The following is a 72089-nucleotide window of genomic DNA, read 5'->3' as shown; positions in this document are numbered from 1 at the left end:
TTAATTTCAAAACCGGGTCGGATTTTCAGTTTCAACACTGGGAAAATGTCTCATGCCATGAAGACGACGGTAAGAGAGGGGACAGTCAAAATCGAATTTAAGATATTCACACTAAAGTTGGCTAATGGGGGCTCGACGATTCGGTGGTGTGAAAAAACAAGGAATGCGAGCTATCTGATGGATCTAGCTCCTGACGAAGCTACATGGATCAACTCTAAGCTCAGAAACTTCATCCTTAATCCCCAGTCGTGTGTGGACTTCAATCGACTAAGGACCAGGAGTGCGACGGTCATAGCACAACGCTTCGTGAACAAAAGAGGCTATTTCATAGAGATTTCGAGATTCTTTTCAAAGGGGAAGAAACAAAATATCATCATTCCATGTGGCTTTCAGGGTCTAGGATGGATAAGGATATCAGAAATTCTTATTAACCTTCTGTCTGGTGAAAAACAGGTACTGGAACAACAACCAGCTGCGTATGGTCAAGATAAAAACAGAGATACAGACAAGCAGAATCGAGCTCATCAGAAAGGATGGGCTTTCAATCAAGGGATGAAGAAGCCTAACGAGGATAATGGCTGGCAATTTACAAAAAAAGATTGGAACGAAGCCATTATCATCACTATAGGAAGGGTCAACGTATCGTGGATACAGGTTGAAAGGCTACTGGGAAAAGATGTGAAGAGAAGGATCGAAGTACATCCTTTTCAAGCTAACAAAGCGGTTTGGTGGCCGGAATGCACAGAGGAATTCTCGACTTACATTAATTTGAAAAGAGGTTTTTTCGAAAATGGAGTGACACTTGATTTTGAGGTATGGAGGCCAAACATCAATTCCACACGTTCGGTAATCAAGTGCTGCAACAGTTGGATCAAAATTTTGGGGCTCCCTTGGAACCATTGGTCGTTGGACAACTTCAAAATGATCGGGGCAAAATGTGGGGGTCTCCTACAGGTTAGTGAGGACACAAGGCGTCTTCGAGACTTAGGGGCAGCCAAGATTAAGGTTAAAGGATCAAGAGATGGGTTCATCAACAACAAAATAATGATTCCCTTAAACGGGGTCAACGAGGAACTCACAATCATTACACAAACTTTTGACAGTCAGGCCTTCGACAACTATGCAAAGCAGACATATGCCCAAGCATTAATTAACGGCAAGAAGAAGGTGGCAGGTCGGGGACTTTCTGATAATGGCAAATACATGGATAATATTGGGACGAACACAACCAGACTACAAGAAAGAATTGAACAGGGTCACGGTCTTCGGAACAAGAACGGAGAAGCAGCAGAGCAGTCAACCTTACCGGTAACTCAGTCCATTGCAAACAAGGCGGAGAAAATCATACATAATGTTACTCCAAAACCGATCGACGAGTTTCAAAGATCTCCAGTCCTATCCTTATCAAATTCAGAAGACAAAGAGATGGGCTTATCAGGACATGAAAATGGGCAGAGTTCAACATTCCAAGTTAATCAACAAAGCTATTGCAGAAAATCAAACAATGCTACCTTTGATGCTTCTGATGTGGTTGAAGTCGGGGGAACAGTCCATGCCAATGAGCTGTTCAGGAAGGCAATCTACAACACAGATTACAACAAGCAGAGGGAGGTTCATGACGAAGATTTTGAAGATACCATTCAAAATGAATCAGAGGATGACATAATTGATGACGAATTTGATGCTTCTGAATCGGAAAGTCACGCTTCCTCTCACTCGGACTACATAGTCAACAATGAATCTTTCAGTGCGGACATTAAAGGGTTATTCGATTCACAAGAACATAACCAGCAACTCTTTCAGCATTCTACTCTAGATAATCCTAATCCTTCAGTGGGCAAGGTACTTTCCAGCTTAACATCGCAAAAACTTTCACTCTCTTTAACATTCAATAATTATTTCCTTCGTCTTCCTATCAATTGGGGTTGTCGCTTGGGTTCTGTGGGGTGGGGCAGTAAGGGACAGTCAAGTGTTCTCATTAAGTATGGGTCCGAGGAAAACAATTCCAAATGCTATGAAAGGGGGACAAAATCAGATGCTGTCTGTGTCATTCGAGAAGCGTTCAGTAGCTCAGCGGGTGCAATTGAATTAGGAAGATCACCGGGTAAGATGAGTAGAGAACTTGCTAGGTTGAAATGTGGGATCAACTACGAGAAAGGATCATCTTCGAAGGGCTGCGTACGTTTTCCATGAAGATTTGCTCATGGAATATTAGGGGGGGAGGGTCGGCGAGAAGGCGGGAGTTAGTGAGAATGGTCGTTCGAAAGGAAAATCCTGATATTGCGGTGGTGTTAGAAACAAAGAAAAGTGAAGTGGACCGTCGTTTTGTCTCAAGTATTTGGAAATCAAGATTTGTTGACTGGGTAAGTTTACCTTCGGAGGGACGATCAGGAGGAATTCTAGTTATGTGGGATCCAAGAGTGGTACAGGTCAGTGATAATCTCATTGGGAATTTCTCTGTTTCTATTCTATTACAATGGAAAGAGGGTTGTAAGTGGTGGTTTTCAGCAGTGTATGGACCTTGCAATCCGAGAAAAAGACATCTATTTTGGGAAGAATTAGCAGGCTTGCACACAATCTGTGGGAATATTTGGTGTGTAGGAGGCGACTTTAATGTTGTCAGGAATTTGAGCGAAAAAATAAACAGCAACACAAACACAGTAAGTATGCAATGCTTTGACACTCTGATTCAGGAGTTGGGTTTGCTAGATCCTCCATTACTCAATGCGAGGTACACTTGGACAAATTTCAGGGACAACCCAATATGTTCAAGATTGGATCGGTTCCTTATTACAGAGGGCTGGAAGGAAATCTTCCAAACTTTCAGGCAGTCAGTACTGCCGAGAGTAACTTCTGATCACCACCCTTTAGTTTTAGACACCACAAAACACAATTGGGGACCATCTCCTTTCAGATTTGAAAATATTTGGTTGACACATAACAACTTCCAAAAGTCTTTGGCAGACTGGTGGGAAAGTGGGAATCATCAAGGTTGGGAAGGTTATAAGTTCATGCTGAAGCTAAAAGACATAAAAATAAAGGTTCTAAGCTGGAATAAAGAGGTATTCGGAAATATTAATGAGAAAATTTCAGAGCTTCAAAATAAGCTTACCCGGTTGGATAAACTAGAGGAGGCGGGAAGGTGGTCGGATTCTTTAAATGTGCAGCGGCGAGAGGTAAGGTGCGAGATGGAGACTATGCTTATTCGAAAATTACAAATGGACTCTCAAAAGGCAAAGTTGAAATGGTTGAAAGATGGGGAACAGAACACAAGATTCTTCCATTCTCTTTTGCAAAACAGGAGGAATAAAGCCATTATAGACAAGATAGAGTTGGACGACGGGTCATTGCTCACGGATGAGTTACAGATTGAAAATGAGATCATTAATTACTACAGACAATTATACAGGAAATCTGAAGGGGATGGATCGGGTTTAGATGGAGTGGAGTGGATGCCAATTAACATGAATGAGGCCGAGCAGCTGGAAAAACCTTTTTCAGAGGATGAAATCAGAGGAGCAGTGTTTGACTGTGACGGTACAAAAGCTCCAGGGCCGGACGGGTTTACTTTGGCATTTTATCAGAAAAGCTGGGATACGATCAAAGATGATCTTACAAGAGTGTTTGTGGAATTTTACAATGATGGGATCGTCAATGGTAAAACAAACGAGACCTACATTTGCTTGATTCCGAAGAAAAATGGAGCAACGAAGGTCAAAGATTTTAGGCCCATCAGTCTAGTTACAAGCCTGTACAAAATTTTGGCCAAGGTTTTGACAAATAGATTGAAGAAAGTATTGAGCAAAACAGTGGCGGAAAGTCAATGTGCATTTATTCAAGGAAGACAAATAATAGATTGTTGCCTAATTGCCAACGAAGTCGTCGAGGAGTATAGAAGAAAAAAGAAAAAGGGATGGATTTTGAAGGTTGACTTGGAAAAAGCATATGATAATGTAGATTGGAGATTTCTAGATTTCGTGCTTAGAATGAAAGGGTTTGGGAATAAATGGAGGAAATGGATCATGGGTTGCGTTTCGAGTGTTTCATATTCTGTTTTCATCAATGGTAGACCAAGAGGAAAGTTCAAGGGGGAAAGGGGACTAAGGCAGGGTGACCCCCTATCCCCTTTTCTTTTCAATCTAGTGATTGATGGGTTGGGGAGATTGGTTGATAATGCAAAATCAACAAACGCTGTGCGAGGACTGCAGGTTGGCAAAGATAAAGTCGAGATATCACACTTACAATTTGCGGATGATACTCTTTTCCTCGTCCAAAATGCAGCTCATTTGATCAAAGTAGTGGAACTACTTCAAACATTCTGCTCAAAATCAGGTCTGAAAATAAACTTCGATAAGAGCTCTTTGCTAGGATTGAACCAGGCTGATCAAGAGACCGATGAGCTAGCTGACACGGTGGGATGCAAGAAAGAACAATGGCCTATCAAATATCTCGGGGCACCATTGGGAGGTGACCCCAAGAAACTCGAATTCTGGGCACCGATCGTTTCCAAAATGTCAACAAAACTGGCTAGCTGGAAAAAATCATTTTTATCTCGGGGTGGAAGATTAACTTTAATTTCTTCGGTGTTAAGCGCCCATCCTACATACTTCATGTCACTGTTTATGGTGCCTCAACAAGTAGCAAAACGAATGGAAACTCTAATGCGGAACTTTCTTTGGGATGGTGCGGATGGGGAGGCTCATTGTCATGTTGTTAAATGGACTCTTGTGTGCAGGCCGAAAGAATTGGGAGGTTTAGGTTTAAGCAGCATACGGCTGAGGAATATAGCACTTTTAGGGAAGTGGTGGTGGAGAAGTGCGACTGAACAGGACTCTATGTGGAAAAGAGTTGTGGGAAGCATTTACGGGTACGCTGATAATGGAAGGGATATCAAGGCGGCTAAGAATTCAACTTTCAGAAGCCCTTGGAAGTTCATTTCTCGGTCCCATTCTTCCTGCCAACACTTGATTGGAACCGTGCTTAAGGGAGGGAATGTTTTGAGATTTTGGGAGGATACATGGGTGGGTGGGGTGTCTTTCAAAAATCTTTTCCCAAATCTTTTTCGTTTGTCTTCGTCTGTCAACAATTCTATTGCCCACTACTTCACGGTCCCTGTTAGCCAAGGCGATTCAGCTATTCATTGGGATTTCAGGTTTAGAAGAGGGTTGAACGATGTCGAGTTGGGTGAGTTTACTAACCTTTTAGGAATTCTAGAGCCAGTTTCTTTGAGTGTAGGCTCATCTGACTCAGCGGTGTGGTTAGGGGATTCGTCGGGAGTCTTTTCTGTTAAATCTCTTTACCACTCCTTCTTCCAAGATTCGAATAATCAATTCTCAAAATTCCACGAAAACATCTGGAAAGTGCCAATCCCACAAAAGGTAAAGGTTTTCTCTTGGATAGTTGCTTTGGAAAAATTGCAAACTTGTGACAAGCTTCAAAAGAGACAGCCGAATAATGTACTGTCCCCTCAATGGTGCACCTTGTGTAGAAAAAATGACGAGAATCAGGATCATCTTCTGCTACACTGTTCTTTTACGAGGACAATTTGGATCAGGGTTATGCAACACATGGGCTTCGAGTGGGTTTTCCCCAAATCTTCAAGAGATATGTTGGTCATGGAAAATGGAATTCTGAAAAAGAAGGAAGGTCGACTGTTCTGGTATATTATTGTGCATTGCATTTTTTGGTCGATATGGACGGAGCGCAATAGCAGAATTTTCAGTGACAAAGAAGAGTCGACGGAGTGTTTATGGGAGAAGATTAGATTCAGAGTGGCGACTTGGACTACCAGAGTTCAAGCTTTTCATCATTTATTTATATCTGATCTTGTTAGGGATTGGCGTTTCATTCTAAGTTGACTTTTTTATCTTTATTTTAGCTTCAAAAAACCGGTGGATGTCTCATCCACTTCCTTTGTAACTTTTTTTTTCAAAAAGTTAAATAAAAATAATGTTTCGTATCAAAAAAAAAAAAAAGTTTCTAGTTTCCAGGATGAGGATTATACTGAAAATATGAAGCAGTTTCAGTTACAAGTTGACAAGGTATAATATATCCAGGACTTCTATTTTTAATTTCATACCTTTCACCATAGATACTTTGGTAATCGAGTCTTCCAATATAGTAGTACAAACTTTTACAGATCATAAGAGGATAAGTGTTTGGTTCTTTTTATGACTTTGAGGTTAGCTGGATCCTTGTCATGTTATAGTTAGTTCAAACTCTTTCCTTGATACATCCTATGAAAATGTGGGTACCCAAAAAGAAATGGCCGATTCTCTAGTTAACAAAAGAATTCTCTCAGACGCTGATGGATCTTGTGGGGAACAACGATCATTCTCACCATCATGTGTGCTGCTTCCTATGTGGTACAGAGATCAAATGTAACGTTTAGGCTGCTTCACGCTTTAAAATTGAGTTGTGATATTACTTATATTAGTAGCTTTTAGTGCAATGGTGAGTGATCCGTTTTACAAATTCTTGCTCCCCGGTGAAGAGGTAATGTGCCGAAGAATGGTTCTGCAGTATTAGCCGGCCTTTAAGTCATGTGTGATTTTTTTGTCTAGACATGTGCAGTACTTGCTCGTTTCTGAAATTCTTATAGGACTTGCAAATTCTTGCAATCATATAATTTTGTCCTAAAATCTTAATTTATTAGAAACTGGTTAGTTCGCTTGTTACCATGGTTTGCAGAAACGGTTTTCGGCCGCTCCGGAACGAGAACGAGGCCCACCTTGACGATGTTCCGGGGTGTGAACGTTGATGCTTTGGATCGTCGTTACGTAGATAGAAAACGCCGTGTTATCTGTGGAACGGCAAGGATCGACGAAACGACACGGAATAGAACGTTAAAAAAAATAACGATAGTCGAGTCCTCAACCACCTCGGGGTCGAGGTGGGTCGAGCTCTTTTTTGGGTCGAGATTGTGTCGAGCTCTTCACGACTCCAGGTCTGAAGAGTGGGTTGAGCTCGGCCCAAACTCTTTGGTCGAGTTGAAGAGCTCTGCCCACTTTTCTGGGTCAAGTTGGTCAATCTAGATATAAAATATCTTTTCAAATAATGTCTCTAAGTGAATCTACATCTGCGAGATATCTTTTCAAATAATGTGCATTGCATTGCTGTAAAGTATTTTATTATTTGATTTGAAAGCACCGTCTAATGCTTAAATTTACTATTTTCTTGATTTGCATATCACACATATCCATACTCAATTTTGTAGTTGAAATTATGCCGTACTCAGAATTATAAGGTATGAATATATTGTGTTTTCTTTTGAAGTAATACATTATATTTCTTTATCTTTTGTATTTTTAATTTCGAAGTTGTTGAAATTTGATAAATATTTGGGCTTTTGGTGTTTTGTTTGAATTTTTTAGTTTTGTATAAGTCAATATAAGTATTCTAAATTCTTGCGTGGTGTTTTCTAGAATTCTGGAGATTATAAAAATTAATATTTGCATTGAAATGCACGAAATTTTATGAGATACAATATCTTCTTTCCTCCAATTAATTTTTTTTCAAAAATTTAATTGATTATAACCCAAAACTTTCTTCATAGTATATTTTAATTTTGAGAAGGATGTGAAAATCTCGATATATAACAAAGATATGCTTTGTGATTTAATAAGGTGTGAATAAAATTTTAAAAATATATTTACTATCTTGTTTTCATCAAATAATCTATTTAAATGATATTTATTTTGTTTTACATATTTTTAAATATTTTTTTAAAATTTTCAATTTTATATTAATTTTTTAAAAAATATCCGCGTTGTGATCGTTCCGTGAAATGTCATGAGAACTTGAACGGTGACCTCCGTGACCGTGATTGCGAACCATGCTTGTTAGCAAGTCCGCAATGATTCTTGCGTAATTGTTTTCCCTCTCTTTTACTTTTACTTCGAGTTGTGTGGAGCTATTCCTTGTTTGGTTCATTTCTTATAATCTACTCAAAAACATATTTATTTTTCATAATTCAATCGATTCTCGCCTTGCAGGTTAAAAAACTTGCTAAACCAGGTTGTTCTCCCGAAATTTTGAACGCGGCCTTGGGTTCGATGTCGTCCCTTTTCGTTACACTCTCCCTCATAACTTCCAAACGGTGTATCCGTGCGTCTCTTTGACAAAAAAACCGCGTAAGAGGATCAATCCGCAAAGTTTTAACAGTTCCATTTTAGCTATTTTTAATGCTGTGTTTTTAATCATCATTTTTCCTTTTCCTAATAGGACTAAGGAAGGACCTCCAATTGCTTCTATAAATATTCTTGAACAGAACAAATTGTACATTGCAATGCAAGGAGCTGTTCACATCTCTACCAGAAAGTGGTGACCAGGTTAAACTAGTTCGAGAGCAAAATCGTTTTTCTAATTTAAATTTCAACTTCATATCTACAATTAAGCTACATAATTTTTAGTAATTTGGGTGTCAATATAAATGATATTCGAACTTTTAATGCGTAGTGGTGTACCTTCAAGTTTACAAGAGATGAAACCATTCATTTTGAGTAAACCTCTTACGTGTCGGTATCACATGTTTATATCCGTAAAATAAGTCAAATCAATCTATATCTACATTGAAAAATAATATTTTTGACATAAAAATTAATTTTTTTTCATGAGCTGGAGCAAGTTGAAAATTTATCTTACAAAATTAACATGTTAGACGCTCTTATATGGATTTTTGTGGTTCATTTTTTGTCCATTTTATTATCTGTGTAACGCATAATAATAATAAACAAAACTATTACGAAACCATCTTACGCGTAGACCTGGCCACGTGCTGGCTTGGACTGAACCAGGTCGGTCCAACCCGACCCGTGTTCAACGGATTGGTTAACTAGGTCAACATGTTTGACCCAAAATCGTTATCATGATCGATCAAAGACAGTTCGATTAAGATTTTAGGTACTAAAACTCGTCTACCCGCCAGGTCGGATTGGTTGAGCCCGGCGGGTTGGCAATATTTAATTATTATTTTTTTAAAAAAAAAAGTGGATGGTCATGATCAACAGATTAAGTGATCGTTGGAGGTTAAGGACCATGATCAAGTGGTCGTTGATCAACCTGGTGGGAAACCCATCGGGTCTTCTCTTATTTGATTTTTTAAAAAAAAGAAAATAACGGCTAGGATTTTGTGGAAGTTGATGATCAATGTTCACCGACCATTGTGCAATAGTTGACCATTGAACATTATTTAATTTTTTTTCGAATTCAACCTATAAATACTCCTCACCCTTTTCATTTTTTATACTCAATTCTCAATCTCTAATTCTCAATTCAAGATTTATTTCTCCATTCTCAAAATATCCATTGTCGATTATTGTCAATATTCATTTATTTTCCTAATCACTTCAATGTTATTTTAATACAAACGGTCGATTCAAGACGTATCGATAAGGGCAAGGGAAAAAAACATTATGCCCGAGTTTGAGGATCATGATTTTCTTTCATTCAATGTTGACGACTAGATATTGATTTTTCCGATGATAGGCAAAAGAACAAGAGACTGTCCAACAAACATATCATCATCCAAGTCAAGAAAGTATGAGCAATTCGGCTGCACCTAAAACTCGAGCGGTGCCTCGCAACACATCTTATATGTTCACAAAATATTTTGAAAAGGTGACGCTTCTTTTGGGTGATTTACAAGCCAAATGCAAGTATTATTCAGAAAACTAAAAATTTCAACAAGGATATGATTATGAAACTTTAACGTGGCACGTCGAGAAAAATCGTCAGGCATAAATTGGTATTGATCGTTCTCAAACTCAAATGCCGGTATTCTCATCTTAAATGGGTAATGATTCTCAATTATTTAAATAGGTAATGATTCTCAATTGTTTAAATATTTTGTCTAAATTTAGAGAAGTAACTGCTAGATATCATGTGATTGAACTACTTTCTTTTAGCTTTTGTAATAAATTATCTTTTGAAAATTGACTTTTAAAAGTTCAAATCTTTCTATCAAACGTATTCCACGAAATACACAAAAACACACACTTAGAATATTAGTTATTGAAAAAAAAAGAATTTGTTAGTTTAAATAATAAAGTTTCTTTGTGTTCGGATATTTGGAGTGATAATTGACAAGTTGTTCATGTATGGGTATTACATTTCATTGTATTGATATTTCTTATAACATTGAATAAAGATTGCTTACATATAAATTTTTTAAATAACTACCTATGACAAAATATTTCTCAATTTATGTTATTTTAGAAGAATATGATTTAACTTCTCAAGTTTTTTAATTTATTTTGATAATGCTAGTGCAAATATTTCTAATATTAGTGAGCTTATTTAAAATATGTAAACCATCACTAGTTGGTAAATTTTTCATATTAGATACACATATCATATTAAATTTTTTTACTCAAGATGAATTAAAAAATTTAGAATCAATATTAAACCAATTAGGACCATCATTCATTATCTATGAACATATCCCGAGTTATGAAACAATGAGAAAATTTTGAGAAATAAATGATATGTGTTAAGATCGAGAAAGAGTTTAGAGGGAGGGGGAGGTTGAATGAACTCTTTCAAATTTTATTGTTTTTGAATTTTTGCTATCAACCGTTTTTAGGCGGTTGAAAAATATTTTCTCAAACGGTTGAAAACTTGAACTACTGGTTGTGCGGAAAACAGTTCAGAGTTTTCAATGACCAATAAAATTATTGACACCCTTAACAACAATAAGTGATTGAGAAATATGTAAGCATGCAAGAAATAGATGAAAACGGATTTTATGGATGTTCGGAGATTAAATACTCCTATGTCACCCCTTCTTCCTTTGTTAGGAAGAATTCCACTAAAAGACTTTGACTTTAAAAAATTTTTGTAACAGCCCGATCCAACCAGGACTTATCACACTGCCTGTATTGGAACTCTTAGTGATCAATTTACACTTCTGGATATTAAGAACCATTAGTTCTCCAGACACCACAAATTTTAATCAAATAACCACCAGGTTACTGAAATGAAACAGTAGTTTGTTTGAGTAGCACGAAAAGATCCTTGGATGATCAAGTATGTTTCTGTTGAACTGCGTGCAGAGAGAGCGAAGATGAATATTGACTATGGTTGCGCTCTAAGATTTCTTTTGAAGGCAAGCTCAATAATCTTTGTATGGCTTCTCTAGTTTAGCTTGCATCCCTCTCTGTTGATATAGCCGAATGACTTAACGGTCGGAAAGAACAGTTAACGTAAACATGAGCTTCTGAATCAGATGAGTCGCTTTCATCTTTATGAGCGGTAAATGTTCACATTTACTTCCTTTTGCTCATCATAAATCTGAAGCTCTTTCCTTGAGGATTTCCTCTTAAGGCAACTGTTCTTTTAGCATCAGAATACGAAGTCTATCTCTGAGCTTCCTTTCTGGGATAGAGAGTTAAATGCATATCAGTCTTGGAATTGATGTGTAATCGTTGACTTCAAGGAGTTTTGAATGCATTCAACCGGTCAAAGAATGTCTTTTAGCAATAAGTGATTCTCTTAAATGAACCGGTTTACTTTTGCCGTAATCTGAAGAATCAGCGGTTGAGAAACCTGTAGGTTTTTGTCGGTTGAGCTTATTAGGATTTCAGCCGCGGTTGATTTTGATTTGTCATACACCAAAATTCTTGAAACGCTAGTTTCATTTCTTAACAATATGACACCTAAGAGGTTTGCAAGAACATTGCAATAGGTTGAAATACAACATATAAATTTTCATTATTTTTTTTGAATATAAAGATTTATTATGTTTATTTTTCATCAACATGTTTAAGCTTCTTATATTTATTTGTTTGCAAATCAATGAAACAAATGACTAGTATTTGTGAAATTTTAAAAGCGTTTAATGATGCTAGTGATCAATTATTCAATGTTTGTTATCCTACTTCTCATTTATTTTTAACACATTATTGCAACATTGCATATATTTTTAGTTGACATATTAAACATAATGATGATACTTTAGTTCAATATATTTATGTAATGAAAAATGAGAAAAATAATTTTTAGAAATTTTTAAAATATTTTTATGTACTTTAGTTTTAGATCCTAAAATTTAATTAGATGGTTTACAAGAAATGCAAACATTAGTTACGATTCTTTAGATCATATTATAGAAACGTTCCACCTACCTCATTGATTTTGTTTAATATTAGAACTCATTTATATGATATATATAATAAATATAACACCAAAAATGGTGGATAAATTGTTCCACATGAACCACAATCCACTAGTAATTTCACTTCTAAAACTACTACAACACAAATTTATTAAAAGAGTGGACGAAGCATCCACGAGGATCCTTAAGTTTCAATCAGGAACCTGATATTATTTTACAACTACTTTTTTATTTTAGTGATGCAGATGATGACACTTTCAACGTATTGTGATAGTGGTCGCAAAGAATACAAGTATTTTCAAATTTGTCTATAATGAAAAATGAAATTTTAGTTTGTCCCATTTCAACGATTGCAATAGAGCAGAATTTTATTATCAGAGGAAATACATTAAATGAGTGATTTCTAGCTTGAGGCTTGAAATTTTGGAAGCCTAATGTTTGCTCAATGATTGATCAAAAATTGCTCCCGAAAACAAAATGTTAAAAGTGATGAAGAAGACCAATACAAAACTAAGGGAATATCCGGAACAACGGCGGGAAGAAATGTGAGTGATTGAGCAACGATACTCCTAAAAGTAATCATTTAAAGGTAAGCGAACTACATAAGTTTTATTCCTCTATATCAAAAGATGATATGTATGCAATTTTTATACTTATACTATATAGTTATAACTATATAAATGCAAGTCTTTTTTTTATATTTTTTGTTTCATGTTGTGGGGACACGGACGCTAATCAAGTTCATAATCGTCATTGGGATAATTTAATCAATGATAATAAACAGGGTCTAATTTTTTTTTTTAAATGCGGAATGTAATAGAAATCATACTATTATACGTATCAGTATAACATAAGGTACAAGTCCTGTACATCATACATTCAATACAAACTAGGGTTCAACAACTAACTATCAAGTGTTCCAACCCTATTTATAGCAACATCAAAGTCCTTGGTCTCCAATTTAATCCTGATCTCTCGTCATCTCCTCGACCCTGATCCTGTCCCACCTGTTGTCATGCACACATACAACCACGACAACAGCCGGATAATTCCAGTGAGAATATAATCCCAGTATAAATCAACGAACATGCAATCATATAATCAATATAAAGCATGAAGAAGATATCAGATATAAATCAAAATCTGAAATATAATTCATATGAAACTGTCAATCATACTCGTGACTCCACGACTCAGACTAGACGCAATCCTAGTCTAGGGATCCCGATTTCCAGACGTTGGCATTCCATATCGATCACCAGTAATAGAAGAAACTCCAATTCTAACCAGTAATAGAAGAAACTCCAATTCTATCCACATCGATAGCCAACCGTCCGGTGACCTATACGTGATACACTCACCATCTTGTGACATCGTGCAATGTGCCCTGTGGCGATCCCACCACTATCAGGTACCTCTGCCACAAGATCACTCGTCTAATATATGCTTCCTATAAATCAATAGAACAAGCATATCAAATCAAATCAATGCATATAATAACAATAAGTATGTGATTTAGGGAAACTCAAGTATATCCTACTTGAGTCGATCTCCCAATACCACATTGACTTATACTTTTTGTTTGTAGTCAGGATCTGAAATAATATCAATTCTGAACTCAAGACTGTCTCTGTAAATCTGAAACGACATATCGAGAATCATAATATCAATATTCCATTCTCAATTCAACACTGAATCTGATTAATCTGGATTTAATTCAAATCATGGCATAACGACACAATCTCAGTATCCCCGTCAATACCATATCAACAGACATCAATTACAATTCATAACTCATATCCGATACCATCAATAATCAGTCCATAATACAAATCTGTCCAATATCAATCAATATATAATTAGAAAATCATAACAATTTCATAATCAATCCGTTTCTCAATTTGACTTCAATTCTACGATGTCTAACATGCCAAAAACATCATATATGAAGTGTATTCGATTCCAACAATATCATAATTTCAAGACATGTCCAAACGTAGTAAAACTTACGTCCAGTTGTAGCCTGCGTTGGTAGGAACACAATACTAAAGTCAGATTCAAATTCTGACGGGCGGATTTATCGCAAATCAAAATCTAAAATCAAAAACTTGAAGTTGGCCTCGGTTTTCATTTCTCTCTTCTTTTCTTTTGAAGAACGTTTGTTATTATGTATATATATATATATATATATATATATATATATATATATATATATATATATATATATACAGACACACAATGCATGCAAGGGGGCAAGTGGCTCATCCTTTGTAAAACACGTCTCGCGCATATGCGCGACATCACTCGGCGCATATGCGCGAAACCATATGTCTCGGCGCGTAACCACACGGCAGCTCGCGCATATGCGCGTTCCTCTTCCGCGCATATGCGCGAGGTCCTCTGGAATTTCACTTGGCTTCTCGCACAGCTCGCGCATATGCGCGCCCTTACGTCGCGCATATGCGTGAGGTCTTCTGCCCGTTTGGCGCATGAGCGCGCATCACGTCGCGCATATGCGCGAAAGGCACTGTCCTCGCACATACATTATCACACGTTATCTCAAATCGTGTCTCGGTTTGTCCTTCCATAATCACATTAAATTATAAATCAATAATCGTTAATTAACAGCGATTAATTTTCGGGCATTACACATGTGATACCTCTAAAACTTGTATGCTAGTTCATGAAACAGTGCGCTTGGCAATGGAGCGGAAAAATTTGGCTGGTGTGCCCTTCACTGCCTGAAAGTTCCAAGCAATGTACCCCACATACCACGCTGCATGTATGCCTAGATTTTCCAGGCAGTGCCCCTCGCGTTGGGGCAAGCCATGCTGTTAATTCTGATTCGAGCGATAAAAAAAACATTATTTTTCACTACTGGTATGGATCAAGTCAACTAGTCTAACAAGTATAGATTAGTTAGATTGTCTCACAAAAGATCTACTCATAATAATAATATTATTGTCCATGTGCACGCGATGCATGCACGTACACTTGGAATAATTATTTACATATTATAATTTTTTTAATTTCGAATTAATAAATGTTTCTATAATTTTTTTTATATTAAGAATGATATAAACATCTAAAAATTTAGAAGTATAGATATGAATATAAAAAATAATTTAATTTAAAAGATTTTGAAAATGGATAAGATGTATTAGTTATAGTTAATAAAATAAATTTTCGTGCTGTTTTTTATTAAATAAAAAAAAAATTGTTTTTTGTACTAAAAAAATGTTATAGTAAGAAACTAAAAATAATTATTCTAAAAGTCCATGTTTTATAATATAGATATTAAAAAAAGCACATACACTTAAAATATATATAAAAAAAGATTTGAATAATTTCATTATCTGAACTTGATTTTAAGTTTTATCGATGAGGGGATAAAGATTCCCATGATATTTAATTTGATAGTAGGGAAAAAACATTATGTGATATCTGATATCTTATTTATAATTATAAATAATATAGTTTTTGTTTTCGTTTTTACATTTTTTATATTTCTTAACTCATACTAAAATATATCTTATCTCAAATAATGATTATAATAATCTATGTCTCAAATTCCAATCTAATAAATCTTTTTGTCAAATTTCAGTAACGAAATTTATGTAATATACATTGAAAGATATTGTATTTTTGAACTCATACTAAAATATATCTTATCTCGTATAATAATAATAATAATCTATGTCTAAAATTCGAATCTACTAAATTTTTTTGTCAAATGTTAGTAATGAAATTTATGTAATACACATCGAAAAATAACGACCAAGTGTTAGATTTTAAAAATGTCAACTACTGAATTTAAATTAAATTAGTGTATAAAACCACATATAATAGAAAAATGGTAAAAATTTGTGAGATGGTCTCACGGGTCGTATTTTGTGAGACATAGCTTTATTTAGATAATCAATGAAAAATATTGCTTTTTATGCTAAGAGATTACTTTTTATTGTGAATATGGACATGATTGACCGTCTAACAGATTGAGATCCATAAGACGGCCTCACATGAGACCTGTTCAAGAAAAATATATAATATTATAAAAAAAACTAAAATATCTCCTAATCTAATCTGCCACTCTGGCACACCCTGGAAAATGGAAATGTTGTTGTCCGTACATTACCAGAGTTTTGCGCCGGTTTCCTCTCGGACTGCCACCCCACTAACACTCCACATTTGGACCTTTTCTCTTCCCCCCACATTCACTCCGGCTCTCACATTTTCCTGGATCCTAATCCCAACAACATTGATGAAAAAGTTTTTGTTCAGGAGAAAATCACCCCGAGCGCAACCCCATCTCCGGAAATGGACGAACGTTTAGAGGAGGATGACAAGACGGCGCTGGAGGAGTTGTCACTGGCACCTCCGCGCCGGAAAGCCCACTCCTACAGCCACCAGCTGAGAACGAACACCGGAACCCACAACAAGCACCGCCACCACCAGATCCGCAAGCACAGCCTCGATGAGAATCAGATTATGATAAACCACGCTACCAGTAAGAACAATGTGTATAATGACGGAAAATCGAATTCTTCTGATGAAGATGAGTTTTATCCGTATTCCACCACTGCTGGGAATTCTGGTGGTGGAGGAATAGGGTCTGTGAGCGAGCGTCACGTGGATTATATTGGTATGAGCCAGAGGATTGAAGGACTGGCGTTGAGGGATGGCGGTTCGTGTGATGAAGGCCAGAGGCTGCCACAGCAGCCACTGCCGGAGTTTGTGGGGAGTGGTGGTGACGTGGGAGTATTCAAGGCACCTAACAGGGCGGCTGTGCACCCTTCTCGGCCGACATGTTTGGAACTCAGGCCACACCCCTTGAGAGAAACTCAGGTAGGATTCTTTCATGTTTTTTGTTCCATTTTTTTAATTTTAAAGTATTCAGCTTGAAATGTGCTCGAAAGAACAAAGCAAGAGGGAATTCGAAATTTGTAATAATTTTTGTTCTATGCATTGATTTCGTGATGTATCTCTGTGGAGAAGCATGGACAGTGCTATTCCAAACTCGATGGGTAAAATATATATTTTAATGGTGTGAATCTAAAATTTTTGCTTATGGTAAGTCAGGATTTATCTTCATAAAAGTCCTCGTGAAGAATTTTTGTTTGTACTCTAGGAATCATGGGCTCCTTTTTTTGTTCAAATGAATTAAGTATTCTAGATCCCGTCAAATATCTAGTTTCAAAGCTGCTATACGTATCAAATTTTGAAGAAGTATAGAAAATTGAAATCTCGACACTAGATTTGGCGCATGAAGCACCATGAAATTTGAGAATCTTATCTTTAATATAACAATATAACTTCCCAAACAAAGAAACATGTAGAAATGGTTTAAGATTTGTGGTAATTTACTGTGGAATTTCTGTATGGACCAACGTCTGGTGTGTGTCAGTATTTGAAGAATCCTCTGTGGACACGTAAACCCTTGAAAAGTGGTGGATGTCTTACAGGTTGGAAAGTTTTTAAGAGCAATTGCTAGTACAGAAACACAATTGTGGGCTGGGCAAGAATCAGGCATCAGAGTATGGAACTATTCTGATGCATACAAGCCTGGAATCGGGACAGGGGGCAGGGCACGGAGAGGGGATGAAGACGCTGCTCCATTTTATGAATCGGCGAACACATCACCGACAATATGCTTGATGGTTGATCATGGGAGTAAGTTGGTTTGGAGTGGGCATAAAGATGGTAAAATTAGGTCTTGGAAAATGGAACAGAATTTCTCAGAAGAGACTGCTTTCAAAGAAGGTCTATCTTGGCAGGCACATCGAGGGCCTGTTCTCTCCATGGTGATATCTTCTTACGGTAAATCATATCTCTAGCAATGTGTTTTCTTATCCCATTTAATAACAATGGTTATTATACAATATAGTGCATGAAAAATGGTTTTTTTTTTTTGAATTATCTCTCATTCTCTAGCATGTATGTGAACGTGATTTCCTTATTTGCTTAATTTGTTTGCAAAATTCCTTGTGGTGACCTATTGCTTCACATATAACTTGAAATTAGTTCGAAACATTATTTCTTTATGATCACTTAGATTTCAACAAGGTTCATGCATGATGCAATTTAAGGCAAACAATTAAAATGCACCTATGCTGTTTAATTCATTTATATTTATCAATCTTGGCATATCTTTGTTATGGTGGCGGTTAACTTATTTTGTTTTGGTTGCAGGTGATGTATGGTCAGGTTCTGAAGGTGGTGTTATAAAGTTTTGGCCATGGAAAGCAATAGAAAAATCTCTCTCTTTATCATTGGAGGAAAGACATATGGCTGCATTGTTGGTCGAAAGATCATTCATTGACCTCAGAAGTCAAGTCACAGTGAATGGTGTATGTAATATTTCTTCATCAGATGTTAAGTGCTTGTTATCGGACTATGTCAGAGCCAAAGTCTGGGCTGCTGGATCATCATCTTTCTCCCTATGGTATATTCAATTACTAAAAGGAATTGCTTTGTTATGTTTGACTTGTGAAAAAAATCAAGTGCCCAAGTCTTTGCTTTAATATTAACTCATCACAATATAATAAAAAATTTATATGTCCATTTGTGGTCCGAAAATTGTTATTCATATGATAAATGCTCGGTGATCGTAGGGATGCTCGTACAAGAGAACTTCTAAAAGTATTTAATATAGAGGGTCAAATTGAAAATCGTGCCGACATGTCATCAACCCAAGACCAAACAGCCGAAGATGAGATGAATGTTAAGTTTGTATCCAAGTCTAAAAAGGAGAAATCCCAAGGGTTTTTGCAGCGGTCGCGTAATGCTATAATGGGTGCTGCAGATGCAGTTCGCCGTGTTGCAACAAAAGGAGCGGGGGCTTTTGCTGAAGAAACTAAAAAAACAGAAGCAATAGTTCTTACAGCAGATGGAATGATTTGGACTGGATGTTCAAATGGCTTGTTGATCCAGTGGGACGGAAATGGAAATCGTTTACAAGATTTCACTCATCATCCATGTGGTGTTCTGTGCTTTTGCACTCATGGGGGAAGAATATGGGTTGGTTATGTAAGTGGCATGGTCCAGTTACTGGATCTTGAAGGAAATTTAATTGCCAGTTGGGTTGCACATAATGGGCCAGTTATAAAATTAGTAATAGGAAATGGTTATGTTTATAGCTTGGCAACTCATGGGGGTATACGTGGATGGAACATCTCATCTCCAGCCCAGATTGATAATATTTTACGTCCAGAATTAGCTGCAAGAGAAGACTTGTATACAAGACTTGAGAATATTAGAATTCTAGTTGGCACATGGAATGTTGGCCAAGGAAGAGCCTCTCATGATGCTCTTATGTCATGGTTAGGTTCTGCAGTTTCTGATGTTGGTATTGTAGTTGTTGGGCTGCAAGAAGTGGAAATGGGTGCAGGTTTCCTTGCAATGTCAGCGGCAAAAGAAACTGTAAGTCATTAATGGGTTTCTTTTTAATACATAAACAATGTCTCAATCTTGAGCAGAAGGCAAACAATCACAACTTGAATAGCTAGCTTTGAAAATGTTATATACACTAAATTCATCATAGATTTTTCTTTTGAAATATCGTATGATCTTGACAACAAAAATGCAGATTCGTTCTAAAGATTTTATTTTTCAATCCTCTCTAATTATTATCTATATTTTAGGTAGGACTTGAAGGCAGTTCAATTGGGCAATGGTGGCAAGACCACATTGGAAAGGCTTTAGATGAAGGATCAACATTTGAACGTGTTGGGTCTAGGCAGTTGGCTGGCTTGCTTATAGCAATCTGGTACAATTTTTATGTTGTGCATTATTGAGCTCTTACATTGTATTGTTTGTGCCTAAAAAGTACTTTCCGATCATCCAAAGAAAGCATTTTTCAAAATTTTTGACAACAATATAGAGTGTAATTCTGATCGGTACTCATTTCATTCTAAGGGTGAGGAAAACACTCAGAACTCATGTCGGGGACCTGGATGTTGCAGCAGTAGCATGTGGATTAGGCCGCGCAATTGGTAATAAGGTACCATATCGTTTACTCTTTCAACATTTCAATATGATCACAAGTAAAACCAAAAATACTTTTGTGGTTTATTTGTATTGGTATTCTCCTCTCCCTAAGATTTCTTCTAGATGCAGAAACGTCATCTTATGTTTGAGCAACAGCAACAACAGCTTGATCTCACTTGAATTTGATATTTACTTCCCTTAATATTTGTCGAATTTATTAATAGCATCGGATCAATCAAATTTGAATTTTTTTAAATGTAAAATCAGGTTATTCTCACAAATTCGAATATCGATATATGAATTGCAATCCCTGAAGATGATTGTTTTTAAAAAAGTAAAGCTATTTTGGCAAGGGAAACTTGATTTTTCAGTTCGTTGAGTTTGTTCTCTTGTGATTTTAGTCCGCTATATAGTTAAATTACAGTCTTAGTCCTGTATGTTAATTTTTTTTTGCAATTTTGACTGGAAAAACCCCTACTCATTGGAGTTTGATGATTTGACGATGAAACTTGCCTATGTGACATAAAATTGAGGATCTTTCAAGCAACCATTCAAAAGGATTTAGGAGCATCCTCTCCCCAAATCGAAAATTTTCAACTCCAATTCGAAAGATCCCCAATTTTTATGTTATAGACAATTTTCGACATCAAATTATAAAACTTCGGTGAGTAGTGGTTTTTATGGACAAAATCAAACCGAAATTGAGAAGAAATAAACATACATGACTAAGGCTGCAATTTGGCTATATAGCGGTCTAAAATTGCGAGAGGACAAACATAACGGACTGAAAAAACAATTTTCCCGTTTAGTAATTCAATTAGCGACAGACAAAGAGAACAAAAATCTATGTGGTGCTATTCCATAATATACGTAGCAGATACATGATATATGTGATGTGTGCATTGTTAATTCTTCAGTCTACAGTGTTTTCATCCATATTATTAATCTAATTACATAATAAAAGTTCCGAAAACTTTTCAGTTAAAATTCAGACTGCATTCATATGCTTGAATAATAATGTGTATGAAATGAATTATAAACTCTAATTCCTCGTAAATAATTAAATAAAGAATCTTATTTTTGTGAACTATATCAGTGACGTACCGAAGAGGCGAAAAATCTATAAGATAAAATTCTAATTCCTCTTACCTAGTTTATCATACAGATACAGATAGATATTTTGTGGACATGTTTGATATGCTGGTGATATATGTGGCTAAATCTGACATGCAGGGAGGTGTTGGTTTAAGGTTGAGAGTATTTGATAGGATCATATGTTTTGCAAATTGTCACTTAGCTGCACATTTGGAAGCAGTTAATCGTCGCAATGCTGATTTCGATCATATATTTCGAACAATGACTTTCACGCGGTCTTCAAACCTCCTAAGCAATGCTGCTGGTATGCTGCGAATCCTGTTTTTGTCTTGCTGTATTGTCTTCTCTACATATTTATTCTGGCTGCTTTACTCTTTTGGCTTGCCATGGATCGTCTCTGTTGCAGCTGGTGTCTCATCTGCAGCTCAAATGCTTCGTGGTCCTAACGTACGCACAAAGGATTATTTTGTGAATACTTTTTGTTGATATTTTCTTTTTTGTTTCCCAAATGTATTTTTTTTTATTTTTTATTTTTAATGATAACAATAGGTCGCAACAATTAATCTTGATGAGGGAAAGCCCGATCTTGCTGAAGCTGATATGTTCATATTTTGTGGTGATTTTAACTATCGCCTTTTTGGAATATCTTACGATGAAGCAAGAGACTTTGTTTCCCAAAGAAGCTTTGATTGGCTGCGAGAGAAAGACCAGCTTCGAGCTGAAATGAAAGCCGGTAGAGTCTTTCAAGGAATGCATGAGGCACTTATCAGATTTCCTCCAACTTACAAGTTCGAAAGAGGAAAACCTGGTTTAGGAGGTATATACATTTCAAAGAATTATTTGGCTCTTTTACAGCCAGTTTTGATGAATTTTGCTACTAATTTACATGGTTAATATTCGTAGAACCTTTCTGATTCACAGGCTATGATTCGGGTGAGAAAAAACGAATCCCAGCTTGGTGTGATAGAATACTATATCGAGATAGCAGAGTTGCTTCAGGGCAAGAATGCAGTCTAGAATCTCCTGTCGTTGCTTCCATACTATTGTGGGTTGCATGGATTTAATTATTACCTTCCTTCCTTCTATATATTTATTTATATATTTGTTAAATTTTTTGTCTATTTCTTGATCTGTTTTTATCGAAAAGGTACGATGCTCGTATGGACGTGACTGAGAGCGATCATAAACCTGTACGATGCAAGTTGAATGTGGACATTGCTCATGTTAATAGATCAATAAGGAGACAGGAATTCGGAAAAATACTCGAATCCAATGAAGCAATCAGATCTAGCCGTGAAGCGCAGCGGTTTGTTCCAGAAACAGCTGTCAGTACCAACCAAATCGTGCTGCAGAACCAAGAAACATTCAATTTGAAAATCACCAATAAAAGTGGTGAAGACATAGTATTTTTTCATATAATCTGTGAAGGTCAATCCAGCATCAATGAAGATGAGGTCTCATCGAATTTCCGCCCAAGAGCTTCTTATGGTTTCCCACTTTGGCTCGAGGTAATCTCTTAAATTTTCTACAAATCAATATATTTTGATGCAATATACATTTTAATCAAAATAGGATTTCCACCACCTATACATAAAATCCTGGATCCTATTTGATACTAGATCAATCTTGGGAATTTTTCACAAATAAGCTCATGCTGTTACCATACCCTTGTCTCTGTACATAATTATTTAGGTGACGCCTGGAGCTGGCATGATAAAGCCGGATCAAGTTGTGGAGATATCGATACATCATGAAGAATTCCACACATTGGAGGAGTTTGTCGACGGCATCCCACAGAGCTGGTGGTCTGAAGACACCAGAGACAAGGAAGTGATTTTGCTAGTAAATGTAAGAGGCAGCTGTTCAACTGACACAAAAATCCATCGAGTGCACGTGCGGCATTGCTTCTCTGGAAATTCGGTTAATCCGGATAAAAAATCTAATGCCACCTCAAGACATGGACCAAGTTCCAACCAAAAAAATGCTCCGAGACATGCCGAGATCGTGTACCCATAGGTCTAGATATTTTAGATAGTTTGGTCTTCATTTCCTTTTTAGGACGAAGTAAATAGTCATTCATTGCCATTTTTTTTGCCAAGGATTGATAGTCTTATAGACAAAATTTAATATCTTTGTGTACATCTTTTTCTATGGTTTCCTAAAGCCTTCAATTGATCGTGTGAAAACTAGGTCAATAAGTTGTGTTCTGTTAATAAGTTTGTATGAAAGTAAAAGTTTGAAACTAGCCAACGATCGATTAATATATGTCATTCGGAAGTTTAACGCAAACATTGCAAAATTATCAGACCGAGTTGATTTTTCGAGTAATCAAACCCCTAGTTTTTGTTCACTCACTAGATTTTTTTATGATATTGGTTTTTTTTTTTTTTTTTTACCGGAGTTGCATAACTGACGGCGGAACATACTTATGTGGTATTAAAAATGTACCAGAATGAATCGGTTGATCATCTATTCTTTCAACGTGCGTTCTCATGTGCGGTTTGGGGAGAGATTCGAAATTGGGTTGGGATGTTGAAGAACATGGGATCACCAACAGCTATTCTTAGAGCATTTCGAACTTCTTATGGTGGAAAGTCGCTGATATCTAGAATGTGTGTTATGGCTATGGCAGCTACTGTTTATCACATTTGGATTGCACGGAACAGGGCAATGTTCAATGATGAAGCGCCGAGACCAGAAGACATGGTAAGGAAGATCAAGATTGTTATATTCCGGAGTATCCCAACTTCTATTGATATTTGCTGTAATATGGTCTAAGTAAGAATGTTTCTATTGCTTTGATTCCTCCTGGGAATGCCCAGTGTATTTGTAACCTAACTGTTTACCCCTGTTTTTAATGAATTTTCGTTAAAAAAATGGACAAAGAATCAAAAAAGATCAACTTAAAGAACTAATTTGCAATTGCTATCAATCAATAATACATCTATAGTTTACCATACATGACATTTTTGTTTATGCAAAATAGAAATATATAATTATAGCTCTTAATCCTTAAGGTATTAATTAATTTTTTTTAATGTCTTAAAAGTTTTAAATTTTATAAAAATATATTTTTATAATGATTATTCTAAGGGATGTAAACGAACCAAACCGTTTGTGAGCTATTCGAAACTCGATTCGATAAAAGCTCGTTTGATGAGGCTCGTTAAGATAAACAAACCAAACTCAAGCTTTACAGTATTCGGCTCGTTAGCTCGTGAACATGTTCGTTGGTAAGTTCATGAGTAATCTTTTAGATGAAAAAATAATAGTTTTGATATTTGATTTATTGATTTTGCATATTATTTATGAAATATATAGAAAAATCTATTAAATTTATTTATTATATAATAAATTTACAAATTTTAGTAAGAATAATATATTTTTCTTTAAATATATAATTTACTTTTTAATTAATTTAATGAAAATTTAAATGTATAATTCATATTTATTAAGCTTGTTTAGGCTCGATAAAGGCTTGAATAAGCTCGTGAGCCATGTATATATTCGTTAAATAAAGCTCGAGCTCGGCTCGATTATAAACGAAGCAAGCTCAAACATTCAAGAGTTCGGCTCGACTCGATTCGGTTACATCTCTAATTATTCTCTTCTTCTTTGGAAAATATGATATTAATATATTTGGATAAAATAAATTCTCGTAGATAGGAAACAAATTATGAGGGTAGAGACACATCACACAAGTCATGATCGCGAGGAGATTGAGAGAAATAGAGGAAAAATAGATTTTAGGATAATTTGGGAAATTAAAATAGGTGCTGAGATTTCTTCGATTATTTTGAATAATTCCAATAAATTTTATATGATTCTAAAAAAATAATCGATGTAATCTTTAATTTTTAAATTATCCTTTAGAAAAACATGTAAAATATTTGTATATACAATATAAGTTGTTTTAAATAAATTTTAAGTATTAAATTAAACCAAAATGACACTTGCTATAAAATCCAAAGATATACCTTCCTATACATTACGATATATGCTACCTCGGAGAAACACTACTTATATAACATCTTACTTACAGATAATTTTCGGGTTACATAACACCAATCCAATGTTGGGTAAATTTGGGGGAATAATCTTCGTCAAACTTCGTTTTTAAAAAAATGACTATCTCCAAGTTTATTTGAGTGTTTTCAGATACACGTGAGAATGTCATTTTTTTTATATAAAAATGTTTGACTAAAGCTATCTTGCTAATTACCTACGTTGTTGCCAGATGATTGTGCCTTGGTTTTGTTCAAATAAGTGAGTTTTATGTCTTGCTAAGCTCTATTTTAATTTCAGAACTCTGGCACAATTCCAAAATTAACGTTAATAACAACAGTAAAAGATAATTACTTTCAAAATTTGACATGTTTAATATACATATGAATTTGGGAGAATACTGTTATAAATGAGTCATGAATCCGATAATTCATCTCAAACTTGAGAATATTTTCGGAAAACCATTTATGATGCAATAAAACTATTTTTGAAAGAAAAAAAAGGAAAAAAATTCGAAAAATATAAACTAACATAATTTCTTGAATTCGAACCATACCTCCCAGGGCAGCCATCTGTTGGGAAATTACACCGAAGCGATGCCGATCACGATGATAATAGTACCCAAAAATACGGAACAAAATAATCAACAAGGACACAAAGATTTACGTGGTTCACCCAAGATAGATTACGTCCACGGAGCTATTGCAGATCTTTTAGAACTGGAAGAAATATTACAACATGTGTATACAACAATACACTAAATATCTCACACTTCCATCCTGAGTATACCGAGAAAATAATTTCTCTAACTCACACAAGAGAACGAAAAAAAACTCTCTCTTTTTTATAAAGCTTAAGAGCTTATGGGATGCTTAAACTGAGATGGAGGGATCTCTATTTATAGAGCTCCTCGTGCATGAAATGGCCAATCAGCTTCTAGCCACCGCCAACCAAATTTGACAAATGTTGGCAAAATCAATTTGTATTCTTCCGACATCATTTAAGAACATGCTCTTTGCACCTTCTCACCTTACACTTTGCACCTTCTCACCTAACATTTCTCCCACTTGAAGACTTGATTTCAATCATGTCTTTACACCATCATTGCAGCAGCTCATATTTTCTTTTTCATACTTGCAGTCCAACTGAAGTTGAACACAACTTCAGTTTGTCAATGGTTACTGTCTTTTTGAGCATATCGGCTGGATTCTTACTTTCAGGAATCTTCTCCAGCATCAAGATTCCATCTTCCAGCACTGATATGATGAAAAGGTACCTCACCTGTATATGCTTTGTCCTAGCATGATAAACAAGATGTTTTGCTAAATGAATAGCACTCTGACTGTCAAAGTGTAACGTACTATCTTCAAGCTTCTGACTTAATTCTTCCAGAAAGGATCTCAACCATATCATCTTCTTGCTAGCTTTTGTAACTGCTACGTACTCAGCTTCAGTAGTAGAAATCGCAACTATCTTTTGCAACATAGATACCTAGCTTACAACTGTACCACCTAATGTGAACACATATCCAGTAGTACTTTTCCTGACATCCATGTCACCACCCATATCGGCATCGACAAAACCATGTAAGCCCAATTGTGACCTCCTGAAGCATAAAGAACAACTAGCAGTACTGAAAGAAATTTTATTCCTTGATATACTTTCCATGTTTATCTTTAATATTTTGCCTTTCTAGACATGTGAATAATATTGAATATTTGATATGATATTATAATATTTTTATGATATGATATCACAATATCTTTAAGATATTATCCTTATGTTTAAAGAGTTTGTTTCCTAATGAAATTGCTTTTTTGTCTAGGTTAAATAGGACGACAAGAAGAAAAGAGTGGGACGACGTGTAGAGAGACGAAGGAGTTCGAGGAGTTTGGAGATCGAAGCTATCTCGTACTATTGTTTTAGTGTTGCCGAGAAGTGCTTACATCCGATGACGACAACACCTAATCATTGTGTTGATTAGTGTGTTGAATTTTTGAAGACTTTTCACTCCTCGGTTGATGCATCCCTTGTATATTGGTTATACGGTTTGTTAGAGGTTTAGGATGCAATTTGTTACTCGCCTTAATAAGGGAGTTGTTTTATTCTTTCACTAGTATTGGTTTATGTAAACTTACAAGTTTTCTAGTGATTTATTTTGCCCTGAGGCACCGCACAAATATTGTATACTTGTGCATAATTAACTATCTAGTCTCCTGTTTTGTTATTATTTCAATTAAGTGTTGATGTGTTAAATATATCGTTTCCGCTGCATGTTGTCGTGAGTGTTACAACACTTACGTACAACACCTAATCTCTTACTCACACAACACTCACCCTCATCGCACTCACACTGTGGGAACAGAAATTTCAATTGGTATCAGAGCCTCCACTTGACGCTACTAAGTGAGAACCTGTTTTGTTTTGTTTTCAGAGTGAAAAAGAATTATGGAAGGATAAAAAAATACTGTTTTTAGGCCTCCCGTGTTGGATGGATCAAACTATGCATTGTGGAAAGTAAAGATGAGGGTTTTTATTAAATCCATTGATGAAAGAGCTTGGCAACGTGTACTTGATGGTTGGAGTCCACCAAAACTCGAGGATGCTGATGGAGACACACGGCTCAAACCTGAAAGTACATGGACTGTCGATGAAGTGCAAACTTCAAACTTTAATTCCAAGGCTCTCAATGCTATATTTTCATCTGTTGACACAGGGATGTTTAATTTAATCACCACTTGTGTATGCGCCAAAGATGCTTGGGAGATACTCCAGAAGCACTGTGAAGGATCCGCAAGTGTGCGTAAAACTAGGCTAAGGATGGTGATATCAAAGTTCGAAAGTTTGAGAATGGAGGACAAGGAGTCTATTCTTGAGTATGACTGCCGGTTGAGACAACTCTCAAACGATCACATGGCCTAGGAGATCCCATACCAAATGAAAGATTGGTGAACAAGGTTCTAAGATCTCTTCCTGAGAGATTCAATGTCAAAGTCTGCGCCATTGAAGAATCTAAAGACACTTCAACGATCAACTTGGATGAACTAATGAGTTCTCTCAGAACTTTTGAGATGAATCTTGATCTACAAAGGAAGGATAAAGGGAAGACAATAGCCTTTGAAGCCTCAACCGAATCTTATGATGAAATCCTTCAAATATCTAAAGAGGTGGATAAGTCTGATTTAGGTGAAGAATCGATCTCTCTTTTTACTAAGAAATTTGGTGATTATTTGAAGACTATGAGAGAAAAGAAGAAAATTGGACAAAAATCTGAACTGCCCAATAACTCCACTTTTGCAAAAGCTCAAAAGTTTACTCCTATGAAAGGACAGTTTCGACCAAAGACCGAAGTACAAATCCAATCTAATGTCAGAAACCTGGACTCTGTACAATGTAGAGAGTGTTCGGGATATGGACACTATGCCAATGAGTGTGCCAATCGACTTAGGAAAAACAAAGGCATGACTGTCACCCTGAGTGATGAAAAGTCTGATGATGATCAAGGATTAAGTGAATCTGAAAATCACACATCGTTATCTTCTGTGATCAAAGAAAAACGCTCAATGCAAATCAATCCTTTGGGTGTTGCCACCGGTGTTGCAATACCTGGCCGCAACACCTCTTCGAATTCAGTATGTCTTAAATCTACAACCCTTGCGGAGGCAAGTCAGTCTGAAACTCAAGAGGTAGATGATGATGAAGTCACTCTAGAAAGTGTGCAGACGATGTACGAAGAATTATATGAAGACTGGATCAAAAGAACTAAAGGAAATGCAAGTCTCTCCAAAGAGAATGCTGAGCTAAAGTCACAAATTTCACGACTTGAAGTAATCTTAAGCAAGAAAGATTTGGAATTATGCAAAGTCAAAGAGGAACTTGGAGAAGCAACTCAGATTCTTGCCAAGATGAATTCAAGTTCATCCAAACTTGACTCACTTTTGATGACTGGACAGAATGACAAAGCTGTACTTGGTTATCCAAACAGTCTGTTCGAAATTGGAGAATCTTCCAATACTGAGAGAAAACCAACTGTTTTTGTCAAAGGAAGTGTTGAAACCTCGAATGCTACACAAACTGAAAAGGGTGCTCCATCAAAAGGGCGAATGTCTATCAAGAAGTCTAAATCCAAAAAGCGCCACTTTATCTGTCACTACTGTTACAGACCTGGTCATATCAAACCCTACTGCTTTAAACGGAGAGATGATTACAAGAGATGAGAATCAGAACAGGTGTTGCCACAGGTGTTGTATAACACCCGGCGCAACACTGCCAACAGAAAACCGACGGTAAAAAGGGTTTGGGTACCAAAGGCTAAGACTCAATGTTCCGTTATTTATACTTCATTAAAGACTAACATTGCAGGAATATGGTACTTTGACAGTGGCTGTTCACGCCACATGACAGGTTCTAAAGACCATTTGATTGACTATGTTGAACTGAGGAGTGGTCATGTGACGTATGGTGGTGGTGCTAAAGGAAGAATTGCTGGCAAAGGAACCTTGAATGTTGATGGACTGCCTAATCTACACAATGTGCTTTATGTCAGGGCTTAACTCAAACTTAATAAGCATAAGCTAACTTTGTGATGACGGTTTGCATGTTAAGTTTGATAAAGACAATTGTGAAGTGTTTGATAATACTAATACTCGTATTTTGACAGGTACAAGGTCTGCTGATAATTGCTATCAACTTGGAGAAGACTTAGTATGCAATCATTCAAAGGTGAGCGAATTAAACTTGTGGCATCAAAAATTGGGACATGCAAACTTCAAGACATTAAAGAATCTTGGTAAGTACGATGCTGTGAGAGGTATGCCTAATTTATCCTCTGGAATTCCGTATGTTTGTGGTGCATGTCAAAAAGGTAAGCAAACACGTGTTCCCCATCAAGTGTTGCAACACTTTGGGACAACACGGTGTCTTGAACTCTTGCACATGGATCTTATGGGTCCAATAGAAGTGGAAAGTCTTGGAGGTAAGAAGTATTCATGTGTTTGTGTGGATGATTTCTCTCGCTTTACTTGGGTAAGATTTCTTAGAGAAAAATCCGATACATTTGATGTTTTCAAGAAATTACATGCTAAGATTACTAATCTACATAATCTGAGAGTTGGTAAGATAAGGACCGACCATGGGAGAGAATTTGAAAACTCACACTTTGTATCATTTTGTGAGAAGAGAGGGATAACTCATGAATTTTCGGCCCCTAAGACTCCTCAACAAAATGGAATAGCCGAAAGGAAAAATAGGACACTGCAAGAAATGGCTAGGGTCATGTTAAGTTCAAAGAATATTTCATAGAGATTTTGGGCCGAGGCCTTGAACACAGCATGTCATATTTCAAATCGTGTGTACTTAAGGAGTGGTTCTACTATGACATCCTATGAAATCATCATGGGAAAGAGGCCGAACCTCAAGTATTTTCATGTCTTTGGATGTGTATGTTATGTTTTGAATGACCGAGACCATCTTGCAAAGTTTGACTCTAAAAGTGACAAATGTTTATTTGTTGGTTATTCATCTAATAGTCGTGTCTATCGCGTGTATAATCTGAGAACAAGAACGACTATGGAGTCTATTAATGTTGTTTTTGATGATCTTGCAGATCTAACGGGAAAAACAATCGAAGATGATATTGATGGACTACTGAACGAAAGTGAGACACTGCCTAACACAGATGTTGCACCCGGTGTTGTCACACCGGAGACAACACCTGCACTGGCAGAATCAAATGATGAACGAGGAGAGTATACTGAGAATGATGACGATGTAACCAATGAAGAAATTGATGTTCCCAGTAAGATTCAGAAAAATCATCTATCATCTCAGATCATTGGTGAAACTTTTGGAGGTATGCAAACTAGAAGAAAGGAGAAGGTAGACTATCGGAAAATGATGGGACTAGTATGCATGACTTCCGTATACTCTCAAGTAAGTCACTCTTGTTTTGTCTCGCTCATTGAACCCAAAAATATAAATGAAGCCTTAAAAGATGAATTTTGGGTTGATGCAATGCATGAGGAACTTGAACAATTTGTTAGGAATGATGTGTGGGATTTGGTTCCAAGACCTGATAATGTGAATGTTATTGGAACCAAATGGATTTTTAAAAACAAAACTGATGAATCTGGAATTGTTGTGAGAAACAAAGCTAGGCTAGTTGCTCAAGGGTATACTCAAATTGAAGGGATTGATTTTGATGAGACATTTGCCCCTGTTGCTCGAATTGAATCGGTCCGACTATTACTTGCTATTGCTTGTCACATGGACATAAAATTATATCAAATGGATGTGAAAAGTGCATTTTTGAATGGCATTTTGAAAGAAGAAGCGTATGTAAGCCAACCTAAAGGATTTGAAGATCCACACCACCCGAACCATGTCTACAAGTTGAAGAAAGCACTGTATGGGCTTAAACAGGCTCCACGGGCATGGTATGGTAAGCTTACGGAATATCTGCTTGACTTGGGCTTCAAACGAGGTGAGGTTGATAAAACCCTTTTTATTAAAAAGTCAAAGCATGATATAATTGTGTGTCAAATTTATGTAGATGACATAATTTTTGGTGCTTCTTCTCAAAAGCATGTTACTGATTTTGTTAATTGTATGTCTACCACATTTGAAATGAGCATGGTAGGGGAATTGAGTTTCTTTCTTGGCTTACAAATTAAACAAATGCATGATGGTATCTTTCTATGTCAATCTAAGTATGTCAAGAATGTGGTAAAGAAATTTGCTGCCGAAAACACTAAACACTTGAAAACTCCAATGGGGTCGACTGAAAAATTGTCCAAAGACGATGTTGCCACCGGTGTTGACAACACCCAGTATCGCAGCATCATAGGCAGTCTCCTTTACTTGAGTGCGAGTCGTCCCGACATTATGTTTAGTGTATGTTTGTATGCCAGGTACCAAGCTGATCCTAAAGTCACTAATTTGAAAGCTGTTAAAAGAATTTTGCGGTATAATCTGGAACAGTTGACTCAGGCTTGTGGTACACCAAAGAAACAAACACCAATTTAGTGGGATTTAGCGATGCTGACTGGGCTGGAAATTTAGATGATAGAAAAAGTACCACTGGGGGATGTTTTTATCTTGGTAACAATTTGGTGTCATGGTATAGTAGAAAGCAAAATTGTGTATCTCTGTCCACTGCTGAATCTGAGTATGTTGCAGCTGCTAGCTGCTGTTCACAACTTTTGTGGATGAATCAAATGATTAAAGACTATGGATTCAACAGTGACACCTTAATTGTATACTGTGACAACTCAAGTGCAATTGATATTTCAAAAAACCCAGTACAACACTCTCGAACGAAACACATAGACATTAGACATCATTTTATTCGAGATTTGGTTGAGAAGGGTATAATTCGAATGGAATTTATTAGAACTGAGAACCAACTGGCTGATATCTTTACAAAACCATTGGACTTTGAGAGATTTTCCAATCTTAGGAAGTCTCTCAGCTTGTGTGCACAATGATCACTCACGGATGTTGTCCTCGGTGTTACAACACCCGCGGACAACACCCAGCATGCATGTGCATTTTATTTTTAGGATGCTAGACATATTGCATACATCCTGCTTTGTGTGAAGCCTGTACAAGTGTAGGATACTGAATGGCGTGCTCTCAGTTGTGAATCAAACTTTCCATCAAAATGCTCCAAAGTATGGTGTGTGCTCAATCTAAGTCATAAAGCTGTTGAGGATGATCGTGTACCACATGATCTTGTCCAATGTAGATAATGACTTAGTAAATTCTTGAGCAATATGGTGAAAAATAGAAAAGAGGATAAAATAGAACAAAAAATGTTTAGAAGAAAATGGAAAAAGCTACCTAGAGGAGTCCAATGAAGACTGTTCTTCTAGTGTGGGAGCTACCACTTCTAAGTCAAAATACAGATGGAAAAAGCTACATAGAGGAGTCCTATGAAGACCGTTCTTCTAGAGTGGGAGCTGCCATGTCTGAATTAAACATGTTCAAGAAAGTTTGAGTCCAACCTATGAGTGTTGCCAAGAGGTGTTGCCAACACCTAAGTACAGACTGATCACAGTTTAATCACATGTGTGTGAATATTTCATTGTTGATCATATTTTAAGCATAAACTTAAGTCACTCACACTGTTGTTTTGTGAATTCATCATGTCCAGTGGGCTACCAGATTTTTTTTGACATTCGAAAAACACCCTAACCAACTTAATTTTGAAATATTTTGATTGCTAATTGTTTGTGGGGTTAATTCGACGTATTTCTGACTGGTTACTTGAGATAATAATTACACTGGTTCAGAAAAGTTACCGTTGGATGAGAGGAAAAACTGATTCGGAAAGGTACTGTAGTCGCGGCTTAACAAAATATTACCGTTGGAGAGTAGTGCTTAAATACTTACGGGGTAATCAGGAATAGCTTTACTGTTTACTCTTTCCCTCACATTCTAAAATTATTGTCTACCCTTACTGTTCAGATTTCGCGCAAATTATCTGTGCTCTTCGTAAGTTCTTGTGCTCTTCGAATTGTTTTCTGCCTCTTTGCTTCTTGATTTTGCAGATGGCTGGCTTCGATCCTCAAGACATAAGGAGTGAAATGGCTGCGAGTATGGGTGTTGAATCACCAGTCACAACACCCTCCGCCGAAGCAAATGTCTAGGGGAAGGAAATTGTGCCTGCACCAGACGAACCAATGCCACTGGAGATTATCGTCCCTGGTGAACCTGGGAACGAGATCAATGTTGAGAATCCTCCGGACTTCGAAACTTTGAATAAAGCGTTTCCCCCTGCCCCCATGCGCAGAAGGTCAAAGAGACAAGCAGGGTTCGACTCTGACTTTGTACCAACCAAGAAACCACGGGCATTTGCCTCCTCAAATATTCTGGACCCTGATTTCTCATCTGGAGATGACTCTGATGATGATGATTTTGAGTTGGTGGCGCGCCCCAAACCATCTGTTGCTGCAAAAGAATCTGGTTCTACTTCTGGCAGTCAAAGGCCAAACCCCATCACAGATTCTCAAAATGTTGCAGAAGAAAGAGCTCCTGATGAACCTGAAGAAGATGAACAATCCCTGGCCGAGTATCTTGCTCACCTTAAGGAAGAAAAGGCGGCCAAGAGACAAATGTCTAAGGAGGATGAACCTGATTCAGAAATGATGAAGGAGTTTGAGCAAAATCGACCTGGAGCCTCTGATGGTTTCTCTTCCTCGTCTGTATCTGACTTTGAATCTGAGGAACATGATGATGATGAATCTGAGGACATTGGCTCTGAAGCTAGTGAGTCCTCTGGAGATGCTGCTGATGATGCTGCCGGTGTTGAGGAGGATGTTGACAACATCGAGCACAACACTGACTCTGCAGACTATGACTTAAGTAAGTCCTTTTCCCCCAAATTTTACTCTGAAGATGCCTTGGCGTTGTGGCCGCTGTTTGCTTAGAGAGGGCTGATAGAAGAGAAAAATATTGATGTTAATGCGTATAGGAGATACAACCTGATTGAGTTTCTCAAGAACAGAAGGTTGCTGTCCACCGTCACTACAGCTGAGCCCTACTGCCGCCGTGTGGTGCTGGAATTTTATTGCAATCTCTTGAAGAGTGTTGGAGATGAGGATTCAGTGAAGTTTGGAAGAGTGTTTGTGCGTGATCATATTTACAACTTCTCCCCGTCAGTGATCAATGCATTCTACGACACTCCCGATTTTGAGGAAGCTGACGAGGATCTTGACATCCATGCTGTAACCTCCGTGCTGACTGGAGGTGTGATCAAAGTGTTTCCTGATTATCCCAAGAAATTGAGTGCTGCTAATCTCACCTCCTTTTTTTCTATAATGCACAAGACAGCAATCTGGACTTGGACACCATCAACTAATTCTACGACTGTGACCAGATCTCAGGCGTTGGTGCTATTTGCTATTGGCACTGGAAGAGGCTTTAATTTTGGAAAGCTAGTATTTAGGACAGCTTCACAATATGCTGAAGGAGATTTCAAGAAAACAAAGCTGCCCTACCCCTCACTCATTTATGGAATCCTGGAATCGCAAGGTTTCATCAAGGATATTGATGAAGAACTCTGTCCTGTCGGAGGATCACTGAAGATTTCTCCTGTTTATTTTAAGGGCAACAGAAAGGTCGATCTGCCCTGGCAAAGTTCAAGTGTTGCTTCGGATGTTGGCCACACTGGAGACACAACATCTGAGCCCCAGCCTGACACTGCTGATACATCTGAGCCTCTAACTGCGAGTCTACCTCCTACACCGCCTCCTGGTTATGTTACATTATCTGTCTCCTACATTCAAGCTCAAATTGACTATGGTCGACAACAGATTGCTCATGCCAAGCAGACCATTGATTATTACGAAAATCAAGTGGCAGATTATGAGCTTCTACTTGCTGCCAGCTACCATTCTGGACAAAAAGGGGGAGTAGATGATACAGCTGGAACCAGTGGAGCCCAAATGGATGAAGATGATGAAGATGCTGATGGCAGTCATGATGTAGATGAATAATGATATTTTATTTTGAGTTATTTTCTCTCTTGATGTTTCTAGTTCTTCAGTTGTTCTTTTATTCTCTCTGATATGTGTCACTCCTGATTAATGAAATTTTCCGGTGTTATGATCTACATTGTTGCAACATCTAACATACAACACTGTGAAGGCTTAAGTTCAGGGGGAGTCACTGAGTTATCCATTCAGGGGGAGTTCAGCCAAATACCATTTGTGGGTTGTTTTGTCCAGAAAGGCAAAAAGGGGGAGATTGAAAGGAATTTTATTCCTTGATATACTTTCCATGTTTATCTTTAATATTTTGCCTTTCTAGACATGTGAATAATATTGAATATTTGATATGATATTATAATATTTTTATGATATGATATCACAATATCTTTAAGATATTATCCTTATGTTTAAAGAGTTTGTTTCCTAATGAAATTGCTTTTTTGTCTAGGTTAAATAGGACGACAAGAAGAAAAAAGTGGGACGACGTGTAGAGAGACGAAGGAGTTCGAGGAGTTTGGAGATCGAAGCTATCTCGTACTATTGTTTTAGTGTTGCCGAGAAGTGCTTACATCCGATGACGACAACACCTAATCATTGTGTTGATTAGTGTGTTGAATTTTTGAAGACTTTTCACTCCCCGGTTGATGCATCCCTTGTATATTGGTTATACGGTTTGTTAGAGGTTTAGGATGCAATTTGTTACTCGCCTTAATAAGGGAGTTGTTTTATTCTTTCACTAGTATTGGTTTATGTAAACTTACAAGTTTTCTAGTGAATTATTTTGCCCTGAGGCACCGCACAAGTATTGTATACTTGTGCATAATTAACTATCTAGTCTCCTGTTTTGTTATTATTTCAATTAAGTGTTGATGTGTTAAATATATCGTTTCCGCTGCATGTTGTCGTGAGTGTTACAACACTTACGTACAACACCTAATCTCTTACTCACACAACACTCACCCTCATCGCACTCACACTGTGGGAACAGAACTTTCAAGTACCTTTCAAATACATGAGAATCCACTTAACTGCTTCCCAGTGTTGCTTTCTTGGATTACTCATAAACCTGCTCACAACTCCCACTGCATGTGCTATGTCTGGTCTTTTACACACCATTAGATACATGAGGCTTGCGACAGCAGAAGCATAAGGAACCTTATTCATATAAGCCTGCTCCTACTCCGTCGATGGTGATTGTGATTTGGTTAGTTTAAAATGACTAGCCAAAGAAGTACTCACATGTTTAGCTTCATCCATGTTAAATCTGCTAACCATTTTTTTAACGTACTCTTCTTGAGATAACTTCAAGAATCCATTCACCCGGTCTCTAAAGATCCTCATTCCAAGGATTTGCTTTGCAGCACCCAAATCCTTCATGGAAAATTCCTTCGATAAATATTTCTTGAGTTTATCAATTTCTTCCAGACAAGCTACAGCTATCAGCATATCATCTACATATAGCAGTAGTATGATATAAGAACCGTCGAACTTTTTCACATAACAGTAGTGATCAGCTTGACACCTTAGGAAACCATTATTACTCATGAATCCATCAAACTTCTTGTACCACTGTCTTGGAGCTTGTTTGAGACCATACAAGTTCTTCTGAACTTTGCACACCATTTTCTCTTTTCCCCGTACTTCAAATCCCTGTGGCTGCTCCATATAAATTTCTTCATCTAGGTCACCGTGAAGAAACGCAGTCTTTACATCCAACTGCTACAAATGTAAGTCTTCTTTCGCCACTAGTCCAAGTACAGTCCTGATAGTGGTTAATTTAACCACTGGAGAGAAAATCTCGGTGTGATCAATTCCTTCCCGTTGTTGGAAGCCTTTTACAACAAGTCTTGCCTTGTACTGCTTGCTACCATCATGCTCTTCTTTTAACCGGTACACCCACTTGTTATGTAACGCCTTTATGCCTTGTTGAAGTTCTATCAACTCCCACGTCTGATTGGATGACAGTGAATCCATCTCATCCTCCATGGCCAACTCCCACTTGGTTGAATCATCATTTTGCATTGCCTCTTCAAGGTCTCCGGTTCACTTTTGTCTGTCAGCAAAATATAGTGAAGTGCAGGGGAGTACCTCTCAGGTGGTCTAATGGTTCTCAAAGAACTCCTGAGTTCAATCACCGGAGTTTGTGAGTCATCATCTTGTGCAGTTTCTTCTTCATTTTCCTGGTTACTGGTTTTCGATTCATTCACATGAATATATGTCAATGGCACTTCATCAGTCTTCTTAACTTCAAGACATTCATCTCCAGCTCCAATGTCTGACTTGTCATTGTACAAAAGTTGTTCATTAAAGATTACATTTCTGCTCCGAATGATCTTCCGATTTTGGTCATCCCAGAAACGATAACCAAACTCATTATCTCCATAACCAATAAAGAAGCACTTCTTTGATTTCGAATCAAGTTTTGTTCTGCATGTTGAATCAATATGAACATATGATAGACATCCAAACACTTTCAAGAAAGAAAGGTTTACTTCTTTGCCGCTCCATAACTCTTCAGGTATTATGCAGTCAAGCGGTATCGAAGGTCCTCTGTTGATCAAATATGTTGCAGTGTTAACAGGAATGGTTTTCTCCATCTTGATCCCGTTTTGTGCACAATATTTCTTGAACTCATCATCTTCATATTCTCCACCATTGTCAGACCGTAAGCACTTCACCTTCAAGTTGGTCTCATTTTCCACCATGGTTTTCCACCTTTTAAAGGTCTCGTAAACATCAGATTTATTTTTCAGAAAATAAACCCAAACTTTTATACTCGAATCGTGAATGAATGTGACATAGTATCTCGAGCCTCCAAGGGATGTCACAGGAGATGGTCCCCATACATCAGTATGAACCAGCTCCAACTTTGCTGCTTTCGGTTCTCTACCGTCTTTTGAAAAGCTCACCTTCTTCAGCTTTCCAAAGATATAGCTTTCACATAGTTGGTGTTCAACAGTCTTTAATTCTGGCAGCTTTCCTTTTGACACCAACATCTTCATTCCCTTCTCACTCATATGTCCAAGTCTATAATACCACAGACTTGAATTGACTCCAGCATCCACAGCTGCTAATGTGTCTCTGCAACTGGAAGTCATATACAGTGTTCCAGTTTTCTTTTCTCGAGCAACAATCATGGCTCCTTTGTTCACTTTCCAGGAACCATCACCGAAGGTCACATTGTGGCCTTCATCATCGAGCTGTCCCACCGAGATCAGATTACGTGTCAATTTTGGTACATGCCTGACTTTGTTGATTTTCCAGACAGATCCATTTGACATCTTCATCCGTACATCACCCATACCAACAATTTCCAAGGGTTTTCCATCGGACAGGAAAACTTTTCCGTAATCGCCAGTGATGTAATTATCAAATACATCGCGATCACCAGTGGTATGAAACGAAGCTCCCGAGTCCATAACCCAAGAATCAACAGGGCTTTCCATGGATAATAGCAGAACATCATGTACTTCCTCAGTGACAACATTGGCATTATTCTTCGTTGTTCTGCCGTTCTTTTTCAAGTGACCGGTTTCACCACAGCTCCAGCACTTCAAATTCTTTTCAAAGTTGCTTTTGTCTTTTCCATTTCTTGACTTGGACCTACCACGCCATCGGTTAGAATTCTTTTCGCTACTCCTGCCCCTTCCTTTGTTCTCGAGATTTAGAGCAGATCTCGATGATGTTCCTTCACCCGAATCCATCCTGCGAACTTCTTCGACAAGAATTTGATCTCTGCCATCATTGAATTGTAGCTTTTTTTTCCAACAGAGTTGCTAACTGCTGCCCACATTGGTTCCCAAATATTTGGTAAAGACGTTAAAAGAATAAGTGCACGAATCTCATCATTAAAATTAATTTCAACCGATTTTAGCTGAGAAACAATCGTGTTGAACTCATTGACGTGTTTAGCCACCGAAGCACCTTCTCCCATTTTCAAGTTGAATAACTTTTTCATGAGATGCACTTTGTTGTTTGCTGATGGCTTCTTGTACATGTCCGATAAAATGGACATCATCTCATCCGTGGTTTTGGCATCCGCCACGTTATGCGCCACGTTCTTTGTTAGGGTCAGTCGTATCACACCTAACACCTGTCGGTCAAGGAGCTCCCAATCATCATCCTCCATCTTTTCCGGTTTCTTTCGTGATAGAGGTTGATGCATCTTCTTACTGTACAGATAATCTCTTATCTGTAATTGCCAGAACGAAAAATCTGTTCCGTCGAACTAGTTGATTCCCGGTCCCAATCCATCATCTCCGGCCATCACTTCTCTAGCCTTAGCAAAAAATCTAAAAAATCTTTTCTGATGTGGAAGATCAGACAAAGCTGCAACCACAGAGCATACTCATAATTCTTAAGAATTTTTACAACAAAGCTCTGATACCAGTTGTTGGGAAATTACACCGAAGCGATGCCGATCACGATGATAATAGTACAAAAAAATGCGGAATAAAATAATCAACACGGACACAAAGATTTACGTGGTTCACCCAAGATAGGCTACGTCCACGGAGCTACTGCAGATCTTTTATAACTGGAAGAAATATTACAACAAGTGTATACAACAATACACTAAATATCTCACACTCCCATCCCGAGTATACCGAGAAAATAATTTCTCTAACTCACACAAGAGAAAAAAAAAACTCTACTTTTTTTTTCTCTTTATTTTATAAAGCTTAAGAGCTTATGGGATGCTTAAACTAAGATGGAAGGAGCTCTATAAAGAGCTCCCCGTGCATGAAATGGCCAATCAGCTTCTAAGCACCGCCAACCAAATTTGACAAATGTTGGCAAAATCAATTTGTATTCTTCCGACATCATTTAAGAACCTGGCCCTTTGCACCTTCTCACCCAACACTTTGCGCCTTCTCACCTAACACCATCTTTGTTATATACCGGCACATGTTTTAATAGGAAATCCATAATCTGATCCATTGAATTCCGAATTTGTAACTGTTCTGTTTTCCCGTCTTCCTCTCGGCCTAGGCTTCCCACACTGACATTATTAGTTAGATATTTATTTAGTAACTTTAAAAAAAAAAGGTTTAAAGAGATCATTACACTTAAAGGTTTCAATTAAGAGGAAGAAATAAGTAAGAAATCATGAATAATTTGTGTACAAGGGTTTGATGCATATGTATATAAACACATAGAACTGATATCTTGGCTATTCACTGTGAGCATCTATGTGAGCACTGTTGAGGCGACATCCATCTATTGAATGTGATGAAACTGTACATCTAATAGGTTGAGATGCTACTCACATATGTGTCTGCAATGGGTGTTCGTAAAATCAACTCTTATATATATTATCTTTATTATATATTATGCTGTGTGTCGGGCGACACGGGCGGAGCCATGTGTTGCCGCCCGGGTGACTGCTTTTTTCAATAACTGTTGTACATATCTGGTTGTGCCTTAAAATTGACCTCAACAAAGTTTTCCATTTCTTTTCTTAATGTCAAATAAATTATGAAAAATGGCCAAGTAATCTGTCGTGACACCAAAATTTAGTTCGTAATATAAAATATTATTAATCTTTGGTCTCGATCTCCACACACACACATATATAAAATCATTTCTATTATACGAATATTATTTTTTGATTGTCAAAAATATATAATTCAATATCTAAATTTAGTAATATATTTTTCTTTGATTGTAGAGGGCACTGTTAACTAAATTTTGAAAAACGTGTACTTATTTTTTAAATGCATTAAATAAAAATAAAATAGAAATCTATTTGTAAACATTGCTTTTTTCCATGATTTTTGTGTGGGAAAAAAGCCTATATATTTTATAAAAGTGAGGCCGCCTATAACACGAAGATGCAAGAGTATTTAAGAGCGATAGAGTCAACTCAATTAGGCTACTTTAAATTGCCAAAGGAAGGTATCTTTCCCTTAGTCGAATAGTGTTGAGGATCGAAGTTGAGTTTAGAGGAGGGGTTGAATAAACTCTACCCGTTCTTCCTTCTCTTTGTATGAGGTACTAAAATCCTGTTAGAGATAGTAGTATATCTTGTTGCGTATACCTTCACCTAGATTACAATAATACGTGCGGAAACAATCTGATGAAGTAAGTGAAAGACAATAATGACAGTAGGCAGTAGTTGTTTATGGAAGTTCGAAGATGAAATCTTCTACGTCTCCCCTTCTTCTGTTTCCAGAAGGTATAACTAAAAGACTTTGGATATTACAGTACAACTCTTGTACACACCCACTTCAGAAGGACTTACACCTCAGCCTACTGAAACTCTTAGTTACTCAACTCAAAAGGAATGTGATACACAAGATTCTGAAAAGACTCTTTTCAGATTACAATCTCTTCCTGATAAAGTATAAGTGTTGTAAAAGATTGTGAAGAGAGTAAGAATCAGTAGCACATGATGATCTTCAAAAGATCAGATATTTGCTATGAAGCGTGTGCTACTTTTCTTTGTGTTGAACTCTAAGTAATCAAAGAATTTCGAGGTTGTCTTGTTGAGTGAAAATAGCTTTGATCCTTGAAAAGATATTATGCGTAGAGTTGATGTCGTGTAAGGGTTTGTTCCATGTATATATACGACTGAGTTCAACGATCATAAACAGAAGATGTCTTCAGATCTCTGATAGAGTCAGCTTTATTACCAAAAATGGTTCCTGCAGAAAAGCTATAAAACAATCAGTTCTGTTTTATAATAAACTTGGTAAAGTGCATTAAATGACTCCGTATAGTATTTAATGCTGCAATTAATACTGGTACTTGGTAACCTTAACGGTAACATTTAAAGTAGTCACGTTAGACAACATCTTCTACTGATTCTGTTTTTCTATCCTTTCTACTGCTTTTGTTTTACTAGACCAGTAGCTTCTGATTTCTTGTTGTCTACTATTTTCTTGAGAAGTGCTACTGGTCTGCTGGTTTTTTTTTTTTTTGCATCGCCACAATTAAATTCATGTCTATCAAATAGCGTTTAAAATATGGAAATTGTTGGAACATTTCATGTTCGCAATCTTGATTTTGATGTTAACAAAACTTGTTATTGTGTTTCTAACATATTTACTCAAGTGTGAAGTTGCAAACACAAGAAGCAAGCTGAAACTGAATTCTTCACAAACTGAATTTCTGCCAAGTTTTGGTGTTTTGATGATATCTCTTAACTAGTTGATTCAAATGACATTCCGCCAACTGGACTAATCAGAAAACTCAATTTGGAACAAGTCGTATCTCACGTCAGTTGGGCAAAATCGGATGTTATCATGGTCTAACGGATCGCTCAATTACCGAACTGATCATACGAAAATAGCAATCAGTTGGGTTTGAGCAGCTGTGGTATTTTGGTCATATCTCTTAGCTCGGTTATTGAAATGAAGCGATTCTGTATGCGTTGGAAAGATAAGACGAAGATCTACAAAGCAACTTCAGAAGTCAAAGTCTGAATCGAAGCTTACGATGTTTATAAATGACAATGAAGCTACTGGTTCTGCACAAACTGAAATCAGCATAGCTGATTTCAGCACACCAGCTGAAACTGAACCAACTGAACCAGCTGCTGACCAGCTGACCAACCAACTGAACTGAACCAGCTGCTGACCAGCTGACCAACTAAATGAACTGAACCAGCTGCTGACCAGTTGAACTGAACGACCAGTTGAGTTGACCAGAGTTGACCAGTTGACCAGTCGGGAAAATGCCCAGCAAGCTGAATTTGACCGTTGCAATTTCAAAAACAGTACAGAAACTTTCCAAACGGTCATATTCTTGTGTCTAACATATATATCATTGTTGGAGCTTATAAATATAACATATTGAAGATCAAACAAGAGCTTTTGAAGTTGATTAAAAGCATGGGCAGTTAACATGAATAAATCAGCTAGTTGAGAGCACAAGCCCTTGTGTGAGGATACATTTGAGATGTACACTGTAAAGGATAAATTCCTCACACACACGATCACTCACACATATACAAGAGAGTTGAAGTTCAAAGATCAGTTGAGTGAGTCTTGCACAAAGACGTAAAACTTGTGTATGTAGTCTTTGCATATGAGACATTAAACAATATGCTGATTGTGAGGCGCTGCCTACAATCTTGAGTGCTAGGAGTTCTAGTTGGGTGCTACCCTTCCGGAATGGGTTTATACAAGTAGATATATAATTCAAAGTCTTCTAGTGAATTCTTCCCAAGGGGAAGAAGGGGTGATGTAGGAGTGTTGAAATATCCGAACATCCATAAACAAATTCGTGTCTATTTGTTTATTGCATTTACTTATCATTTTCATAGTTTTAAAGATGCATTGTTGAAGCATTTTATGTGTTCTTCAAATACCAAAATATTGCATACCAAATGTTTGATAAAATGCTTCAATGAAATACTTTTACTCATTCAACTTGCATATATTTTAAATACTTTACAAAATATTTAATTGGTTTCTACGAAGGATTATTTCGAGTATTTTCTGCTTTGTTTTAACACCAAACTCGATTTAATTCATCGGTGTTCAATATTTCAAAAACCGAGCTATTGTAGCTCAACGATGATTCCCCCTTCGATCCTAAGAAATAAATATTTATTTTTGTACGGTATGAAAGGATTTTATAAAATAAGTGTGAAAGTTTAATTATTTTATAAAAAAATTATAGGATAGATAAATAGTGGATGCAACATTATCAGTTTCAGGTAATTTGGAATAAGAAAAACTGTTTACATGACAATGTCTGACGTATCCGACATCACGTAGTCAATTGGACCAAAATAAAGAAGAAATAAAAATTAATACACTAAGACCAAAACTTAACAAATAAAACCTAAAATTGAACGGAACCCAAATTAGAAAACAAATTTCTTCAAATTTTTCTCATTAAATTCGTCCTAAAAATTTAAAAAATACAAAATATGGACAAATTTACTCCTGCATGCCCACAAACCATCACCCTTGGCATCGAGAACTCCTCCAAGGATCAAAGCAGCTGGTCGACCTTAATGAACAAAATCCAGCAGCTCGAGTTTCCTAAGTCTCGAAAATCATTCGGAGCCACAAGAGTCCCGTTGTTTCAAACCATGGTCGTATTCTACATGGACCGTGGAACTCGACCTTCTTAATCAGATCAAGCCTTGATCAGGAACATATGGACATGTTCTTGTCACCACAGGCCAATGCCCAAGTCATGTAGAACAATCGAGTCGAATTGATTGTCCCATCCGATGAAGCACCAAAGTCCATCCATCACATTGTAAGTTGATGAAGATTGTCCATTACGAATATGGCAAGGTAATAGGATGCAACAAAGGAACAAAACACGAGGCACCAAGGAAACCATTAATGATGATATCAAAATTTTACTTCGGGTTCGGTCTGGAAAGCAGGTATTCGAATCTTCGTAATGGAATGGATCGGGTCGGTACTCTGGGCTCTGCACAGAGAGAAATAGGGTTATGAGGCGCCAAAGAGTTTTCCAGCATGATCCCTCCGATTCTTAAGTCAGTATGAGGAGCAAAATTAACTCTCTCTAGAGAAATAGACCAATGTTAAGTGGGCAAAGAGAATGTGAGAGTTCTAAAACCGTGACCAATACCTAGTATTTATAGATGTAGAAGATGATAATTACCTTTTTGGAGTAGGATTCTTACTGGGATAGAATCTCACCTGAGATAGGAGACCTCAGACAGTAGGACTCTTAATCATAGCGGTTGAGACTCTTAATAGAAGTTAGGACTCTTGCATTATTTCGAGGAGATTTGATCGAATTTCGTATTTATCGCGACATCTTATCTATTAACGAGAATGTATTCACATTCCCTAACTGTATCAGGGCTCGGATTTCTCGACCCCTTGGTATGCTTGGACTTCTAACTGTATGGTTGGATTTGATATCCGTGCCCTTAGATTAACAATGAGGTCTGGACCTTAAATAGTTTGGGCTAATTTTGAAATAAGCTTGGAACCATCCAGATGTGTCAATTTTAGAGGGTATCAATTAAGATTTTAAAAAATTCCTGCTATAGTTTTGGACAAAAAAGATTGTGAATAAAAGTGTATCAACTTTACTACATATTTATGTATATTGGGTGAGAATTAATTATTAATCTTTATATTCAGCAGTCATTTTAGTTTTCAGTTATGCTTATATATGGATACTCTTTCCAGAGAAAAAAATTAAATCACACGACTCAATTTATATGTAGCGACAAATATATTATTACAGGATATATATATTTTCATTGGTATTGCCAAAAAAATCAAATTGAATGAAAACTCGTCCTACCAAACACATTGTTTATACAAAGATTCCCATAAACCAGCAAATTACCAGCCAGTTTCCCAGGAAATATTTAACAAACAGGTTTCATTAACATGAACGTACAAATTCTTCAGAAAGAATCCCATGAGAGAAAGTGGAAAAGTGAGGAAATTATCAGCCCAAAAGGAAAAAGTTTACCACCATATATAATCTGAAAGTTTGTAATGCAAGGATCAAGGAACCAAGCCATGGGAATGGAGAAAGGGGAATGTTTACACAACTTGGCTTACTTTCTTCTACTTCCTTTCCTTTTTTTCCCCTTCTACTATTTCTTGTTGTTGTTGTTGTTGTTGTTAGAGTAGATATCCATCGAACCAATTTATGGCTTGAGCTTAATTGACTCTTATGTAAAAACAATAAGTATTTTAATAATATTTTACGGTTTTATCTAATTATGTCATTTATTTTATCCGTATATCTATGCAAAGTGCATAGATAAAGTCTCTGAATATACAAAAAAGTAATATGAAGTTTGCCTATTAACGTCAGATCATGAAACTCATTAGGAAGTGTACTGTATATTTTAAACATGTTTCTAGTTGATTCAGCCACCTAAAATGAGGATAAAGATCGCTCGAGTTGAAGAGTATAGCATAGGTGATGTAAACGAAATGTCATTATATACCATGTCATGCAATGAAAAGAACGTTTAAGAATGAAGTTTTTTTTCTTCTGCAAAACCATTAAGTTTTTGGTATATACCATAGGATAAAGACGCCTAAAACAATGAAAGATTCGTGTAGTATGTAGTGATAATCGGCGATAACCACTCGAATATCGATCATGATTTATCGCTTATGAGTAGTACTTCACAGAGAATTTCTAGAAGAGTTATCAGCAATTCAAAAACAGTCATAGTTAGGAATCATAAATTCAATTCAACGATAAATCACTGTCAACTAAAACGACACACGATGTGCGTGGTTCGGTTCGATGAACCTACTCTACAGAAGCAGCCACAGGCACCTAGCAAAAAGAATTCCATTGTAATGTTTTGAGTTATGTACAGAGAGTGATATATCTACTATTCCAGACTTGATTTCCTTTCGATTTATACATATTCACGTTGATTGCTTATCTTCATTCCAGGCAACTAACTATATCCAAGTCTGCATGAGCTTGTTTTTATCTTCCTCCAAGTATATCTTCTGTTACCTTGAAGTGTTTGTGCTTCGAAAAACAGGGCCAAACTCAACATAGTATGTCATTTTGTGGGATCCATATAAATTTTTTGTGCAAAATAAAAACTATGCGACATTAAATTTATAATATTCGGTACCCTTTTGATGTTCGTATTTATTTATTTTCTGGGTATTTATAATTGGCTCATAGAATGGAAATCAAAATATTGAGATTGTGACTTACGTTTGGCTTTTGTTTTGCACAGGAATCATTTGTAGTAACTATAATAGTAGATCATGGTATATGTGATACGTGTCTTCTGTACAAAAAGTAGAGAATGAGGTAGATTTTTTTTTTATTTATATTTTCTACGTAACCAAAAAATTTACCTCGTGTCCACTCCGGTGAGCCAAAAAATCTTTTGTTGATCTGATATGGGCTGAGCAGAGCTGTGTATAGTATAGATATGCATGGATGAACGAAAGTTAGAGGGCATAGAGATGTTTCCGGCATAGCCCTCCGATGTTTAAGTTATTAATGGAACAAAAATTATGTGCGTGAGAAAATTGGCGTTGAGTGATAATAATATGTGAGTGTATAAAACTGTAACAGTGTGTTTGACAACCTGGATTTGAGAGGATTTCGTGAGATTTGGAATTGGATTTGGAGATTCAAGTATTTGAAATTACATTTGGTGTTTGGTTTAAAAATGGTATTTACAAATTCATTTCTTGTTTGGAGAAAAAAAGATTCGAATTTTGAATTTTAAAATTTTACTAAACTACCCTTAGAAATCATATAAACATAAATAACTAAAAAAAGTTTAGAAATTAATAATTCTTCTCTGTTATTTGTATTTTTAAATTCAAATTTGATGGGATTTGGATATACTTGTTGAAATCCCATGAAATCCTAAGCAAATCTTTTAACATCTTGTCAAACAGTAAAAATAGGATTTTGAAATCCAAATCTCATGAAATCCTCTCAAATCCTGGTTGCCAAACACACTGTAAAAGTTACATAGTATTTATAGTTGGAGCTAAATATATTATAAGAAAATAACTCTAGTAAGACAAATTTACAAGATTTGTGATGAGATTTGGACTGATCTTAACTTTGGTAGATTATAAATTTTGAATATATCAAAATATCTTTGGTATTCTATGTTTATCATAAAAGAAATTCATATGTTTACGTTTGGGAGACTTTATCTATATTTATTAGAATATTTGTATGGGCTCGGCTCGGATGACCCTGATATGAGCTCGACTATCTGGGTCTTCCCTCATTGCAAAGCCTTTCCCGAGCTGAGAATAGTTCGGGCTTCATATTAGATGTTGGTTCTTACTTTGTCTTAACTGTATCACACATGAGCCAAGTGTACCTTTATAAATGGCCTCAGGTATTTAGCGATTCAGGATGGAAGAAATATGAAATTTATAGCAAATATTTGGATAAAGACGTTGCCGACCTGAGCACCTTGTTCGAACTTGTGTTTGTTCAAAAATTGTGTTAGTTCAGGCCAGACCGTAGAAATTAATGATCAATATTTTTATTTGTGTGTTTTTCTTTCACACTGTTGATAAAAATAGTGGAGCTGAAGATCTCATAGTGATTTACCTTCCCGAGGCATCTATTCAGATTATCTCCCAAATCTGGACTATTAGATTGTTTTCAATCGTGTTGTTTTCATCATTGGAATTCTCCTATAAATATATTGTCCCTTCCTCTAATTTTTATTTTTCTTCTTTCTATTGTTACTTGTTAAACTGAAAAGCGATTCCTGATAGGATTTTCTTTATCAGCTCATTTCCTCTTTTCTATTCATCTCCCTAGCAAGTCGTTTTTCCCTTTTTTCCAGATGTCTATCCTTGACCCTAGTTTAGTTTAGGAGGAGCTAGATACATTATAAGAAAAAAAAAAAAAACTCTAGTAAGACATGTTCCATGAAATTGATATTTGTGATGAGATTCAGATCGATCTTATCTTTAGTAGATTATAAATTTTGAATATATCCCGATATATTTGGGATTCTATGTTTATCATAAAATATTAGTTCACGTGTTTACGTTAGGAGATTTTACCTGTATTTATCACAATATTTGTATGGGCTTGGCTCAGATGACCGAGTTATGAGCACGGCTATCCGAGTCTTCCCTCCTTGCAAAGCCTTTCCCGAGCTGGACAATAGTTCGGGATTCGTATTAGATATTGATTATTACTTTGTCTTAACTGTATCACACATGAGCCGAGCGTACCTTTATAAATGTGATCGTGTATTTAGTGGTTTGGGTCAGACTTGGGTCATGTCATGTAATGCCCGGTTCCTCGTACAAATGATTAATGATGCGTTTATGTTATTTATTATGTAGTTATTTGACTCATTATATTTCAAGTGTTGATTGAGGTATCGATAGTGAGATTGAATGATTTATATACTGTCTATTGTGTATTGAGAATGAGTACATGACTAAATAGTTAAAGTAAGATGTGTAGATAAAGTAGTGTAAAGAAAGTTGGTATGGAAATGCAGGAAATGAGATGAAAAATATGACAGTTCTTATGGGTTTTAGCATAAGGATTTTGATATTGATCCAAATTGTGTGAGGCTACAACCATTAGAAAGTTGAGATATAAGGTTACAACTTTCATGTTTTGGATTTTGTCCAAATCGTTGTTGAAGACAAGCCAAAAGTGGCCCGAAGTGTGACGTGTGTTTTCCACCTTTTCAGATTACGAAAGGAAGAGACGTTTCTGGAGCGATATTTGATGAAACACTGTGCAGGACAGAAATTTCGCCGCCGCCCTACACAAAAAATTCAGCACTTGGGCAGAATGTTCCACGCTCGAGCGGTAAGATCTTACCGCCTGAACGCCGCCTTATATATAAGAAGATAAGTTTCGAAATTTTTAAAGCTTCTTCAACATTCATCTTCCCTTTTCACAGCAAAACTCGAGAGAAACACAAGGAAAGCTCCTCCAAATGCTTTCTTCTTCCTCTTCTTCATCATTTTGAAGTTATAATTTAATTCTCCATCACAAGAACATCCTAGGGGTGTAAGTTTTTCATCTCTTTTGATTGTTATATATGTAGGGGTGATTTTCACCTAGTATAGACATAGTGACTGGATTATTGATATATTTGACAGTATAGGAGCGAGAAACATCGTCTCAACCCAGTATTCGTACGCTTGGACTGTAAGTTGACATGTTCTTGAAGTAATACATGAGTAATATTATGTATTTCAATTGCTTTACATTGATTATTGCTATATGTACATTGTTAGTATGTTTATTGATGAAAACATAGCACTATATTCCATTGTTATGTATTAAATATGAAAGACATTCATGAGTATTGAAGATGGTGTTATGTCATGAATATGGACATGAAAGAAAAGGAAAATGACTGGCTTTTATATGATATATGAGATTGTTGACATCATGGGTGGTTTTATATAACATACCGTACTTTTCATACTCAAAATTTACGGAAAAATTTAAAATTTTCTTAAACATAAAATAGCATTCAAAGTTTTCCATAAAATATCTCAACCAAGTCCCCCATAAGACATGGTTGTTCAAAATAATTGCAATATAATTTGCTCACAAAAGGTTTGCTCAAAGTGTTTCCCTCAAAACATGAAATCAGAGTAAATTAACATTTCCATAAAAACATAAACATTGCGGTCCTCGGGTAAGCCTCCCGCTCAGTCCAAGCCTGCCCCTTGGTCGCCACCTCCTGTCTCCTCGTCAACATACTCACCTGCATCGATCAAGTCTAGTGAGTCTAAAGACTCAACACGTATAAACTGAGAAATAACGAGTACTACATAATAAAACCGCATGCAACTCTAAAATAGAACATACATACTTGAACTTGAATTTGCGTACTAAAACTTGAACATACATACGTAACATAGACGTGCGCCATAACGTGAAGACTTGTCATAAACATACTGCATACTAAAACATACATAACTTCATCATTTTTCGTAGAGGCATGTTTCAAAGCAAGTGAACCATAACATAATAAATGCCTGATCAGACAAACCACAGTACTGGGCTGACAGAGACGTATCCACTGCCACATACATGAGATCTCCGTTCATAATTTAACGGGCTGGTTGGTCCTCATTCATAATTTAACGCTTTCCAACCTCGATCTAACCCGTTCATAATTTAACGGGCGGATTAGTCCCCGTTCATAATTTAACGCTTTCCAATCCTAAACATAATTTGGTCACAAGACATTTAGCATACCTCAAAGACTTAAAATATTTACTTGCACGTCACACATACTTACTTGGCGTTGTGGGATTCGTTGGACTTCGATCGGGGCCGTCGCTGCTGTACAACTATCTTAAATTTACAAACTTAACTTGCATAACTTAGATGTATTAATCAAACTTACCTACGAGCTCATTTAATCCCTTAGGACGTTCTACGATTCCCGTGACTCGACCTTGTAAACCATTGAACTAAGCCACGACATCAATTGATAGGTGGTGTTTTTACGTGTTTATTGCATTAGTTTTATTTGTGTTTGCATTGTGTATGCATGCATTTCATTTACATTTTGTTCATTTTAGAGTAATCATTTGCATTTTATCATATCTCACTGTTGGGTGATGAATTTGCAGGAAAAATGGTCGGAAAACGGAAAATATAGCAAAGTGTGCAAAGTTGAAGAATTCGGACAGAATACTCGGCGCCCGAGCGGTAGAATTTTACCGCCCGGGCGCGAAAGATGACTAATTGAGCAAGCCTTACAGAAAGTTGGCGCCCGAGCGGTACTTTTATACCGCCCGAGCGCGAGAAGACGAAGTGCCAGACAGAAAGTTGGCGCTCGGGCGGTACTTTTCTACCGCCCGAGCGCGAATGCCGCACCAGCCGAGGGACATCACAGAAAGTTGGCGCTCGAGCGGTACTTTTCTACCGCCCGAGCGCCGCCTATTTTTGGAAATTATTGTGCGCGATTCTCTACCTTAATTTGGAGGTGTGGTTGATATGGTAAGGCTATTGCACGTTTTTGAGGGATATTCAGACATTATTGAAGGAGCACAAGGAGTTTTTGGAGAGCTTTTGCACTTGGATTGAATATTCGACGGTTTCCGGGCATCGTTCTTTGCAGATTTCGTCACGTCTCGTATTTCTAGTTTATTTTCCTTTATTTAAATATTGTTTTGCTTATTTTAATTATGAATTCTAGTAGTTAAACTTTCATATTTGTTGGGATTAAAGGGGATCCTACCCCGAACGTTGAATCGAATTAATTTATATTTTGATTGTGCGTTATTCTTGATTTTACTACTGTTTTATCGTGTCATTAAAGAATAGCTAACTTTAACGACGTTTTTATATCACGAGTGAGTTCGAGAGAATAACGAGTGATAGGATCGAGTAGTAGAATTCGCGGATCTACAATTTACATAGATATATGAAATTGGATACGTGCCGATAGTCATAGTCCTTAGGGTCGAAAACTAGGGGATTTCATCAATCGAAATGCGATTCATTCTTGATAAATAATTAAAGACATTTAATTACTTCATTGAGTGAATTAGTTTGGCATAGCTCGAGAGAGTGTGTTCAATAGATTAGGAAATCCTGTCGGAAGCGTAGATCACGATCGAACGAATTAATTGATTAACGAGGGGTAGGTGAACCGAGATTCCCAACAAATCCATTTCTCATTGAGTTTAATTCAATCATTTTAGATATAAATTCTTATTCATCACTTGTTGAGTCATTTTGATTGCATATTTAATTGAGTATAGTAGGAATAATCACACAAATCAATTTTCGTTGCTAAATGTTAAATAACTGAAAATAGTAATTGTTAAACACAGTCTTCAGCGGAACGATACTCGTACTCACGTACACTATATTATAACTTGACATCGTGCACTTGCGATCAATTTTTGAGCATACAAAATAATATTTTATTGGGGATTTCACTGTGCAAGTTTTGCTCGATCAAGTTTTTGGCGCCGTTGCCGGGGACTGTTAATCTACAATTTTATTTTTAGTTATTTCCTTTAGCATTATTTCATTTCTCTTGAGATAACACTTCACATTTTCTTACAGATATCTCTTCCAGTGCATGCCAAAGTCACTTGACGTGGAGCTTGAATTCGATCCTGAAATTGAAAGAACCTTCCGCAGAAGGAGACAACAGCAGAGGCTTAAAGAACTTACGGAGAGACACGAGCCAGAACGCGAGGAGGAACAGCGTGAGGAGAGACATATCGAGATGCCACGCCGCATACCAATGCTGGAGTATGCCCAACCTTCTTTGGAGGGTGCACGCCCTAGCATTGTGAGATCTATCGTGCGGGCAAATCACTTCGAAATCAAACCAGCCATTATCCAGATGATTCAGAACACCGTCCAATTTGGAGGAACTGCTGTGGACAATCCAAACACACACATCGCGGATTTTCTTGAGATTTGCGATACTTTTAAATTTACTGGAGTTTCTGATGATGCTGTTAGACTGCGTTTATTTCCTTTCTCTTTGCGTGATAAAGCTAAAGCTTGGTTGAATTGTTTACCTGTAGGTTCGATCGCTACATGGGAGGACATGGCGAAGGCGTTTGTAGTAGCCCGAATTCCAAATTTGGGTAATTAACGGAGTAATGGTGATTAAGAAGGTTTAATGTGTAATTTTGACCGAGTCATGATCGGACGGTCCGAAGATGGTTCAGAAGCACCGAAGAGTTCGGAAGGTCCGAAGTGAGTTCGGTGGATCCGATCATTAGGTGTCAAGAGTTGATCGACACGTGGGAGTTCGGAAGGTCCGAAGTGGGTTCGGTGGATCCGATCATGAGGTGTCAAGAGCAACTGGACACGTGTAAATTCGGACGGTCCGAAGTGTATGATCGGAGGATCCGATCATGAGCTGTCAAGAGCCAATGGACACGTAGCGTTCGGACGTTCCGAAGTGGTGTTCGGAGGATCCGAACATGGCCTATAAATAGTGGTCGGATTTCCTCATTTTGACTCGCCAATTCAGAGAATTCCATAGCATTTCAGTCGTTTCTGACAGGTTCTAGTCGTGTTCCGAGATTTGTGCACTAGCGGGGAGCTGCTGGTCTTGTAGCAGAGCTGTGCTCTAGTTGGGAGCTAGCGGCATCAGCGGGCTAGCGACGGACGAAGGTTTGGAATTTTATCAGTATTTATCTCAGGATTATCTAGTTAAGTCTGGTAGATAAGTTTAGTGATGGTTTTCACTTGATGAATAGGCTTGGATTAGACCTGTTGTCTGGTGGTTCCAGTGGATTAGGATTGCTGTGATAGAGGTACGAAAGTACTATCCGAGATATCCTGGTTGAGTATACATTCATATATGTGTTGCATGAGTATTTGCTGCATTGTTATATGTCATATGATGCATGCTATTATGTCACGAGTTATGATGCATATTGCATATCATGTTGAGCCGTATCTCCTTCGAGATAGCCTTTACTGTTGAGCTGTATCTCTTTCGAGATAAGCTATATCTTGGGGCCGCTCAGCCCTGTCTTGTGGACGCATGGACACCGAGAGTACACAGTGGCCGACGGGTCGGGAGGGCTTCGGTGGTCCGGGACATTTTAGGTCCACGTCTGTCTTGTAGTGGATGCAGTGACCCAGAGGTTGGACCGCGCGGCACTATCCACTTGGCGCCTCTAGACTGAGCATTTTGAGATCCTTTTGTGATTCCTGTTTCTTGACTACCCCGGTATCATGATCATAGCATGTGCATTTCATATAGGTCTGTATACTCATACTTTTGTACTGGGCGTTCTTATCGCTCACGTCCTCGGTTTTGTTTATTCTTGGACACCCCATTCCCTCGGGGCAGGCCTCAGGTTGGACAGCTCAGGAGGAGCAGGAGGAGGACGTGAGTATCTGGTTGGTTTAGTTTATCGGTATTGTTTTGATTTCGATTTGGTTGTATTGGATATTTTATTTTGAGTTATTCTAGACTTCGATTGGGTTGTATAATCGGTATAGTTGTTGACTTTTTCCGCTGTTATCTCTGATTATTGTCTATTAGGTTAATTGCATGCTTAGTTTTTTGATTAGTAGGTGATTCTGGAACGGGTCACTACATTTATGGTATCAGAGCATGCGTACGATTTTGGGATATAGATTTCTGTTTTGGGATTTCCGTTTACTAGTTTCCCTATTCTATGTTGTAGCAATGGCTGACCACTTTGGTGATGAGAGTAGTCAGGGAAGTGTAGGTCGTTGGGGTGACCAGGACGATTTGTTAAGCGTCATAAGTTACCGCATGTTTCTCTAGACGTCATTCTTTCTGTTTCTACTCCGATGGGTCATTCGGTGTTAGCTAAGCGTCTAGTGATGGGTTGTCCTTTAGATTTTGAGGGTAATGATGTTGTTATTTCATTTTGTTCATTCTCTAAGCCTGATTTCGAGGACGAAATCTTTTTAAGGGGGGGAGAATGTAGTAGCCCGAATTCCAAATTTGGGTAATTAACGGAGTAATGGTGATTAAGAAGGTTTAATGTGTAATTTTGACCGAGTCATGATCGGACGGTCCGAAGATGGTTCAGAAGCACCGAAGAGTTCGGAAGGTCCGAAGTGAGTTCGGTGGATCCGATCATTAGGTGTCAAGAGTTGATCGACACGTGGGAGTTCGGAAGGTCCGAAGTGGGTTCGGTGGATCCGATCATGAGGTGTCAAGAGCAACTGGACACGTGTAAATTCGGACGGTCCGAAGTGTATGATCGGAGGATCCGATCATGAGCTGTCAAGAGCCAATGGACACGTAGCGTTCGGACGTTCCGAAGTGGTGTTCGGAGGATCCGAACATGGCCTATAAATAGTGGTCGGATTTCCTCATTTTGACTCGCCAATTCAGAGAATTCCATAGCATTTCAGTCGTTTCTGACATGTTCTAGTCGTGTTCCGAGATTTGTGCACTAGCGGGGAGCTGCTGGTCTTGTAGCAGAGCTGTGCTCTAGTTGGGAGCTAGCGGCATCAGCGGGCTAGCGACGGACGAAGGTTTGGAATTTTATCAGTATTTATCTCAGGATTATCTAGTTAAGTCTGGTAGATAAGTTTAGTGATGGTTTTCACTTGATGAATAGGCTTGGATTAGACCTGTTGTCTGGTGGTTCCAGTGGATTAGGATTGCTGTGATAGAGGTACGAAAGTACTATCCGAGATATCCTGGTTGAGTATACATTCATATATGTGTTGCATGAGTATTTGCTGCATTGTTATATGTCATATGATGCATGCTATTATGTCACGAGTTATGATGCATATTGCATATCATGTTGAGCCGTATCTCCTTCGAGATAGCCTTTACTGTTGAGCTGTATCTCTTTCGAGATAAGCTATATCTTGGGGCCGCTCAGCCCTGTCTTGTGGACGCATGGACACCGAGAGTACACAGTGGCCGACGGGTCGGGAGGGCTTCGGTGGTCCGGGACATTTAGGTCCACGTCTGTCTTGTAGTGGATGCAGTGACCCAGAGGTTGGACCGCGCGGCACTATCCACTTGGCGCCTCTAGACTGAGCATTTTGAGATCCTTTTGTGATTCCTGTTTCTTGACTACCCCGGTATCATGATCATAGCATGTGCATTTCATATAGGTCTGTATACTCATACTTTTGTACTGGGCGTTCTTATCGCTCACGTCCTCGGTTTTGTTTATTCTCCATCGAAGACCATGAAGCTGCGGGCAGACATCACAACATTTGCTCAGTTCGATCAAGAGTCACTATATGAGGCGTGGGAGCGTTTCAAAGATCTATTATGAAGATGCCCCCATCACGAGTTGCCACTTGGGTTAGTCGTTCAAACCTTCTATTATGGCTTACTTACTCCTAATCGTACTATGATAGATGCTGCTGCTTATGGAAATCTATTGAGAAAAACTACTGAGGAAGGCTATGAGCTACTGGAGGAGATGGCTGCTAGCAGTTATCATCCTCAATCTGACAGGAACAACCAGCGGAGAAGTGCCAGAGTTCACCAGGTAACTGATTTTTCTGTTATTACTGCACAACTTGACGCTCTAAACAGGAAAATAGACGGCTTGAATGTGGGTGGCACGGCTATGCGTCTTCAAGAGATATTCTGTGAAAAGTGTGGAGGAGAGCACTATGTGAAAGACTGTCAAGATGGAAATCCCTTCTATGTGCAAAATGAGGCACCGGTGAATCAAGTGGGAGTCCAAAACCGCCCAAGGAATGACCCTTATTCGAACACATACAATCCTGGGTGGAGGCAACATCCTAACTTCTCATGGAGCGGTCAAAACAGTCAACCTAGACCGCAAGGAGGACAACAATATGGCAAACAACCGATGTATAGATCCGATCCTCCTAGAGAAGAAAATTCCAACTTGGAACAAATGATGTCTAAGTTTATTTCATCCACTGAAACTAGACTCCAAAACCAAGATGCATCAATAAAGGGACTCGAGAATCAAATTGGACAGTTGGCCAAGATGATAGCAAGTAGAGAGCAAGGCACCTTGCCAAGTAACACAGAGACGAATCCAAAAGAGCAAGTGAAGGCTATTGAGTTGAAAAGTGGGAAAGTTTTGGAGTCAAGGGAAAAAGAGAAAACTCAAACAGTGGATGAGCAACCCGCGACATCTCAAGGTAAGTCTTCTAACTCCACACTAGCACCCACTGCACAACCAAAAATCGTTATACCTCCTCCTTTCCCTGCAGCACTTAAAAAAGCAAAACTAGATGCACAATTCGGTAAGTTTCTCGAGGTGTTTAAAAAGTTGCATATTAATATTCCCTTTGCCGATGCTCTAATGCAAATGCCTAGCTATGCTAAATTTTTGAAGGATATCTTAGCAAATAAGAGGAAGTTGGAGGATCATATGACAGTCAACTTAACTGAAAATTGCTCCGCTTTGGTGCAAAACAAAATCCCACCTAAGCTAAAAGACCCAGGGAGTTTCTCTATTCCTTGCATGATTGGTGATGTTTTTTTTCATAAAGCATTATGTGATCTTGGTGCAAGTATTAATCTGATGCCATTTTCTGTGTTTAGGAAACTTGGGTTGGGAGAGCCTAAGCCGACGAGGATGTCCTTGCAACTGGCTGACAGATTTGTCAAGTATCCCCGCTGAGTGGTTGTGGATGTGCTAGTGAAGGTGGACAAATTCATTTTTCCTGCCGATTTCGTGGTGCTCGACATGGAGGAGGATACCGAGATGCCTCTCATTTTGGGGAGACCATTCCTTGCGACTGGCAAGGCACTTATTGATGTGCAAGAGGGAAAGTTGAGATTGAGAGTGGGCGAAGAAGAGATTACATTTGATGTTTTTAATGCACTTAAGCACACGCTGCATTCTGATAGTTGTTTTAGAATTGATGCTTTTGACTCTCTTGCATCCAACTATGTGCAGGATGCTCTTAGGGACCCTTTGGAGGCCACTATCAATACTGAATTGGGAGAAGAGGAGTTAGACGAAGAAAGAGCTGAAATTGTGGCACACTTTAATGCCAACCAACCATGGAGAAGGCCAATGAGGATGCGATTGGAGGATCTAGGAGAACGAAGAGATTTGACCCCTCAAAGGTCAAGCATCGAGGATCCACCAATGCTTGAGCTAAAGCCGTTGCCCCCACACCTCAAGTACGTATAATTAGGTGAGAATAACACTTTACCTGTCATTATTTCTGCTGTTTTGACAGATGTGATGGAGGACAAGCTGTTGGAAGTTTTGAAAGCGCACAAGGGTGCATTTGCGTGGAAGGTGGCAGATATCAAAGGAATAAGTCCATCCGTCTGCATGCACAAGATCTTGATGGAAGAGAAGTACTCACCTCTTGTGCAACCTCAAAGACGATTAAATCCAAAGGTGCAAGAGGTAGTAAAGGCTGAAACAATTAAGCTTCTCGACGCAGGTATTATCTATCCTATATCTGATAGTGCATGGGTAAGTCCTGCTCAGTGTGTGCCAAAGAAAGGTGGGATTACCGTTATCACAAATGAAAATAATGAATTAATACCCACTAGGACTGTTACGGGATGGCGTGTGTGCATTGATTATAGGAAATTGAATGATGCTACCCGTAAAGATCACTTTCCCCTTCCTTTTATTGATCAAATGCTTGAGAGGTTAGCGGGTCATGAGTTCTATTGTTTTTTAGATGGGTATTCTGGGTATAACCAAATCATGATTGCGCCCGAGGACCAAGAGAAAACCACTTTCACTTGTCCTTATGGCACTTTTGCTTTTAGACGGATGCCATTTGGTTTGTGTAATGCCCCTGCCACTTTTCAGCGATGCATGACTGCTATATTCCATGCATATGATTGAGGCTTTTCTTGAGATATTTATGGATGACTTCTCGATTTTTGGCTCGTCTTTTAATGATTGTTTGCAGAACTTGCAGGTAGTGTTGAGGAGATGTGATGAGACAAACTTGGTGCTTAATTGGGAAAAATGCCACTTTATGGTACAAGAGGGAATTTTCCTAGGGCACAAGGTTTCGGGGCACGGAATAGAGGTGGATAAGGCGAAAGTTGAAGTTATCAAGAACTTACCACCTCCGGCGTCCATAAAGGGAGTTAGAAGTTTTCTAGGCCACGCCGGTTTTTACCGACATTTCATCAAAGATTTTTCTAAAGTTGCAAAACCTTTATCTTCTTTACTCATGAAAGATGTGCCTTTTGATTTCAATTCTGATTGTTTGCAGGCATACGAGAAGTTGAAAGAGCGCTTAGTGACGGCTCCTGTTTTGGTGGCACCGGATTGGGATCTACCCTTCGAGATCATGTGCGATGCTAGCGATACTGCGGTAGGTGCTGTCCTCGGACAAAGACAAAACAAGGTATTTCACACCATATACTATGCAAGTAGGACTCTAGATGAAGCACAGTTGAATTATGCCACCACCGAAAAAGAGTTACTTGCAGTAGTGTTTGCACTTGACAAGTTTCATGCTTATCTTGTTTTGTCGAAAGTAATTGTGTTTACTGATCACTCTGCCCTTAAATATTTACTTGCAAAGAAATATGCAAAGCCACGCTTACTTCGGTGGATTTTATTATTGCAAGAATTTGATGTGGAAATAAAAGATAAGAAGGCTGTTGAGAATGTGGTTGCAGATCATTTATCTAGATTAGAATTTATCAGTAATGATTGAGTGACTGATGCGATTAATGATTGGTTTCCGGATGAGCAGTTGTTTGAGGTGAAAAATTGTCCATGGTATGCAAATTTTGCGAATTTTCTTGTTACAGGCTCACCTCCCTCAAATCTAACATTTCACCAAAGAAAGAAATTCTTTTCGGACGTGAAATATTATTTTTGGGAGGAACCTTTCTTGTTTAAGATTTGTGCAGATTCTATGATTCGGAGATGTGTGGCGGAGGAAGAGATGGGATCGATTCTTACTCATTGCCATGACCGTGAGGTAGGTGGTCACTTTGGACCAACGAGGACGGCATCTAAGGTACTCGAATGTGGCTTTTATTGGCCAACTCTCTTTAAAGATGCTCGTTCTTATGTGCTAGCATGTGATAAATGCCAACGGACAGGTAACATCTCTAACCGTCACGAAATGCCTTTAAATAATATCATTGAGTGTGAGGTTTTTGATGTGTGGGGAATAGATTTCATGGGACCGTTTCCCAGTTCTTTCATGAAAAAATACATTTTGGTGGCGGTGGATTATGTGTCTAAGTGGGTAGAGGCGGAAGCATACGCCACTAATGATGCTCAAGTGGTTCTAAAATTTTTGAAGAAAAACATTTTTAACCGCTTTGGAACACCACGAGCAATCATTAGTGATGGTGGCACTCATTTCTGCAACAAACTCTTTGAAAAACTTTTAAGCAAATATGGTGTCACACATAAAATCTCTACCCCTTATCACCCCCAGACGAGTGGTCAAGTGGAAGTGTCGAACCGAGAGATAAAGAGAATTCTGGAGAAAGTGGTAGGCGTCAGTAGGAAAGACTGGTCGGTGAGGTTAGATGATGCTCTATGGGCATATAGGACTGCTTTTAAAACACCTATAGGCACTACACCGTATAGGTTGTTATTTGGTAAAGCATGTCATTTACCTGTCGAGTTGGAGCATCGGGCATATTGGGCAACAAAAGCGCTGAACTTTAATTTTACTGATGCAGGTGAACAACGTTTGCTTCAATTGGACCAATTGGAGGAGCTCCGAAATTTGGCTTATGATCTTGCACTGTCTTACAAGAAGAAAACCAAAAAGGCTCATGACAAAAGAATCATCGAGAGAGAATTTAAGGAGGGTGAAAGTGTTCTGCTCTACAACTCCCGGTTGCGCTTGTTTCCCGGTAAATTGAAGTCGCGATGGTCCGGTCCATTCGTGATCTCGAAAGTTTATCCATCGGGAGCTGTGGAATTGAAAGATGGGAAAGATGAGACATTTACGGTCAATGCCCAGCGCCTAAAGCACTACATGGGTGGCACAGTTGAGCCACAACTTGGAATCACACGGTTCCAAGAGAATCCGAATTGAGACGGACCGACAGTCAAGCTCTCGACTATAAATTGAGAACTCTTTCTTTTCCCTTCTCTTGTATTTAATTTAATTCTCTTTTTCTTTCGTGTCAGTTTATTTTATTTTCCAGTTGTATTATTTTTTTAAAAAAAAAATTATTTCGATTTTGGGCAGAAAGTTGGCGCTCGGGCGGTATTTTTATACCGCTCGAGCGCAAAACTTCCCTTGGCATACAGAAAGTTGGCGCTCGGGCGGTAATTTCTTACCGCTCGAGCGCGCCTGCTTACCTCTGACTATTACATTACAGAAGGTTGGCGCTCGAGCGGTAACTTTTTACCGCTCGAGCGCGACCGCTTTAATAAGCGAGATCCCCTTTCCCTTCTTCATTCTGCACGAAATTTTTCCCCTTTCACTCATTCAAATCCCTAACTCACTTTCACTCTCCTCTCATCTTCTTGCAGGGAATCACTCCAACCATCACGATTCAAGCATCGTGGGCAAGCGCCTCCTGCGGAATTCAAGCGTCATCTTCTCCGATTCCCCCAAAATCTCTCATCCGCTACTATGGCTCCAAAGAAGAAACAAAGAGGTACTTCCGACTCTTCCTCCTCTTCGACTTTTGATAGGCATCGATTTGTTAGTGAGGAAGCGCGGGCTAGGTATGAGCATGCCAAGATGAATAGAAATCCGATAGTAGAGAGGGGATTCCGAAAAGAATCTGCCGATAGGCACCTAGGAACTCGGATAGAATTGGAACTTTTTCCAATCATCCTAAGGCGGCGGTAGTTTCGGTGGTGCGTGAATTTTACGCGAATGCTATGGAGGGGAGAAATGGGACGGTGTTTGTTCGGGGTGTACATGTCCCGTGTGACTCGGCAACTATCAATACTTTGTTGGAAACGGCGGAGGTCGACAACTCTCGTTTTGAGGCTTTAGCTGCTGACCCGAACTATGACTTGATTATCACCGCGCTATGCCATCCGGGTGCGGGTGCGATGTGGAAACCAGTGGGCGGACCGCCGAGCTGTTCCGATGAGAAATTCTTGACCGTTGACGCTGCCATGTGGTACTTATTTGTGGCCCGACGGATGATGCCGGTCTCGCATAAGAGCGAGGTCCAAAAGGAACGAGCGGTTCTCCTTTTTGCGTTAACTCACGGCTACGACGTGAATGTGGGCACACTTATCCACTCTCAAATCATGTTGTGTGCTCGCAACAGTCACGTCGGTCTGTTATTCCCGACAATTATCTCCGAGTTGTGTGCCCGTGCGGGAGTTCTATTCCGGGACGACGAGGAGTGGATTCAACCCATGAAGCCGATTTCCATCGAAGACGATAAGCGAAAGTATGCCAAGCGACAGATTGACTTCCCCACTGAGGAGGAAAATTTAGGTGGCTCTAGCGCCGCCGCTCCACGCCGCCGTCCACCACCACCCCGCCGGCGAACTCACACCGATATGATGGCTGAGAATCTCGCTTTCCAAACGTATCAGGGTCAATTCAACTCGTATGTCACCAACCATCTGTCTCACATTGACTCCATGATGTGCTCGCTGCTTGTGCAAGGGGGCACTGAACCAGGGACCGTGCCGCCGTCTCCGCTACCTCCTCCCCCTATTCCAGTTCCAGTATGATTATTACCAGCAAGGGGATGCCGCCGGAGTGCAACCGCCGGAACATGACGAGGATCAGCCTTGATCAGGGGAGTTTACTGTTTCCCCTTTCTTTTTTATTTTGCATACTCTCTTGCATTTGCATTCATGGTTCTTTTTGTTCTTAGTTTTATTTCGTTTTGTGCAATGAGGGCATTGCACAACTCTAGTATGAGGGAGGGAGGTGGGGGTAGATTGTTTTGTTAGGTTGTTTTGCGTGTTTTGTTTATTGGTTTTTAAGTCGTTGCATTTATGTTATTTGAAGTCGTTTATGGTGAGAAAACATGGTTTATGAGCAAATGATGATGATGATGTTGAATTGAAAAGTATTGATTGGGTCACTTCATGAATGATACTCTTGATTGTTGAAACATGAATTTTGGTACAAATTTTGAACTTTTTGGGCACATATGTGTGGGGACTAGAATTTTGTAGGAAAAATGGTGATATTTGAAGGTCTTGTGTGGTTAACTTGAAAGACATCATTTATGAGTTGATTTAGCATGTAAACCCGTGGAAATAAGTCACTGATTGGAACCTTGAATAGAGAATTCGATTTGCCTTGAACTTCACATATACCTCCTTTTCAATGCACTGAATTCAAATATCATACTCCTAACCAGCTATAATCCAAAGTCATATATTCTTAGCCTAGGGAGTACATGTGTGAAAATTGTGCATCAACATGTTGAAATAACAAAGTTTCTTGCAAAAAGAACTTTGAGAAAAAAAAGGGAGATGTAAGGTGAGGGGGAAGCCGAAATAAAGGGAATGAAATTCTATTCCTAGGCTAAAAGTTGGAGATGTAAGGAGACGAGGAAAGTCAGACGAAAAGTCTTGACAATTGCACAATGAAAATGATCGGTGTACTCCCAACTTTTAGCCACTTGAGCTTATTTTCCTTCTTTTCGACACCCTTATCTGCACTTAAGAATTTAATAAAGTTCAACTTATGGTTAGTGATAAATGGACACGGGGTGCATGCTAGTGAGACTTGTATTGAAGTGTTAATTGAGTGACTCGCATGATTTGATGCTTGATCTATTTGACGTACGAATGACTAGACCCATCATGACACACACACACGTTCAAATTAGTGTCAAGATTTATGTGTAGATGAGAATGAGTACTCGTTTGTGATTTGACTTGATTATGATTTGTATGTGCGGAAGTTCACTGAGGCATGATCATAAAAGTTGTCAACTCACCATTGACATTTAATTGTGTTGGTTGGTTCTTGGTTGAGTCTTTTATTGTTGTTGTGTTTATTTAGAGTCTCGTGCTTTAACCTATTTTGCTTGAGGGCAAACAAAAGGTTAGTATGAGGGGGTTGATAGGTGGTGTTTTTACGTGTTTATTGCATTAGTTTTATTTGTGTTTGCATTGTGCATGCATGCATTTCATTTACATTTTTTTCATTTTAGAGTAATCATTTCAATTTTATCATATCTCACTGTTGGGTGATGAATTTGCAGGAAAAATGGTCGGGAAACGGAAAATATGGCAAAGTGTGCAAAGTTGAAGAATTCGGACAGAATACTCGGCGCCCGAGCGGTAGAATTTTACCGCCCGGGCGCGAAAGATGACTAATTGAGCAAGCCTTACAGAAAGTTGGCGCCCAAGCGGTACTTTTATACCGCCCGGGCGCGAGAAGACGAAGTGCCAGACAGAAAGTTGGCGCTCGGGCGGTACTTTTCTACCGCCCGAGCGCGAATGCCGCACCAGCCGAGGGACATCACAGAAAGTTGGCGCTCGAGCGGTACTTTTCTACCGCCCGAGCGCCGCCTATTTTTGGAAATTATTGTGCGCGATTCTCTACCTTATTTTGGAGGTGTGGTTGATATGGTAAGGCTATTGCACGTTTTTTAGGGATATTCAGACATTATTGAAGGAGCACAAGGAGTTTTTGGAGAGCTTTTGCACTTGGATTGAAGATTCGACGGTTTCCGGGCATCGTTCTTCGCAGATTTCGTCACGTCTCGTATTTCTAGTTTATTTTCCTTTATTTAAATATTGTTTTGCTTATTTTAATTATGAATTCTAGTAGCTAAACTTTCATATTTGTTGGGATTAAAGGGGATCCTACCCCGAACATTGAATCGAATTAATTTATATTTTGATTGTGCGTTATTCTTGATTTTACTACTGTTTTATCGTGTCATTAAAGAATAGCTAACTTTAACGACGTTTTTATATCACGAGTGAGTTCGAGAGAATAACGAGTGATAGGATCGAGTAGTAGAATTCGCGGATCTACAATTTACATAGATATATGAAATTGGATACGTGCCGATAGTCATAGTCCTTAGGGTCGAAAACTAGGGGATTTCATCAATCGAAATGCGATTCATTCTTGATAAATAATTAAAGACATTTAATTACTTCATTGAGTGAATTAGTTTGGCATAGCTCGAGAGAGTGTGTTCAATAGATTAGGAAATCCTGTCGGAAGCGTAGATCACGATCGAACGAATTAATTGATTAACGAGGGGTAGGTGAACCGAGATTCCCAACAAATCCATTTCTCATTGAGTTTAATTCAATCATTTTAGATATAAATTCTTATTCATCACTTGTTGAGTCATTTTGATTGCATATTTAATTGAGTATAGTAGGAATAATCACACAAATCAATTTTCGTTGCTAAATGTTAAATAACTGAAAATAGTAATTGTTAAACACAGTCTTCAGCGGAACGATACTCGTACTCACGTACACTATATTATAACTTGACATCGTGCACTTGCGATCAATTTTTGAGCATACAAAATAATATTTTATTGGGGATTTCACTGTGCAAGTTTTGCTTGATCATCAATCCTCAAAGCATACTATAAAATTTTTGCCCAAAAATGTAAAGAACACGGACCCCGTGCCTACCTCCGTGTATGGGTCCGTGTAGGCTCTGGTGAGAAGGCTCGGATAGAAGGGTGGACACGGACCCCATGTCAGGGTCCGTCTAAGGATCCGTCTAGACACTGTAAAACGACACCGAAAAAAACAAAGGCATGGACCCTGTGCTCTCAGATTCCAGACCGAAAAGTCGCAGTATTTAGAAAAGACAGTAAAAACGAGTTTTCAGATCTAAAATTAATTCAAAACTGATCCGAATCGTTCTTTGCTCAAACGACGAACGTCACACATATACTTTTACGCATAAAACAACGCAACACATAATATGACATGATCGATGCAGAAAGAACAGATTATACGTGCCTTTAAATCGTAAACGTTACCGAACGACGACACCGAAGCGGAGATAAGAGCGAGGTTGATCCGGGGCGACGGTGGCACAAAAATCTTGCGGTAAAACCTACGAAAATTTGGCTAGGATGATGAATGAGAGGGGGCGGCTGTTGTTACCCTCAAGAACCATAAGGTGTTTACTCAAAAATAATAAAATTTTGAATGATAGAGTGTGTGTGTGTGTGTGTTAGCCGCATACTAGTGTGTGAAAAAGTGTGTGTGTGTGCGTGTAGGTTAGCAAATTAGGGAATGAAAATTGCTTAATAAAATTTTAACCACTAATTAAAATACTAACTTACCATTAACTTTAGCAAGATCCTTAATTAAAAATAAATACACTCAAATTTTAATAAAATTCTCTAATAAGTAAGATACTACACAAAATGCTAACTTTAGGAGTTTTAAAACTCCAAAATCACTAAATTCATAATCTAAGCTTTAAAATACTAAAACTTAATAAATTATTTAAAATGCTCGTCCTATCCTTAAAATAAAAATGCCACATTTAAAATTGCCAAAATCGTCACCGGGTCTTTTTCTCAACCCCGTCTCGAATGATCGCCTGAAACATGAAACTCGAAAAATATTTTAACGTGCATCACATAAACATGAATAATTTAAAATAATGCATTCAAATAAATCATGCATGGCTTAAAACTCATTTTAAAATTAATTAAATAATTTACTAATTAAATAAATGCATGGGTTATACGTGTACTAAATTTGGGCACTACATTTTAAGTCCACAAAACCTATTGGTCAATATATGTTCATGGGGCGTGAGGTTGTCAAAGGTGCTCCCTGACGTCCAACACAGTAGTAGCTATATAATAAAGTAAGCACAATACTACATGTCAACTAATGAGGCTCAAGTACAAAAATGAACATGAATATATGTTATGGTATGACATGGTTGGTTTATAAATTCATTGTTGATCACGACTTGATATGTATGTTCTTTCTATGCATATTGATACGTACAAGTGCCAACTTATTAAAGTTTATAAACTCACGTAGCTCATGTATTACAAGATCAGATACTGAAGATATATAGGATGCTGGTTCGCCAATGGATGCTTGTGACGTGCCTTACCTCGACAAGAACCTGAACATCTTATTGTGTAACGAACCGTATTTTCATACTTAAAAATTTGCGGAAAATTTAAAAATTTTCTTGAATGTAAACATCCATACGGTCGTCACTCAACATTCATAAAAATAGATCTCAAAATCATCCGTCACCAATAAAATTTTGCTGGAAGAAACTGTCTCAAAATATTTCGCACCCAGATATTTAAAAATCAGAGTATTTTTGAAATTCGCATGAAACGTAAGCATTGCGGTCCTCGGGTCTAGCCTTCCACTCAGTCCAAGCATGCCCCTGGGTCGCCACCTCCTGTCTCCTCAACATAGTCACCTGCATCGATCAAGTCTAGTGAGTCTAAAGACTCAACACGTATAAACTGGAATAACGAGTACTACGTAATAAAATCGCATGCAACTTTAAAATAAGACATACATAACTTGAAACTTGAACTTGCATAATAAACTTGAACATACGTACGTACATAACTAGACGTGACATCAGCATAAACTTGAACATACATAACTTCAGCAATTTGCGTAGAGGATGTTTCAAAGCAAGTGACCCATAACATAATAAACGCCTGATCAGACAAACCACAGTACTGGGCAGACAGGGACGTATCCACTGCCACATACATGAGATCCCCGTTCATAATTTAACGGGCTGGTTGGTCCCCGTTCATAATTTAACGCTTTCCTACCACGATCTAACCCGTTCATAATTTAACGAGGTGGAGAGGTCCTCGGCCACGTTCACCGACTTCCAAACCCATTCATAATTTGGTCACGAGACAATTAGCATACCTCAAAAACTTAAAAGTATTTTTTTGCACGTCACACATACTTACTTGGCGTTGAGGGATTCGTTGGACTTCGATCGAGGCCGTTGCTACGACATACTAACATGAGATTGCATACTTAACTTGCATAACTTAGACGTAGAAATCATACCTACTCTCGAGTTCAATCACTACTTAGGACATTCTACAATTTCCCATGGCTCGACCTTGTAAATCATTGTACTAAACCATGACATCAAACCTCAAACATGTTATAATATTTTTCCCAAAATATGAAGGACACGGACCCCGTGCCTACCTCTGTGTAGGGGTCCATGTAGACTCGGGTGAAAGGTTCGGAAAGAAGGGTGGACACGGACCCCGTGTCAAGGTCCGTGTTGACTCTGGAAAAATGCACACCGGAAGGAACAAAGGCACGGACCCCGTGCCAAGGTCCGTCCGTGGGTTCGTGTACTTGCGGGACAAGTAAAGCTTCGGAAATTCTAAACAGGTTTCGCTTAACAGTCTAGACTCGATTGAACGGACCACGATTCGACACCCCAAGACTCATCCTAGCATGCCATAACATCAAACCATATTCGTACAAAATCCCAAAGCGACGATGTTCACCCTACGACACATACCATTCAAAACGTAGCAATTGACACCAATTCGTTTCCTACGACTTCTAATGCATTCGAGTGCCTACCGACGCTAAACGACATATCAATTAACATCCCAACATCATACTAATCATACCTAGACGCAGCAACGATCACCCGACGATCCCCAACGAAGCCTGCAACATAAAAACTTCAAGAACACAGTTTTCGTAAAAGTCGCAGTTTGAGCAGTCCCACGAAAAATGCCATAACTCACTCGATTTGCATCCAAAAATCTCGAATTTTATATCAAATCGAAGGCATCGAAAATTTCTACAATTTTCTAGTTAAAATATTTCTCAAAATCTCGACCGAAAAGTCGCAGTTTCAAGCATAACAGTAAAAACGCGATTTTTAGATCTAAAAAGGGCTCCAAAAGCGATTTAAACATGATTGCTCAAACTTCTACACAACATACACATGGTTTTACGCATAAATAACAACGCACGCATAATATGACATGATCGATGCATCAAGAACAGAATATACGTGCCTTTTGATAATAAACGTTACCGAACCGGCGATATCGAAGCAGGGAAAGATGCGAGAGATGATCCGGGGCGAACGTGGCACTAACTTCCTTGAAGAAACGGGACGAAAATTGCTGAATCCTTAGGGGGGGGGTGCTGCTTCTAGACCAAGAACCCTAATATTTTCTCTTTAAAAATGAAATTTTGAATTGTAATGTGTGTGTGGGTGTTTACGTGAATGTGTGGGTGTGTTAGTGGTGTGTGTGCGTGTGTTTGGGTTTACAAATAGGGTAATTAGAGCTAATTAGGTTAATTAAATAAATAATAACAAATCACAAGATAATTAAAATGGTAATACCCCAAAGTAAAATAATGCAAACAAGTGCTACATCTTTAGAAGTCTTAAAAATCATAAAATCACATAAATCAATAAATTAGGCTTTTAAAATACTAATCTCTCAATAAATCATTTAAAATACCCCTAACTTAAGTTAAAATTAAATACCACATTTTAAAATTGCCAAAATCGTCGCCGGTCTCTTTTCCTCGATCCCGCCTGGAATAATCGCCTGAACATAAAACTCAAGAAAAACGTTTAAACGTGAATCAATTAAACATATTATAATTTAAAATAATGCAAATTCATAAATCATGAATTAAAACCCAATTTAATGAAATAAACATGCATTAAAACCATTTAGAAAAATACATAAGGAATTTAATAACTTTAACGCACGTGGTTCATGTGGACCTCAAATTTCGGGACGTCACAATCTATCCCCTTAATTTGAATTTTGTCCCCGAAATTCGCTTATCCTCGATAATCCAAAAGTTAGATTCTTAATTCTAGTATCCCAACGATCCACGCTACCGCTACGCTACTCTGAATAAAATTAAGTCTTATGTTGTTCTTACGTCTCTTCAATCCTAATTACATTGCCTACCAAAAACCTCGTTTGCGAATCACAACTTAAAACGACTTATGGCGTCTTAGTTTTACTTTACTATGAACTCGAATTCTGACTTTTCTCCCAATTCCCAATATTAAGAATAGAGGTTCAAACTTATCATATCTTACTTTCTCATACCATACCCCTAATGCTCATCGAACTATTACATACGCATTTATGCAGTCCAACCTAAGAGGTCTTAGCACCAACGGTTACTGATCAACGTCCATCCTCAGCAATACACTTAAAAGTTAAATCTTATCTTAATCTCCATAATAATATTGGCCTACAATCCTTGAATCGAATATTTACCTTACGATACAAACTTACATAACTGGGCTATTTACGAGTACGTCCCAAATATAAAATTGTTGCCAACCTTTAATTTCGAGTAACATAAATCCGTAAAACACCAAAATATATAATATCGATCCTCTCCTTAAATAATAAAAACTTTCTAGCATCAATCACAAGCTTAACCTTCCTCATTGGAACGAATGTCCCACTTAGACGTATCCCCAATACTCAATTAATCCTAGCGTGTAAAACTTAATAAGCTTTCTTTATTAATAATGGACTAACTTTAATAAATCAACTCCACTTACAACCCATAGAATTCTAGAATCCCCATATCAAGCTTGTAGATTTCTTACTCAATAAAAATCTAAATATTCATTTATTGATAACTTATGTTGAACACCAATAATTCCCTTTGTTTTTATTTCACCCAAAAATTCTGTATGAGCAAATATCCCATAAATTTGAAATTCAACCTTACGCAGTCCAAATAGTTTTGGATAACATAATTCCAACACACATATTCATTTATTCTCAAGTTTCTTAATAACCTACAAAAATTTCCCAAGACAAGATGTCTACCTCAATTCTTACATGCGTCGTCTATCAAATAACCTAATCATCAACCATACCCAACCTTCTAGAAAGATCAAATTCCGACAAAGGTACAAGCTTAACTATTACAATCATGACTAAGGACTTATGACACGTCAACTTAAGTTCCCACAAAAAAAAAATTCGCTAATTCAATGTCTACTCTTATAACTTAGCTAACCGATCAACTTTACCTCAAATCGTTATCACCCTGAATTTTAAATTTGCCGCAACATTAATTCACTAGCGCTTAACTTTTCGAGCCCAATGTCGATTAATCTTACAATCCTGTAATGCCCGAGATTTACTTTTTATTAATCTGAGATGATTTGGCAATAATGGAATGGGAGTAATCGATAAATTGATGTAATTATAGACGGAGTATGTCGAGACCGGGATTAGGACTTGTTGAGTTGAGCTTGTTGTATGGCCAGAGATTGTGGCGCATATGCGCGAGGTTGGTGCGCGCATATGCGCGAGGAGACGAGCTACAAGAACGAGTGGGCAGAAAGTTGGGCGCACATGCGCGGTACGTGAGCGCGCACATGCGCGAGGGGCGCGCACATGCGCGGTTTGTAAGAGCGCACATGCGCGAGTAGTCCAGCGCCTTGGGCGCATATGCGCGGCTGGAAGCGCGCATATGCGCGAGCATGTACTGATGTTGTCCAGAGGGTTGGGCGCATATGCGCCGAGTAGTGCGCGCATATGCGCGAGGAGGGAATTGCTAGGCCGAGCCTTCGGCGCATATGCGCGGTGCTGAGCGCGCATATGCGCGCGGCATGCA

At 38.0% G+C, this 72089-nt stretch overlaps 3 protein-coding genes and 1 non-coding gene across 11 annotated transcripts in view; 3 read left to right on the top strand and 1 right to left on the bottom strand.

Annotated features, from left to right (window-relative positions):
• The window catches only part of LOC140814376 (uncharacterized), a 10182-nt gene extending 1874 nt beyond the window's left edge, over positions 1-8308 (top strand). For all 7 annotated transcript variants that reach the window (XM_073173328.1, XM_073173329.1, XM_073173325.1 and 4 more), the window contains 2 exons: positions 5988-6041; positions 7995-8308. In XM_073173328.1, the coding sequence (XP_073029429.1) occupies positions 5988-6041; positions 7995-8120 (180 nt within the window). In that variant the 3' untranslated portion in view covers positions 8121-8308. The remainder of the gene's footprint in view (positions 1-5987; positions 6042-7994) is intronic.
• Positions 8309-16192: 7884 nt separating this feature from the next.
• On the top strand, positions 16193-23364 carry LOC140813703 (type I inositol polyphosphate 5-phosphatase 12-like). Of its 2 annotated transcripts, XM_073172347.1 has the most exons (12): positions 16285-16957; positions 17575-17929; positions 18302-18554; positions 18724-19531; positions 19753-19877; positions 20027-20111; positions 21332-21497; positions 21600-21640; positions 21743-22010; positions 22115-22238; positions 22341-22701; positions 22886-23364. In XM_073172347.1, exons 1-12 carry the CDS (start codon positions 16430-16432, stop codon positions 23207-23209), a joined length of 3438 nt encoding a protein of 1145 aa, XP_073028448.1. In that variant the 5' UTR covers positions 16285-16429; the 3' UTR covers positions 23210-23364. The 2 variants fall into 2 exon arrangements, with proteins under 2 accessions (XP_073028449.1, XP_073028448.1); XM_073172348.1 differs by having other exon boundaries at positions 16193-16957; positions 21332-21640.
• A 4357-nt stretch (positions 23365-27721) lies between these two features.
• On the top strand, positions 27722-33846 carry LOC140815441 (uncharacterized). Its single transcript, XM_073174551.1, has 8 exons — positions 27722-27995; positions 28121-29365; positions 29561-29686; positions 29859-30062; positions 30804-31049; positions 31386-31679; positions 32177-32451; positions 33748-33846. Exons 1-8 carry the CDS (start codon positions 27722-27724, stop codon positions 33844-33846), a joined length of 2763 nt encoding a protein of 920 aa, XP_073030652.1.
• A 22944-nt stretch (positions 33847-56790) lies between these two features.
• LOC140815746 (small nucleolar RNA R71) lies at positions 56791-56896 on the bottom strand. The gene has a single exon (XR_012114395.1). It is a non-coding gene; the product is annotated as a small nucleolar RNA R71 (small nucleolar RNA).
• Positions 56897-72089: the final 15193 nt, after the last annotated feature.

The sequence above is a fragment of the Primulina eburnea genome, chromosome 15 (genome assembly GCF_022965805.1).
Source record: "Primulina eburnea isolate SZY01 chromosome 15, ASM2296580v1, whole genome shotgun sequence".
NCBI lineage: Eukaryota > Viridiplantae > Streptophyta > Magnoliopsida > Lamiales > Gesneriaceae > Primulina > Primulina eburnea.
The sequence above is the reverse complement of the archived record's forward strand: the minus strand, read 5'-3'. Positions and strand labels throughout refer to the sequence as shown.

Bases quoted from the DNA above. Each gene is read 5' to 3' on its own strand.
- LOC140813703 (XM_073172348.1), top strand. From the start codon at position 16,430: ATGGACGAACGTTTAGAGGAGGATGACAAGACGGCGCTGGAGGAGTTG. The intron at 17,930-18,301 runs GTAAATCATATC...TTTTGGTTGCAG, and splicing joins CATGGTGATATCTTCTTACG to GTGATGTATGGTCAGGTTCT. The intron at 21,641-21,742 runs GTACGCACAAAG...TGATAACAATAG, and splicing joins AAATGCTTCGTGGTCCTAAC to GTCGCAACAATTAATCTTGA.
- LOC140815441 (XM_073174551.1), top strand. From the start codon at position 27,722: ATGAGGGTTTTTATTAAATCCATTGATGAAAGAGCTTGGCAACGTGTA. The intron at 27,996-28,120 runs GTGTGCGTAAAA...CACATGGCCTAG, and splicing joins GCACTGTGAAGGATCCGCAA to GAGATCCCATACCAAATGAA. The intron at 29,687-29,858 runs GCAAAGGAACCT...GTATTTTGACAG, and splicing joins TGCTAAAGGAAGAATTGCTG to GTACAAGGTCTGCTGATAAT.